We start from the raw sequence: 72,089 nt of genomic DNA, 5'->3' as shown, positions 1-72,089 counted from the left end.
CCCACATGTTTAGTAAGAGTTTCCATTCTATCAAGTTATCTTGTGTGATTAAGTGAAATACTTCCTTTATTATGTTCAATGAATAATTTATATGTGATTTCTTAATTTGTTTCTTGCTTTTCATAGTCTATTCTTTGTCATTTAATAAATTGATCATTGTAGAATTACTCTTGCAACCAATTATGGATTAAATGGAAAATCATTGTGAGATGTTTCTGTAGGTTTCCCTTTCTACAATAGTGTAATATATTTTTGTTGGGAATACTCATATAATAGTATTTTTTTGGTATAATTATTTTGTAGAAGAATGAGGTTATAGATTTGTTTCTATTCACTGTTTTTGAGAGTTACCTTTTGGGGATAGAATTATTATTATTATTATTATTTAAATGAAACATGTAGGGATTTATATTAAAAAGAAGGAAAATTAGATTCTAGGTCACTACCTTACATTTTCATAGATTTTCATAAATTTCATTGTCCAATCCCTTCCAAAAAGAGCTATCCCTACTTCTAGAAGTTCTTTTGCTTACATTCCAACATTGATATCTACCATAAATTGTACAAAATATGCCTAGCAACAAAATATACTTGCAGTACATCAAAAAATATTAAGAGAAGCTAGAACTAGAAGGTCCCGCTTGTGGGTTGGATTTGCTCAAATTTGCTACTTGTTCTGGATATTATTGGCCTCAAAATTTAGTTGTGTGACTCCTCTTCTTGGGACAAACTACATTGGAATCCATCTCCTCTTGTTTTTTATTTACACATTGGTTAAGAGTGGCTTCCACTCTTTCCACTTTGTCATTTAACACTGTTGCTTCCACCTCCATGAAGGCCTGCAATTTCTCAATTTATTTATGTTTTTTATTTATTTATTTTTACTTTTATTTTTATTTATTATTATTATTATTATTTTTTAAATTTAAATTTAAATTAATCAATTTTATTTTATTTATTTTTATTTTACACACACACACACACACATATATATTTGGAGAAGCTCATTTTTCATGTCTGTTTTTTTTTTTTTGACAGAAACGGGTATGGTATGATTGTATTCCTCTTGGGCTAAATGCCAAAAATACTGATTACATAGAGGACTTCTGTGTCCTGGTGCGATTCACTTCTTTGAGTGAGCATGCCTCTAAAACTTGTAGACTTCTTTCTTGATATAGCGTCTATATTTTTGATTTCTGAAATATTCCCCCACTTGGAAATGCAGACGAATTGCTTTAAAAGTAAACAGTAGAACATGGCAACATTCAGATTAAGGGATGGGATCCCATGATTCTTCTTTGTCTTTCTGCTTGATCCCTGTTGGAAGGAGTGCAGCTTTATTGGCCTCTTTGTCCGCCTCTTTATTGAGGACTCTCAGCACATGGAAGTAGTTTATCTTCTGGAAGCCTTTTCCCAGGCCCTTGATTCTAGATATCAGTCTTGTTAGCTTGAGGTCCAGCACTGGGGAGTTAGATATCATAGCATTTATAATAATTTGTGAGTCACCAATTACATTAGCTTCTTCAATGTTTATGTCTTTGAGGACCTTGAGACCTTGATAAAGAGCCAGGGCCTCAGCTTGAATACTTGTTGTATGTCCAAGCCCCCACGCGAAGGAATGGATTTTTCCCCATATGGATTCACGATGACACCTCCTGCACCCGCTTTGCCCGGGTTTCCCTTTGCTGCCCCATCAAAGAAAAGAGAATGCCTTGAGAGCGACTTGAGCCAATCTTGAAAGTCATCTTCAGATTTTCTAATTTGCCAGTTTTTGATAGGGAGACTGATTCTGTTTGCTGGCTGGAATTGTAAGTCAAGTATGGAACCCCAAATAATATCTTGTTGGCTGAGGTTGGTATCGTCTTTAATATCAACAAGGCATTCCTTGATTTGGCATTTAATTTTGATTTCTAGAGCCTTGCTGTTCTGCTTTGTGCTTCTGAAAATTCTTCTATTTCGTTCCAGCCAAATCTGCCAGCAAGTGATCTTTGGAAGATTGGCCCATGCTGCTTTAATTACCTGGTTTTTAGGTGGCGGACCTGGGTATCTGGCTACCCAATTGGAGAACAACTCCACAGTGGAACAAGGCATCACAAAATTGGAGTTCAGATTCTGCATGAAGGAGCGCCAGAGTTGTTTGGAGAAGTTGCATTCGAATATTAAGTGTGTGACTGATTCAGAATTGTTATTGCACAGCGCACATATAGATGGCCCGTGGAACCCTTTTCTTTGCAGATTGTCATACGTAAGGATTCTTCCGTGGCAGAGTTTCCAGGCAAAAAAATCAATCTTTGGCCATGAGGGAGTGCGCCAAACTCCTTGCCAGGGCGCTGGATCAGGAGCTACGTGTGGTCTTTCATTAATTTTCTTGTATCCCATAGCCACCGTGTATCCTCTGTTTGTCGCACCCCAACCAATCCGATCCTTTTTCCACAGATGCGTGGGAGCCAGGCCGTGGAGGTGCTCTAATAGCGTGTTCCAATCGCTGCGCAGGTGGTCCGGGACTTCAACAATTTTCCATCCTGTCCAGGTCGAGTCTCGCCAGAGAGATATGTCCCAGAGAGTGCGCATTCCATTTCTTTCCATCCAGATTCACAAATCTCTGTTGGAGGACCTGTTTTCAATAGGCTCCACGTTCATTATTTTATCAGACCATATACTAATTTTTCTGCCATTTCCAGGGATCCAAAACGAATGCGTTTTGATTAACTGCCCTGCTTTTGCGTACAACTTGAGGAATGGCGAGTTCTTCAATTGGATTTCATTTTCTAGGCATCTTAACCGCGATCCTCTGAAATATTTTTTCCATAGAGCCAGCTGGGCCCATCCAGGTTTGGGAGCAATTATTCTCCAAATTGTCTTCGCTGCCATGGCCACATTCTGTTGGCATATCTTTTTGAAATTCAGTCCACCTTCCCACAGCGGCTTGGTGATTGTTTCCCAGCTGATGAGTGGAATTTTCTTTTCATTCAGCTTTCCTCCCTTCCAGAAAAACCTGCGAATAAATTCTTCCATTTTATTTAGTATAGTTACCGGGGCGAGAAGTCCTGCAAATTGGAATAAAGGGAGGCTGGAGAGCACAGACTTTATAAGCACTGACTTGCCAGCAACGTTGAGCCATCGATAGCCCCAGGATTGGATCCTGGATTTGAATTTTTCAAGCTGAGGTTGCCAGTCTTTGATTGAAATTCTCTTGTGAAAAACAGGGAGGCCCAAATATTTAAATGAGGTCCAGGAGGCTGAGGCTGCAAAACCCAGACAGTTAGAAATGGCAGAAAGAATCCTGGGCGAGGTATTCCAGCTGTATATGTGGCATTTGTTTATGTTAAAGATGCTGCCTGAGACCTTTCTAAAGACATCCAGGGCAGCTTTAAACTTAAGAGCGGAGGAGAGGGTGGCGCTGCCTAACAACAGGGTGTCATCTGCAAATAAGGCATGGTTTATGCTTTTGACCCCTCTAGCTATACTTAGGCCATTGATTTCTTGATCTTGCATCTTTTTTTCTAACAGAAAGCTGAAGACAGAGGCTTGGATGACAAAGAGCAGAGGAGAGAGAGGGCATCCCTGCCTAAGACCTCTCGAAGCTTTGAAAAATTCAGTGGCCCTACCATTTACAAGCGGGGCAATCCAAGGCTCTGAGATGCATGCCCGGACCCAATTTATGAAATTTGTTCCGAACCCAAATTTACACATGACTTTTAAAAGAAAACTATGATTAACTCGATCAAAGGCATTTGCTAAGTCGAGTTTGATCACCATACCTTGTTCCTTTCGAAGAAGACTTGAATGTATTGCCTCTTGAACTAGCGTGAAGTTGTCCACGATTTGCCTTCCCTGGATAAAGCCTCCTTGATTTTCCGGAATGATTCTTGGCAGGATGGGCTTCAGTCTATTAGCAATGACCTTGGTAATTAATTTGTACCCAGTGTTGCAAAGTGAGATCGGGCGAAATCTGCTAAAGTTATTGGCGCCTTTTTCCTTTGGAATGAGGGCTAAGAAAGCTGAGTTTGTGCTGCCTCCTATTTTCTGGGAATTTTGAGACTTTTGTATCATTTTGAAAAGGTCCTTTTCAACAATCGGCCAACAGACTTGAAGAAATCTGGCAGAGAATCCATCTGGCCCCGGGGCCTTGTCCGGGTCCATGTCAAAGAGGGCCTTTTTCACTTCCTCTTTAGTGATTTTGGCCTCTAGACTCCTGTTCATGCGGGGGGATATTGCTTGAGGGATGATATCTAGCAGCTCTTGGTGTTGGGGCGATTCCTGATCATCACTGTACAAGTTTTGAAAATGGGAGAAGGCTGCCTTCTTGATGTCTGCGAACTCCTTGTGCGTGCCATTGTCTTCCTTGATCTCAGAGATAGTGTTAAAACATTTCCTGGCCTGGGCTTGCTTATGAAAGAAGCTCGTGTTTCTATCACCTGCTCTGAGCCACAGGTTTCGAGATTTTAATCTCCAATATTCTTCTTCGGCTAAGCAGGCCTTGTGATAGCTCTGTTGCAGCTTGTTTTCTTGATCAAGCATCTCCTCTGTGATTGGGGCGCTCTCCATGTGGGTTTGATGAGTGGCAAGAGAGACTTTGATGGCTTTCCTTTCTGATGTTGGATTGGAGAGGGTTTTGGCCCACAGTTTCAAGACTCCTTTAACCCTTCTGAGCTTTTCCTCCCAGATGAAGAAGGGAGAACCTTTGACAGGCTGACTCCAGCAATCTTTGACTGTTTGCATGAAAAGGGGCTCCTTTACCCAGAGAGGACTAAATCGAAAAGGGATGGGGCCCAGATCTAGGTGGGCAAGGAGCTCTAGCTTTACAGGTTTATGATCCGAGACACTGCTAGCAAGAATGTGCATTCTAGGTTCTAGACCAAATAACAGAAAAGAACTTTGGATGAAGAATCTATCTAGCCTGGCAGCAATATGTCCAGGGCCTACTCTTTTGTTTGACCAAGAGAACTTACCTGAAGTGGGTTTGATGTCCAACAAATCCCAATCTTGCAAGAGATCCTCCGCCCATTCTCTTGCCGGATCTCGGACTGCGCTTCCTCCCCTTTTTTCAGTCGAGTGAAGTGTGAGATTGAGATCTCCAGCAATGATTGTATTTTCCAAATTTGTCTGATCTGCCTGTTGTCTTATAGTGTCCCAGCAATCCTTTTTCTCCCGGATATTAACTGGGGAGTATACATTGAAGAGACTGAATATTTCCTTTGTATCGAGATTCTGCATTTTTAGCAGCAACCAATGAGTGTTGCTCGCTTCAAAGATGAGAGCATATTTATTGGGGTTCCATAATGTACCAATCCCTCCCGAGGCACCCCTGGCTGAGACTGCTCTTGCTTCGCTTTTGGGCCACAAATTTTTGCTTGCATGCAGGAAGATTTTGTCTTCCAGCTTGGTCTCCTGGACGAGAAGTATATCTAGGGTTTCTGTTCTTCCTTAGGTTTTCTCCCCAAACCTGTGCAATTCCAGGAGATGACCTTCATTATTTATGCTTCTGGTGGGCTCCCTTGGAGCCTTGAGGCTGATTTTTCATCATTTTGGGCTTTGAGGCTAGCAGTTTTTCCAGAGTTGGTTGACTGCCCTGTAGCTTATCTTTATAGGTCTGCTGCTCCCTTTTTTCTTTGTCTGTTTTGCGGCCTCTTGCAGATCTTCTTACCGAGCTTTGGGACTCACCTATTTCTCCTTCTTCTTCTGACTCATCGGTTTCTTGCCTTTCTTCCTCGTCCTCAAGGGCCATGCCTTTGGGGTTTTCCACTTCTTTGGGGGAAGCTGGGGGTGTGCTTTTACTTAAAGAGTCTGGATCTTGAATTTCTACCTCTGGAGTGCCTTCTGATGGCTGGCTTAGAGGGTCAAATTTGTTTTCTTGCGCCTTTTTGGGAGGGGGCCTTTGGACATTTTCCTGGGGATTGCCTTTGCCGGAGGGGCCACCCTGTTTCTGCCCCTTATGATTGGCTCTTGCTCGCCTGACTTGGTTCCAACCCTCTTCATTCCCTTTCTCTGTCTCTGCATTGGTCGGGCAGTTTCTAGCGAAGTGCCCATACACGTGGCATTTCCTGCATTTGAATGGTAACTGTTCATAATCCAAGATCTGCACATGTGACCAACTGCCGACTTTGATTTTGATTGCCTCTGGTAGACCCACCTCTAGATCCACCTCCACACAGATCCTGGCACAATCGTATTGATCCTTGTTGCTTGCCCGATCTATGAATTTCCTGAGGGAGTTGCCGATGTGCTTCATGGAGTCCCAGTTCCAACAGTGAACTGGCAGATTTGGGAGCCGAACCCAAACTGGAACAGCCTTGGGGATGTCGACCGCTGGGTCAAAATCCGGGGTCCATTTATTCAGGTAGAGGCCCTGAGGACCCATGAAATACGGCCCATTTCGAAAGATCAGATCTTTGTCTTCTTTGGAGGTAAATTCGAAGAGAAAATACCCTCGCCCTAGAAAATAAGAGGTTACACTTTGGCTGATCAGAGGCGCCCAATTCCTGTTAACCCATTGCTCTGTGGTTTTTGGAGAGGGCCAAAGTCCCGTAAATTGGCCAATAAGTCCACGATCCGCCAGCGACAAAGCTACTTGCATGGGGGTCTCCGGAGGCAAAGAGATCTCAGGGATTTCATCTAGTTTCTTGACGAATTTTGAGACGTCACTTCTTTTCTTCGGAGGCAGGCCTGCCAGGAGCCGATGAAAGGCTTCAGCTGCAGGACCAGAGGGCGGATCTTGTCCCTGGGTTTCCATCTGATCAGACCCTGTGCCGGCCACCACAAGGGCAGCACAGCAGCAGCCACGCCCAAGCCAGAGGGTCGATTGTCTGTTGATCCGATCGGAGAAGCCTCAGAAGGCTGGGAGGGCACAGGATCAGAGCCCGTAAAGGCGGATCTCGAGGGCCGAGGGCATGCAGAGCTCCCTGTCATTCTCCGGCAGCATTTTTCTATTGTATTTTCAATTTTCATGTCTGTTAACACTAATTCTAGAGCCCTTTATTTTTCATCTAGGTGAGTGAATCTATTCGTAAAATCCAACAGAGCAACAAATGATTCCGTCAAATCTGTCGGTCATGTGGTTCATTTGAGCCAAATATTTCTTGAAGAAGGACTGGTCCATGGAAGCCATTGCACCAAAACAACGAAAATGTTCCCTAGTGAAACTTTTTGCGATGAGTAGACATGCCTCACTAATGGGAAACTAGTGTAGAGAGCACACAAATGTTGATTCTGGATAAATAAAAGGAGCACCTGTAATGGGATAATGACTCCCATTAAGAGAATTTAAAACCGAGGTGATTTGTTCCATGATGCAGGAGAAAAGAACCTCTCACACATTCACCATTAAATTTCAATATGGGCAGAGAATTTCCACAATAACTAAGGAATGTCTATGTCTTGAATGCTTGCTCAAATTTCCAAGAAATTACACTGATGAGCACCAAATGCCCCCAAATTTTCCAAATGGCTACCAATTGTCCTTCTTGTTGATGACAATAAAGGTCCTCCAGTGTGTGTCATTAACTCCCACATACACGATATTCGATTTACTAGATAACCTATACCTCCATTTTCCTTGATATTGGCTTGGGGTTAGCTTAGAAATTAAATGGAGTGATTATATTGGATCCAACTAGATTCCGACGATCGAGATCGTCACTTCGGCTACCAAATATTTCAACCTTGGCCTTTACAAATTGTTGTTGATTCATGGGAGCATGATGTAATTTATATAAATATTATCAATCTCCATCACACCTTGTTCTAGTATGGCCCCTTTGTTTGCAAGAGAATCTACCTCAAAATTCAAATGTTAGAGGATATGGAAAAAATTAACTTCCCGAAATGCCTCAATTTCCTGTTAATCCTTGACAGTGCGCTATGGGGAGCCTTATTAAGAGTTTTCTTAATATTTTATAGTTGTTTTATCACCATCCTAGATCCATCTTAAGCTTGGATCTATCAAACACTAAGAGGGTGCAAATCTCTCAAGGTGAAAACCTATTTTTTGAGTGAAAAACTTGAGGAAAGGTTTCATCTTGAGAGATTTGATCCCTCTCGGTGCTTGGTAGATCCAGGGTTAAGATGGATCTAAGCTGGTTTGAGTTGTGTATAGCCAAAGAAAATATATCGAACATATGATTAATCTTATCATTTTAAATATGCAAATGCATCTAGTATTAATCTAACCATTTTAAATATGTTAAATACAAATAATATTAATTTGATCATTTTAATACATGCATCCAATACAAATTTTGAATGAAACTTTACAACTTTGAATGTTTCAAAAAGAAAAAAAATAATATTATAGTCAATTATAAATAATTTACAATGTGACAAGTCTCAATCTTTCTTCTTATGCTTTTCTTATTTTCAGACCTGTTATTTTGCTATCTTTTCATATCATTCATATGAAAATGGAGGTTGAAATCATAGACCATTCAAATTTTTAACTCGAGATATTGCAGTAAACATCATACCATGTCTCTGTTGCTTCCCGATATTAATAATAGCTTTCTCTAAAGTCAATATTGTGACTTATGGATTGTTAAGCCCAAGCAAGTTTCAAGGAAATTTTTTTCTATTACCTCTTTTAATGGGTGTAATAGGAACTATTCGAGGGGTTGATTCATCCCATGCTTTTGAATTTGGTAACTATGGTCAATATTTATAATGTATATTTTGGTCCTTGATGTATTCATATTGATTATAAAAAGCATGTTCTTCATGCTAGAGTCAAAATAAAAATTATATTTTTAGTCATGTCCTTTCAGACCTTTAGAAATTGAAAATTTGAATATTTAAAATTGAATTTTTTGGCTCCAAGTTTGTCAATTCGATCTCTCTCTAAGTCAAGTTGGCCTAGGAAGAGTTACACCCATTCAACTTAGCCAGTTCACTATATAAATATAGCTTGAACTCCTCCTCAAGACACCAATTCACACTCTCTAAAGCAAGACAATTTTTGGGCATCCTAGCAAAGGAAAAGAAGGACAAGGAGGACGTAAAGAAAGAAAAAATTCACCTCTTTCTCCATTCTCTATCTCACATGTGTAAAATTATTCTCTCTCTCTCCAATTCACACTTTTTCTAGGCAGTTGCTTTTACAGGGCCAAAGTTCCTGGGCAATTGCAGGGGGGTGAAATTGTAGGATTCTGGAAGTTGCAAGAGTGCCGAAATTCTAGGGTAGATCGGTCGAGTGAAGTGTTGGATCAAATTGGAAGGATAGACTTGGAGGGCTTGACCATATCATTGTTGAAACTCTATTTTACCTAGTTGATGACTAGAAGGTCTAGGTCTATCTCTTATTTAAGAGAAGAGTTTCTCTATTAAAAAGGTTGTTGGGTTTTCCCCTTAGTAGATTTTCCTAGGCTAAATCTTGTGATCTCTTTGTGTATTGTGATATCTACTATTCTATTGTTCTTGTATGGTTTAATTTTAAAGTATAATTGCTTCATGATTTATTGGGAAAAATAAAATAATATCAACATCATTAGAATTAATTATCAATTTTAAGAAATATTGTGCTAGTATCTATTGCACTTGAAAAATCAACATGGTATCATAGCTTTGGTGAAGGAAGGAACTTGGAGATCACTCTTGAAGAAACCCTACATTGAGATCATTATTTTTGAAGTCCTTGTTGATCTACATTCATGGCTTCTTCTATGAAATCAGAGAATAAGCTAGAAGGGGCCTCAAATTCCAGAGCTTGGAAGACTGTAATTGATCTTATTCTCGCTAAGAACAAGGTCTTGGATATTGTAAAAGGTAAAGTTGTTGAACTAGCAGATAATGCAAGAAAGGATAAGTTAAAGGAAGATAATATTACTTCCATGAGTGTTATTGTGGAATCCATTATATATCATCTGATTCCTTATATTGCAAAGCTTGAATCTTCAAAAGAAATGTATGATGCCCTAACCAAGCTATTTACAGTCAAAAACATTGGTCAAGTCATGAGTTTAAATAATGGGATTCACGATGTAAGAATGAAAAATGATGACATTGTTTCTTCATATTTTGTAATTATCTCTCAAATAAGGGACCAACTTCAAGGAATTAATGAACTCGTCTATGAGAAAGAACTTGTGACTACAACACTCAATGGACTACCTAGATCATGGGATGCATTTGCAACAAGTATGAGTAACAAAAATGATGTTCCCTGTTTTGAAGAACTATGGACCTCTTACGCTCAAGAATAATTGTTTTGCAGACAATCCCTTTTGTAGACAAAAGTGATATCTCTAGTCCTATAAGAGGATCTGGAAACAAACTAGACAAATATGTACAAACTTTCCTAGTTTATATTAGAAATACAAAGTAAGATAGATGACCTACCTCCCCCTGATGCTAAACACCCATTGGCATCATCCTCGATCTTCTCACTTCCAAGTTCAATCCTATTTACGCCGTTATGGATGATTACCTGCAAGGAATATCAAACAATAACAACAAAGGCATACATATCATAATTCATTCAAACATAAACTATATGATAGATAAAGGAGTATCATGCTAAATGAGTAATGATTTACACACTTATGGAACTTAAACACATGATGTATTTATTAATAGAAAATGAGGGAAGAATATAACCACTTAAGCCTTGATGTTGGAAACCTCCTTTGGATGAGTTTCCAAGTCCTAGTCAAGACCTTCAAGCACTCCTTTTCCTTAGCAAAATGGGCAACATTTAGGGATAGTTTCAGCATAGGAATCCAATCAAGCAATGACAAACCAGTTGTGGATAGTAGGTATCTCATTTATAAGGAAGGATAGGGAGTTAAGGATCCATAAAAGGAGGGAGAGGTTTCACAACATAAGGTGAATATCCATGAGAGTAGGATCCATTAGTGTCTATGAGTCACTAGTGATCAAGTGTACTCTTTCATATAGTTGATAGGGTCCTAGGTAAAAATTTTATAGTTTCAAAATGAATTTTCAAATAAAATTTGATCATTTGCTGGTGTGTCTAGGTCACTACTACTCCCTCCACCTACTCATAGTCTTCATCACTCATCATGGTCATGCCTTAATTCAGGTGTCTTAGGTCATGAAATGGTTAATATGTCATCATTTAGGTCATGGCCTAGGTTTCCACTTCATTTGTCATCATAATTCCATTCATTTAAAGAAAAATGAGTCATGTTCATCATTTGAGTCATCATTAAAGGGATTTATCATCTTAGGAACAAAAGGAATAAAGGTAAAAGTAACATTTCATTTCAAATAAGATCACAATGTAGTCACATCACATCATTTCTCAAAAAGATCAATGATGTCACCTCCATGACTTAAGCAAAAATCGACCTCCATCTTATAAAAGACCATTCAAATCATTCAAATTTTTCATTTCACTTTCATAAGAGCTCTCTCCACCATCAAATTACATTCCAGCCTTTAGAGCAACCAAATTCTTCCTTGAAATCCTAAATTATCCTCCTATGCTACGCTTCTAATATCCATTGCTGCATTTTCGAAATGGAGGCAAAGCAACCATCAACAAGGTTTCATCTCAGCAAGTCAGGGCTTTCAATACCTCTTTGACAAGTATCAATTGGAACTCTTCTCTTTCGTCTATCTTCTCAAAAAATTTCTGCAAAATTCCCTCTCCTAGGGTTTTACTGCATTTTTCATTTCCATGTGAATTGTGTCAAATCAGTGGAAAAACCCTAAGTTGCCTACTCCCCTACACTCATATACACCTTTCATACTTCCCTAAAACACTTCCCTCACCTATTCCCCTTAATCTCCTACATTTCCCTACAAACCCTAGCATAGGCTACCCCATTAATAGTTTCCTAGGCTAGGTCTGTGTTTTTGTCATTTTCACACCTTCCCCCCATTATTTTTAAGAATTCTCACTTCCCTACACTCCCTAACATCTATCCCTATCCCCTAAAATTTTCCCATAAATTTACACATTTCCTAACCCCTCCATTCCATTCCTTCAACACCACAGTCCCTTGTCCCCCGTTTTGCAGTCATACCTTACCCCTTTCCTTCCCACTTAGCTAGGGTTTTAACCATGGAAATTGGAAACAATGACACTGAGAATAAAAGGTATAATAAGGGTGGTAAAGTATCTAGGTTTGAGACATCCAATATCAAAGAGATCAGTGTTTCATCATACATCAAGAAATCATTTGAAGATGTTGGCTGCCTAGGTTTTTGTGAAAAGATTCAGGAGGCAAGTTGCCATGCCAAATTGACAAGCCTTTTTGCCACCAATTTTAATAAGGATAAAGCAAATTTTCTAGGGTAGACTTCACCATTTCAGCAGATTCCATTTCCATAGCTACATGTATTCAAAATCATGGAGAAATCTGGTTTAAAGGGATGGATTTAGACATTGAGAAATACAACGCTTTCCTAAAGACACATTATAAGGATGCTCCAAAACACATTTTTCCCTTTAGAAAATTGCTTGAAAGGTATGCTCGATTAATGAAGATGATAATGAGATACTTTACCTATGAAGGAAGGTGTTCAAGACTTTATCAGTACCACATAAGGCTCTGAATGCACTTCACAGTAGTCAAACCTCTAAACTTGCCTCATTATTTGTATAAAAGCCTTGTCAAGATGACAGGGAAGGTACAGAGTAAAGGGAAGGATCATCAATCTAACTTGTTTCACCATGTCTTGGTCAAAGTCATTGTCCTCCATAAGCTTTCAAAGATCAAGATGCCTTGGGAGGCATTCATCCAATCATATTCACTTTTGCCTGCTACTAGTCAACCTAGTAGCCAAGGTACACCATCACCATCACCAAAGCCACAATAGGTTGGATCTTCAACCAAACCAGTTTCATAGTCACCTAGGGCATCAGTGGCAAAGATACCTAGGCAAGAGGTGACCAAAACCTACGGTAGAGGGAAAAGGTTTGTGTTTTCTCCTTTAGAACACCAACATGATGCACCCTTGCATGATGATGAGAAGACACTTTGAGGATGACATGGCAGATCATGGGGAACAAAAGTCACCTGAGGAGATTATAAAGGAAAAGGAAGAAAAAATCGGAGAGCTTAAGGATGACTTGGCAAAAGAAAAATTCATGATTGCATTCTTATAGTAGGAGAACAAGCAACTTAAGGTAAATAAATTTTTGCTTTCTAAACCTAGGGTTGATTTGGTGGCAGATGATGATAAAGGTAAGAGTGTGATAGATGTTGAGAAATTTGAAGATAAGGAGCCTCAAATCAAGCCAAGGAGGCCAAATACTAGAGGACTGAAAAGAAAGGAAGCACTAGGGAGTGAGCCATCTCCTCCATTAGGTCAGCCAGACTTTAAAGACACCATTGCAGTTGGGATTGAGAAAGAAAAGGAGTTGTGGCTTGGAAGGGTTAATGAACAATTGGAGATGCTTCTAAAGAAGTCTAATAGGGAAACCAAGCTTCAGAGACACATGGAAAGGCACCACTGCACAAGAAACAAGGTTTCTCATAGGGTAAAAAACATGAAAAAGAGGCTAAGGAAAACCCTAATGAAGCTAAGGAAGAGAGACAACTTGGATCTACTTTCTGATGCATCCTTTATTTTCTGACCCATAACCCAAGGAGTCAAAGAAACAAATTTCAAGAAATTTTGAAGAATTTTTGTCAAATTTTGAAATTTTGGGTATTTTGGCAATTTTGTGATGTACAGAAGCACAATGAGCTCATGCTGCGCTTCTTCCCAGGACCTCCAAATGATGAATTTCTTGCATGGTTGGATAGCTTTTGGTGAGTAAAATTCAGATATGTACCTGGGTTTCCATGTCAGTGCACAGGTTGGAAGTAAAAGTAAAAAAACATGCTCAAAAACAAGTTTTTGCCACTGTTTCAGACCCCACGCTGCGCTTCTAGAGAAGTCTTGGGAAAAGTGATTTTTGGAGGCCTATAAAAAGGATTTTTGTAGGTTTAACACTTTGGGAGGAAATTAGACATGCTAAGCTACCACCACCAGTTTCTAGATCAGCTAATGGACCAAGAAAACCCCCTTAGATTTTCCTACAAAGTCCACACTGTGCTTCTATCAACAATGTCATTTTTTGGTTTTTATCAGTCAAAATTGAATTTCCATGATGTAATTAGTCAATTTGGGTTTCTAGATGATGTAAATAAGTGTAATAGGGCTTGTAAATGTAAATTTTATGTAATTATGATGGTCATTAATGCTAGTAAAGTCAGTCAATGCTAAATGGAGAGTTTGTTTCTTAAACTCCCTAGTTTTAGGTTTGGTTAGAGAAAATGATGTAAACTGTTCCTATCTTGATGAATTCGATCCCTGAGAGGAGGAAAGTGGGTTTTTATCTATATGTAGCTTGATCTAAGTCATAGAGAGGGTTGGATATTTGAGAATCATAGCTTGGAGCTAGTGTACATTTCTTTTGCAGTAATATAACATGCAATTGCAACTATTATCTTGGGATTCTTGTGGTATGTTTTGTGACACTATTTTTTATCTGTTTTAAAATCAAATTGAATATATATTTCTCCTTACTACCATATCTATCCTTTCTTGTGATCATCTCATAGGTGTTTAAGAAGAATTCATAAGTTATATGCTCTATTTTTATGAGATTTTCATGCTAGTGTTCTATTTATTTTGATGAGTGAATTCATGGCTACATGATTATTCTAATCCTCTATATTTTCATCCCTATACGATAATAAAAACTTACTTCTGTCACTGATCATACCTACCTTGCCCCATTATATCTCTGCAATTGATCATTTGAAACACTAGCCTAGTTCCTAGATCTATGAGCTTCATCCAACAAACCCTAAAATCAAACCCTAGTGAGATTTGAATATCTAGCCTAAGATCTATCTTCCTCTAGAGTCACTCATTGGTTGTGAGATCATAGAGAGAGACCTCTCTGATTTCATAGGGCTAGCTACCAGATCCAAAGTTGGTTTGAGGTTACCTCCCTCGATCTCCTTTCTCAGCCTTGGGACACTAAGGAGTGCTAACAGGATCAAAGACCAAGAGTGGGAGATATCACTCTAATCCTTATTCACCTGTAACCTTATCTCCGTTCTTGAGGCTTCTAGTAAGGGAATATTCTCCTCCACTTTAGGAAAAATTGCATGAAGGGGTTCAACACAGGTTTTCCTGTAAAAAGCCATGTTGGAAGTGCTAATTTAGAAGAGTGCAACAAGTTACCAGCACGAGTCACCAGTTGTGTGAAACACGCTGATCGTAAAAACTAGGTTTTTGACAAGTTTTCTCAGGAACTCTTCCAGGGAAAATTTTCTTCTATTCTTCAGGGAATATTCTATATATGTTTTATGGTGAATATAGTGACAACTTTCGTGATTTTGATGCTTCAGGATATGTGACGCGAAGTGTGACAAAATAATGTGTAAGATATGCCCCCTAAAGCATGAAGATAGAACATGGAGTGATGGGTGAAATTCTTTACAAGTCAAGGCAAGGACCTGGAGAAACATGTCAGGAGACCTGCAATCAAGCATGATACAATATATATGACATCTTTGATTTAAATATGCCTAATAATACATCTCTGAATAATCATCTAACAATACATGAATCCATGGCATGGATGCAACCATTCAAATAGAAGGGATAATGTGTATGGATCCCCAGTGAAGTCACCATTTTTTTGTGCAAACAATCCCTTATGCAGACATAAGTGATCTCTCTAGTCCTCTAAGAGGATCTAGCAACAAACTAGACAAACATGTACAAAATTTCCTAGTTTATATCAGAAAATACAAAGTAAGATAGATGACCTACTTCTCTTAGATGCTAAACACCCGTTGGTGTCATCCTCGATCTTCTCGCTTCCAAGATCAATCCTCTTTACACCATTATGGATGAGTACCTATAAGAAAGATCAAACAAGAACGGAAAACGCATACATAGCATAATTCATTCTAACATAAACTATATGATATATCAAGGAGTATCATACTAAATGAGTAATGATTTACACACTTATGGAAAGTAAACACATGATGTATTTATTAATAGAAAATGAGGGAAGCATACAACTAGTTAAGCCTTGATGTTGGAATCCTCCTTTGGATGAGTTCCCAATTCCTAGCCAAGACTTCAAGCATTCCTTATCCTTAGTAAAATGGGTAGCATTTAGACACAATTTCAGCATAGGAATGAAACCAAGTAATGACCAACCAGTTGTGGATAGTAGGGATCTCATTTATAGGGAAGGAGAGGGAGTTAAGGATCCATAAAATGAGGGAGAGGTTCCACAACTCAAGGGGAAGATCCATGAGAGTAGGATAAAATACCAAGAATGAAAGATCTCGCTCTAATACTGATTCAACTGTAACCAACTCGCTGTTCTCGAGGCTTCTACTAAGAGAAGCTTCTCCTCCAATTTAGGAAAATATGCTTGAAGGGGTTCAATGTGGGTTTTCTTGTAAAAATCCACGCTGGCAGTGCTAAGTCATAAGAGTGCAACAATTTACCAGCATGAATCACCAGTGGTGAAAAACACACTGATCTTGAAAACTAGGTTTTTGACAATTTTTCTTATGAACTCTTTCACGAAAATTTTTATTATATTCTTTAGGGAAGCTTCTATATATGTTTTATGGTGAATACAATGACATATTTCATCATTTTGACACTTTAGGATATGGGACGGGAAGTGTGACAAAATATTGTGTAAAGGCTTATCTCAAGAGATATAAAGGAAGAATCTTCTCAATCATTTTCATCGTTTCAAGAAGAGTAATGAAGGAAAGAAGAAGTTTGGTTTCCATAATCGAAAACCAAAAGGAATACTTGCTCAACAAGGAAATAAAGACATGTAAAAGATTCAATGTTATCATTGTTATAGATTTGGTCACTACATGAATCAATGTCCTGAAGGAGAGAATTCTAAAAATAGAAAAAAAACATGCATCCACAATCGAAATTAAAAATGAACACCCAAAGAAGTATAGAGGTGATAAAGATTTATTTTACTTTTCTCCTCTAACATGTTATACTGCAGATGATGATGAGATGTGGATGGTAGATAGTGGTGCATCAATACATTTGATAGGAGGCCATGGAAATCTTACTAGCATGATGGAAAGAATACTATCTCAAAGGGTAGAGCTTGGAGAAAACCACAACTATGCAGTCAAAGGAGTTGGAAAGACATCCATTGAGAGAGAATCTGGTAACAATGTCCATAATAATTTTCTATATGTGCCAGGTTTGAAAAAGAACTTAATCTCTATTTCATGTTTGGAAGATAAAGGAGATAAAGTATCTTTTGTTGATGGAAAGGTACTAGTAGGCTCGTGGGTCAACCAACTCAAGCTTTAGTACATGATGAAATTAATCCAAGTGAACTATGTCATAGGATATATAATCACCTTCATTATAGAGAATTTATTAAGTTGAATCACAGTCTCAAGTGTTGAATTGCAGATAGATCATAAAGGTGTATGTAAAGGTTGTGCACTTGGAAAGAGCATTAAAAATCAATTTCCAAGCAGTGATAATACATCTAAAGAATTTTTGATTTGATTCATTTTGATGTATGTGGTTTTATGCTAGTGAGATTGCTTGGAGGTTCATTATACTATGTGACATTCATCAATGGATTCTCTCCTAAGAAATGGATCTATCTCACGAAGACCAAGGATGGAGTCTTCACCAAATTTCAAGATTCAAAGATGAAGTGGAAAAATTGATAGTTAAGAAGATCAAGATTCTGAGATCTGAAAATGGAGGAGAATACACCTCAAAATAACTTGTTGTTTTCTGTAAGAAAGTTGGGATTAATAGGGAGCTGATTGTTCCCTATAATCCTCAAAAGAATGACGTGGTAGAAAGAAAGAATAGGTCCATTGGAGAATATGTCATGGCTATGATGCATGATAAAGAGTTTCCCATGTTCTTATGGGGAGAAGCATCCTTAACAATTGTATACATTCAAAAGAGAAGTCCTCATTGAATTCTAAAAGATATGACTTGTTGGGCAATTTATTGTGCTTAAATTGCTGCATTAAATATCGACCAGGGAAACTCGTAAGCTTTTGATGATGCCAACACTATATGTGCAGGAGTAGGCGACTAACTCTATGCCTAACTAAATTATTTAAGATTCAATACAATATGCAAGGGAAGAGGCTCCTAACTAAGGAGATCCTGGTTGTCCTTCCCTAGAGTATCATAGAGAAATCATAAAACTTAGAAACTTAAAATGCAAACAAGAGGATGAACTTTAATTGTTGTTTAGATTCAAAGAGAGAAAGACTAACTTAGTCTCTTGATTGTCCTCTCTTGTACTAATCCAGACTAAACTAAAATTCATCCATAAGCGTAAACTAAATGAATTAACTTGAAACATAAAAGCAAAAAGTTGAATTCCAATTATCATACAAATCATTGGAGAGAGAGCCTAACTTAGACTCTTGGTATCTCCTCATATGATACTTGAAACATAAAATCAAAAGAATGAATTCCAATTATTATGCAAATCAAATAGAGAGAGAGAGCCTAACTTAGACCCTTAGTTGTCCTCTCATATGTTGATTAGATTCTAATTTAAAACTCATCCACCAATCACAAACAAATCCTTAAACAAGTAAATGAAATAAGATCTAATATGAAATAACATGTTTCTCTCATCCTTTTAGAGTGAGCTCAATTCTCCTAAGAACAAGACAAATTATTCCATATACTACATTAAGCAAACTTATATCTAAAAACTACATAATGGAAATAAAACTACATAATGGAAATATATGCAAAATGAAGCTTTATTCTATTCCATCATCAATTGGATACAATGCTCTAAGAGTCCTCCCCTTTGGAATGGAGGAGGTGCTCCTATTTATACAAAAACTATGATAACAACCTCATAAATGTAGACCCACTATTCTCTCCTTTGACCCACATATTTCTCAACCAATGATGACACATAACCCTATCCTCCATGATCTCCTCCATGAGGTCCATGATCTTCTCCATGAAGCTTATCTTATCAAATTCGAATTTGATCATTCAAGGCCACATAAAGATGCCCTGGAAGCTTCCTTTGTGCCTACACATGTCAACAAACTCATTCTAATTGTTAGGTATAAGTATAAGCATTTTATTTTCTAAAGTTTAGCCATAAATTCACTTAAAAATGTTAAGAATTAATAAACTTTGGAAAAGCATAGTTATAATCCAATAATGAGGTAAATGGAATGATGTGGAGGTGGAATGGAGGTGACATGAAGGTAAGATGTGAAGATATTGGTGAATAATGGAGTGAAAATAGGGACCATTTTGAGGCCCAACATCTCCCCCAAACTCAAGATATTGCATGTCCTCATGCAATCTATTACATTACTTTTTGAGCTTTGGCTTAAACTCTGCATGATATCATTTACATAACTTTTGCAAAGCATTATTTTGATGAATTACAACTTGGTTGGTTCTTGTGTTTCAACCATATTTTGCTTGTTGCATTCAATGTATGATCTTTGCATATTGATAATGTGATTTTTGTTGCAGAGTATTTGTGTTGGAATGCATCATGGTTGGTTCTTGTGTAACAACCATGATTGTGTTGGCATCCAATTACTTTTAAATAGTTTTGACAAAGCCATTTGTATGCTCATGTAATAGTAAATATATTTTGGAGGTAAGTGGGGTTTAGAATGTGGATGTTGTATGAATGTGACAAAGTATGTATGTAAAAACAGATGGTTTGGAAAGGAAGTGAAGTGGGGAAAAGAAGGGAAAAGGAAGTGAAGTTTTTCCAAAAATTATTATTCTAACTTTTCAAGGAATTTAATGGTTAAAAGTTAGAAAATATCATACCTTAACTTACCCTTCCAAAATGGATGAGAGCTGTGCACGTGTGGCTGCAAGAACTTTTGTTCATGGTCTTCTTTACTTGGTTGGAAAATCATGCATGAATCATGCATGTGAAACTGCCACAATTCTGCTCTGAATCTGCTTCTTCAAGCTGTGGATGAAAGATGGATCTGTATTGTCGTATCAGCTGTTGGATCCTCTGCTACTAGATGAAAAATCTGAGGAGTCTGCTGATCATGGCTGAAAGTTGTATCTGCTGCTGGATGATGAATCTGATGAGTCTTGCTGAATATGGTTGAAAACATATAAGGCTTGGAAGGTATACAAAATATAGAAGTTACATTTTCCTCCCAGCCTTATTTATTCACTTGTCCTCAAGTGAAATACAATGTATACAATGAATGGAAATTGGCTTCATCTTCTACAAAATATGGGTCTTCAAGTCTTCAATGCTCGATGGCACAAATCTTACTATGTGATTATATGTGTCGATGTCGAACATAGCAAGAAGTTGTTGACTTAGTGGCCGTTAATGAATGCCCCTAGCCAACACAAGAGCTCCCACCATTGATTCCAATGGGAGTCAGGATGCCTAACACATCTTTGTAGGTACGAATAAATTTGTCGTAGTCGAGTCACCTACAAGATCCAACGAACAAGGGATATTAATGTACTCCCATTGTTCATTGGCAAGAGTACTTGCCATTAAGGCATGCAAGCCTCTAGGTGTTTTTTCAATGATACATAGACTCTAGGACTTTGACTCAAGCAGGGTTTTATTGGCGGAAATGAAGGGGAATGATAATGAGAAAGAAAATGGATGGATGTAACGAAAATGCATGGTGGATGAATAAGAACTCTTGCTGTGAAAAATGGATATGGTAATGTCATGCTTTATGGATGTACAATTGATGGGATTCAAAATCTTTTCAGAAAGGGAGGTGGAAGGTAGTGGTTGTGGAGATGGATTTGTCTTGAGAATTTTTTTCATGAATTAGTCTTTGGAAGACCAATTGTGCACATAATGTAATCTCCTTATGATCACTTGATTATCCTGTAACCTGTAAAAAACTTGGTACAAAGAAAACATAAGTGTGTTCAAGAAGAATTGCGCATACCCTTCATGATTCTTACGCAAAAATTTCGTACCAAATAAAACAGATCAAAGAAAATCAAAGCGTTGAATGTAACTCAATTCATGATATCAATTTCAATCCATTCTTCAAAATAACCATGTAAAATACTACTCCCTGTCAGATAACTCATGAATGTGCTTCACAATTCTGTTCTGTAAAGCATACAAGAATCATGTGATGAGTTTATGCCATCTTGATGCTATCGAGAATTGAATCCTCCAATTGATTTTTAAAATTTGTTTCCAAGTATCCTATTTTTCGAATTTGTGTGAATTTTGTGAAAATTTTTTAGATTTTTTTTTTTAAATGAAAACATAATTTTTTTAGATGTTTCATTAAACAATAAATTGAAAACATAGATTTTTAATTTATTATTTAAGTGAAAATTTTATATATTTTTTTATTTTTTATTTTTAAATGAAAAACAACAAAATTTTATTTGTTAAAACCTAATAAAAAAAAAAAATATTTCTAAATTAAAGTTAGCTCTTTTTCTTTTTTTCTTTTTTTAAAAAAACAATAAAAATAAGAATTTTTTTTAATATACAATCCTATTAATTTATTAATATATTAATACAATCATAATATAATAATATATTAATACGGTTAATATAATTAATACAATTGTATTAATATATTAATATAATTAATATATTAATATAATCATAATATATTAATGTATTAATATATTAATATAGTTAATCATATTAATAAATTAATAGAATCATAATTAATATAGATTAAATATGTAAATCAAAACAAATCCATTATTAACCAATTATAACTAAATATATACATAACAAATCACATATGGATCAAAACAAATCCGTCAAAGAGAATGATAACTAAAATTATACAAATACCAATTAAATGAAACTATATAAATATAAAACAAAAATAAAAATAAATATTTTACAATAAATACAAAACAAAATTTAAACTAAAATTGGAAACCAAAACGTGAATATTGGCAGCGATGGCTTGAGCAATTCGTAGACTTTCAAGGAAGAGCTCCAAACCGTGGCAGTGGTCTCTTTATTTGCGTCTGGCAATTGCATTCTCTTGCTTAGCCGACCACAATCTTTCTGGACAGAAACTGATAGAATCTTTTTCTGTTTTATTGATCTCCAATTTGATAAGTCGGCCATTGAAGGAGATGCCAGAGAAAAGAGAATAATTTCCATCGTCAACAACGAGCAGAGAAATTGTTTGCATGACAGCACTGCGTCGGCGTTTTAGGAAGAGGAGTTGTGTGATGAACTGTTGGATCAAGAAAATGAGCCGTGCAGATCGTCCAAGGCACTAAAATATAGTTTGTGTACTCAACGAAAGAAGAGGACACAGGAAGCAGTAGCAGCTGAAGCCATCCTTCTCCATAATACTCACCGAGCACTCTAAAAAAAATCCCCGCGTGACATCTGTATGGAGTTGTAGTTTTGAGAATAGCCAGCGTGGTTGAGGCTCATGCATATTCCAGAAAACGTAAGTTTCAATGACATCCAGTCCTCCATATTTTGCTTTGTCTATCAGGTCACCCCCACATGTCAGGAGTGCTACGAGGGTAATGAATAGATCCCGATATCAGAAGCTTTCGGCGACCATTAATGATGAGAGAAGCATGATCGTATGCTACGTTAAATCCATCTGCAAATATGCAGCAGGCCACCCACAGGCAAAATCCCACAACTACTTTCAATGAGATATACATTGTGTATGTCCCACGAATCGCAGAATGTGGCATTTACTGGGAGCAATGGCAGAAAGTGGCCTTTAGTTGGGAGCTTCAGCGCTTCAGAAGATTTTCAACAATTATCTCTTCGACTGGAAGTTCAGGCCTATTAAATCGCTGAATGGGGCGTTGGAGTGGAATACTCAACGCATCCTCCTCCCATGGCACTACTTGCAGAGTGGAAATTCAAGATCGCACGGAGGAAGAAAGAGCCAAGAGGAACGAGTACCCGATGGCAGAGTTGAAACAAAATTTGGTGCAGGAACCTGGATGTGCCTAACTTCTGGAGAGATTGTAACCAACGCTGGGTTTTTGTTTTCAATTTTTTTATTTTTTTGTTTTAAATGTCAAAAAAAACAAAAAAATAGTTAGTTTTTGTTTAGATATCTAAAAAAATAGTTAATTTGTTTTTTCTTTTTTAATATCTAAAAAACAAAAACAAGAAAAATGGTTAGTTTGTTAAACAAAAGAAATGGTTAGTGTTTTTTTTAAAATATCTAAAAAAACAAAAACAAAAAAAATGTTAGTATTTTTTTTTTTCATTTTTTTTTTAATAATAATATGTGTATATACATATATTATTATTATTTTGTGGAAAAAATTTTTTAGATCTAAAATTTTTTTTTATTATTATTTTTTTTAAATCTAAAATTAAAAAAAACTAAATGTTTTATTTTTTTTAAATCTAAAATTAAAAAAACTAAATTTCATCTAAAAATTTAAAGGTGTTTTTTTATTCACAAAATTCTCTGTTGTCTCTGTGCAAATTAGTTCTCCAGCAAGAGTTTTTTTATTTGAACAAAATCAATAGACTTTCTGATCTTCCTGATCGCACGAAACGCAGGAAGAGAGCATACTTATCAATTGATTCGTTTTTATTCATGCAGAGGGGGTGTTTTTGAAAAGACAAAATTTAAAACTAGCTAAACACTAAACCATAAAAAACTCAAACTTAAACTTCTTTGTGAAGATCCTGCTGTCACCAGGTCTCACAAGTTATTTTGTCTAAAGAAAAATACTAGTGCTAAATTAAATTTCTAATGCCTAATCCCTTAGCACCATCCCCCGGCGACGGCGCCAAAATGTTGGGCAATTTATTGTGCTTAAATTGCTGCATTAAATATCGACCAGGGAAACTCGTAAGCTTTTGATGATGCCAACACTATATGTGCAGGAGTAGGCGACTAACTCTATGCCTAACTAAATTATTTAAGATTCAATACAATATGCAAGGGAAGAGGCTCCTAACTAAGGAGATCCTGGTTGTCCTTCCCTAGAGTATCATAGAGAAATCATAAAACTTAGAAACTTAAAATGCAAACAAGAGGATGAACTTTAATTGTTGTTTAGATTCAAAGAGAGAAAGACTAACTTAGTCTCTTGATTGTCCTCTCTTGTACTAATCCAGACTAAACTAAAATTCATCCATAAGCGTAAACTAAATGAAATAACTTGAAACATAAAAGCAAAAAGTTGAATTCCAATTATCATACAAATCATTGGAGAGAGAGCCTAACTTAGACTCTTGGTATCTCCTCATATGATACTTGAAACATAAAATCAAAAGAATGAATTCCAATTATTATGCAAATCAAATAGAGAGAGAGAGCCTAACTTAGACCCTTAGTTGTCCTCTCATATGTTGATTAGATTCTAATTTAAAACTCATCCACCAATCACAAACAAATCCTTAAACAAGTAAATGAAATAAGATCTAATATGAAATAACATGTTTCTCTCATCCTTTTAGAGTGAGCTCAATTCTCCTAAGAACAAGACAAATTATTCCATATACTACATTAAGCAAACTTATATCTAAAAACTACATAATGGAAATAAAACTACATAATGGAAATATATGCAAAATGAAGCTTTATTCTATTCCATCATCAATTGGATACAATGCTCTAAGAGTCCTCCCTTTGGAATGGAGGAGGTGCTCCTATTTATACAAAAACTATGATAACAACCTCATAAATGTAGACCCACTATTCTCTCCTTTGACCCACATATTTCTCAACCAATGATGACACATAACCCTATCCTCCATGATCTCCTCCATGAGGTCCATGATCTTCTCCATGAAGCTTATCTTATCAAATTCGAATTTGATCATTCAAGGCCACATAAAGATGCCCTGGAAGCTTCCTTTGTGCCTACACATGTCAACAAACTCATTCTAATTGTTAGGTATAAGTATAAGCATTTTATTTTCTAAAGTTTAGCCATAAATTCACTTAAAAATGTTAAGAATTAATAAACTTTGGAAAAGCATAGTTATAATCCAATAATGAGGTAAATGGAATGATGTGGAGGTGGAATGGAGGTGACATGAAGGTAAGATGTGAAGATATTGGTGAATAATGGAGTGAAAATAGGGACCATTTTGAGGCCCAACATGACTCCTAAAGATGTATTTATAAGACAAAAGTTGGAGGATGAGCAAATGAGAATCTTTGGTTCCCTATTTACATCCATGTTCCTGAGGATAAAATGAATAAGCTAGAACATTTAGGAAAGAAAGGAATATTTGTTGGTTATAGTGAATCATCAAAGGCATATGAAGTCTACATTCTAGAGCAACAATAGATTGAGGTCAGTCGAGGTATTACCTTTGACGAGAACGTTGCATATTGGAAGTCCAAGGAGGTTTTCATGGACTCCTGTGATGAGGTAAAGCATGATACATATAAGGAATAATGTTCAAGTTCCACAGAATGTTATAAAGAGACAAAAGGGTCTTCTGAACCGGTAGAAACAGTTGTTGTTCCTGAAATTTGAAAGAGACCAAAATGGCTTAGATCTACCTTGGAAGAAGAAAAAGGACATGCAACTCTAGATGGTAGATCCATAGAAATTAAGAAACCCAAGAGGTTTTCTAGTTATGAATATATTATGACTAACCTTATTGATGCATAACGTTCTAGTAATGAAGAAGCAACTGACCAACAAGTGGTGGAAGGAGGCCATGGATGAAGAATTTCAATCCATCATGAAGAATGATGTATGGGAGATTGCGATGAGACTTGAAGGGAAGTTAGTGGTGACTTACAAGTGGATATACAAGATCAAGCATGCTGCATATGGAAGTATTGAAAAATATAAGGCACAATTTGTGGCTAGAGGGTTCTCCTAGAAAGAGGGAGAAGACTACGATGAGACCTTTGATCCAATTGCCATGTACACCTCCATTAGATATATTATTTCTCTTGCTACTTCATTGGGATAGAATTTACATCATATGGATGTAAATATTGCTTTCCTAAATGGTGTAATTGTGGAAGAGGTGTACATAGAGAAACCTCAAGGTTTGAGGTGCATGACAAGGAATTTCATGTTTGAAGGTTGAAGAAGGCCTTGTATGGACTCAAACAAGCTCCAAGAGCTTGGTATGCTCGAATTTATAGCTACCCGATGAGACTTGGATTCATCAAGAGTGATGTTGATCCAAACCTCTATTTCAAGGTTGTGAAGAAAACACTTGTGATCCTATTGCTATATGTTGATGATTTTTTTTGACAGGTGCTGAGTCTCTCATTATTTAGTGTACGAAGCAGTTGGATTTTGAGTTTGAAATGAAGGATATTGGCTTAATGCATTATTATCTGGGACAATAAGTAAGGTAGAAGCACGGCGAAGTCTTCCTTGGTTAAGGAAAGTATGTTATTGAGATCCTTTAGAAGTTTATCACGATGGATTGTAAGGCTACACCAACTCACATGGCGAATAACTTTAAGAAGTTGAGAGGCTTTGAGTCTAGCTTGGTAGATCCATATATGTACCAACGATTTACTAGCTCGTTGATGCTTTTGGTTAAAACCATGCTAGATATTCTAGGTGGAATCGAGACATGAACATTGGATTACAAAAAAGCATATTTTGAGATATCTACGTGGTATTGTGAATTATGGATTGAGATATCCTGTATATAATGTTGTAGAAGTTTATGGATATACAAATTATGGTTGGGTAGGGAGTGTAGATGATAGGAAGAGTACTTTAGGAGTTTCTTCAGTTTGGGCTCGACCACGATATCTTAAATCAGTACGAAGCAGAGATTTGTCACAATAAACACTTTAGAATCAAAGTATATCACAACCAATTAAGCATGTATTGAAGTAATGTGGCTCTGGAAGTTATTTACAATACTGTTCAACAAGGAGTTGGAATCAACAATGATATATTGTGATAATCAAATTTGTGTGAAGATTTCAAAGAATCCCATGTTCCATGACAAGTCAAAGCACATTGAAATCAAGTACCGCTACATCAGTGACATGGTGTAGAGGAGAGAAGTAAGTCTCAAGTACATCTCCACTGATGAGAAAACAACAAATATTTTGAAGAAGCCATTTTCCAGAGAGAAGTTCATGTACTTCAGGGAAAACATGGGGCTTGTGGAGATTACCCATCTCATTGAGAGGGAACGTTGATACGATAACATCATGGAAAGTTATTCTCCCTGTGTCAAAGATGTTGACCAGTTAGGGAGAATAGTCCTAGAAGCCCAGGTTCACTCAGTTGAGTGTGTGGATTTCAACATCACGCTCAATCTCTCCAATTTGGATGAGGAGCTCATTTAACATCGGGCCAACTTGCTCAATTGAGTGTGGCTTTTGGAGTTTCACTAGGTTGGTGAACCAAAAATACTCTAAATCAAGAGTACCGACTAGTTAGGTCAGTGGTATTGACCAGTTGTGGCATGCCATGTGTCAGGAGCACTGATCAGTTGTGGCTACTAGTTGATGCTGATAGTGTGTCAGAGATTCCAACTAGTTGATGTTGATACTGATAGTGTGTTAGAAATTCCAAATAGTTGATGTTGATATTGATGATGATGCTGACAATGTTAGAGATGTTGACGAGATGTTGATGATGTCAGAGATGATGAAAATATGATGATAATTTTATAACATTTTCATAGAGAAATTTGTCAACTTGCACCTATGATAGTCATTGTGAACAAATCCCTATTTAAGAGGGAATGTTGAATTTTATAACTATGGTCGGCATTCATAATGTATATTTTGGCCCTTGATGTATTTATATTTATTATTGTAAAGATTGTTCTTCATGCTAGAGTCAAAAGAAAAATTATATTTTTGAGTCACGTCCTTTCAAACTTTTAAGAGATGAAAACTTGAATTTTTAACTTTGAAATTTTTGGCTCCATATTTGTAAAGTCAGCCTCCCTCCAAGTCAATTTGTCCCAAGTAGAGTGACAGCCATTTGACCCAACCAATTAAATATATAAAGGCACCTTAAACTCCTCCTCAAGACACCAATTCATACTCGCTAAAGAAAGTCAGTTTCTGGGAATCCTCGCGAAGGAAAAGAAGGATAAGAAGGATGAAAAGAAGGAACAAATTTATCTCTTTCTCTCTTCTCTAGCTTGCACGTGTGGAATGAATCTCTCTTTCTCTTTAGATCACACTTTTTCTGGGCAGTTTCTATTGTAGGGGCTAAAAATTTAAGGCAATTATAAGGGGCCAAAATTTTGGGATTCTGGAAGTTACAAGAGGGCCCAAATTCTGGGGAAAATCAATAGAGCGAAGTGTTGGATCATATTGGAAGGCTTGACTTTTAGGGTTTGACCATAGAGTTGTTGAAGGCCAGTTTAACCTAGTTGATGACTAGAAGGTTTAAGTGTATCTTTTGTTGAACAAAATACTTTTTCAATTGAAAAGGTTACTGGGTCTTTCCCCTTAGTGGGTTTTCCTAGGGTAAATCTTGTGCTCTCTTTGTGCATTTTGATCTCTACTATTCTATTGTTCTTGTATGGTTGAATTTTTGAAGTATAATTGCTTAATGATATATTGGAAAAACTAAAAGAATATTAACATCATTAGAAGTAATTATCAGTTTTCAGAAATATTGTGCTAGTATCTATTGCACTTGAAAAATCAACACTTGGTACTCCCATGTAATTATCAAATATTACTAAAACATAAGAGGGTGGTTATGGGGTGAAAGTTCAGGGTTATACACAATTTTTATACAATTCAAAGAGCACCATTTACGAGTCCTAGATAAGTCCAAAATTTCAATGTAAGCATCACTCGAGCTTCGACTGAAATAAGTAGCTCAATTTCCATTTTTTCCTCATATGTTTCCATGCATTTTATTTTTCCTTTGGTAGCAACAATGGCTACAATGGGACAATTTAGGTTTTTTAAACAAAGCTTATTATGATTTTTTACATCATAATTTATTACAAACAGATGTATTTCCTTATCAGATAAATCTATTGTGTAAACATCCAAGTGTGTATTTGTATGAGTCATAAGTAATTTCCAGTCTTCCATAGTTGGTGTTGCATCCCTTACATTCATCAACAAATAGAAAAAATGTCTTTGCTGATTTCTATGTCCATCTTGTCGAAACACAATATCAAGGGTCACAACCATTGTGAATGAGTTCCATAATTATTTTGCAATACCATCACATGCATATACAGGTTTATCCATAATAGGTGGCAATTGTCCCAAATCACTGACCAATATAATTGATGTCGCACCAAAAATAACTTTTTCATTTTCTAGGAAAGCCTATCGAAGTCTTGAATCAATGTTTATTAATATATTTCTTCCAACAAAACTCATTTAATTGATCAAAATATATTTCACATGATTCATCGCTTCCTGAAATGTAATTAAACTTGGTCTTTTCAGAGGTGTTATGTCTTTGATTGGAATTTGAAGTGTAGAATGAATTGTTGTTGTAGATATGTTGAAGGATACAACCCATGAAGGATGTAAAAGAAGTAATGGAATCTTCTTAGGAAATGATGTGTTTTTAGGTGCATTTTTAATGGCTCTAATCAAATAATACTTTCTTGTACTTGTAGTTCCTTGAATTATCATCCACAATGGATCAACCCTGCTATATAATGGTAAAGTATAATATTAAATTCTTTTGTTTGCTTAGCACCAAGACTTTGAAAGGAGTAAGACTTTCCATGTTGGTTAGTGCGAAGGGAATTCAAATTTCATTTTTTCAGATATGAAATGAATAGCACAAGTAGAGGTGACTTCATCAACAATTTTTTTTTTCTAATCATGTGCACAACCACGATCTCTATGTTCCATCATCTCAAACTAATTGTAATTTATATATTTATTATTACACAATCCGAAAGGTTCTCCCATTCATTCTCCCTACTATGAAGGTGGATTTTGAACTTCTCCTTTGTTAGATTCATCTAGATCAATTGGAGGCAGTGGATTGTGATCAACATCCCATGGTTGGTATCAAAAGTTTTCCCAATTATGGAGTATCTCATTATTTTTTTGACCTATATCTTAGCGAAAATAATGAAAGGTCTTGTATAATACCAACTCAAACCAAAAAAATTCAACAAAATTGTCATCTACTTGATTGGGAATTGAGCTAAATCGAGCGAACACACATACAATAGCTGCATTATTCCATTGAAACCATTTATACCCATGTCGATGTTTGTCATATGACCATGATTTTGTGACATCTATTGATGGGAGGTGCTCAATATTGAAACATATCTTGGTATATACATCAATAAGGGAATTACAATTATCGACATTGTATATATCAACCTTGTTCAAAAAATTTCATACCAACATTTAGAACCACAAATTGACTACTACATTTAGAAAGAGGGAGCTCTAGAAGAAAATGACATGTATTTGGGCACCTATATCCCTATCAACTATAGTTTCACGCAACAAGCTCTTATATATATGGGCTGCTGGTTTATTTGGATTTTGTATAGAAGAGACACACATCAACATATGAGGGAATGTTCTGATCCTTTTTTAGATTTTGCAACATATTTTTCTATGTAATAAATGATGTTGCGGTTTGAAAGAACAGGTTGCTAGTCTATATTATCCCTCCACATAATCAATGTTTCATGATTGTGTGTATTCAATCTAACGTCATTTCATCTCGGTTGATACTTCTTTTATCCATTCTCGTTAACATAAAGTTTTGACTCATCACATAGATCCCATGGTGCCTTATATCGACATATCAATCTTCCTACCTTCTTTAAGAGGCAAGATATTTCATTGCAATTGATTTGACGCTAAACACAATTAAGAATTTATTAATAATCAATCATAGGATCAGATTGAAATATTTATTGTGTGTCCTTTAAGAAAGGATGATCATCAACATTTAGTCTAACATGAATATTTCTTTGATGTCTATCATGTGGATTCATTGCGTGTACACATCCATCAAAATATTCTTTTGAAAATTTAACTTGCGTAGGATCATCCCAATTCAATGTTTCTGTGTTAGGAGCATATTTTAGCCATAGAAATACATGCACATGTGGAGATCCACAATGTTTCCACTCATAGCAACACCAATAATCTGTAACATGATGAAAACACTCAAAAATTTCATCTCGAAACATTGTATGCCTTAAGTGCATATAATATGATACAATATGAGGATTATCAATTACATTTTTACGTCTCCATTTTCTTGATTCTTTTGGATTCGTAGGACATGTGCTTGACATTAACTTATGTAAATATGGCCATTGCATATCTGCTACCCTTAATGTAAAGAACATTGTAGGACACTCAATCTATTGAACCAAGTTACATAACTCAACATGACACTTATTCCAATATTCACATGTGCCTCTTAGTACAATTCCAAATTGCATTAATCTTTCTCCAAGTCATGATTTTGGAAGATTTTGTAGATGTTCTCATAACTCCTATACAATTGTGGGTATATTTCTCATATTATTCTTTACAAAATCTACAGAGGAAGTTTGAGCATGATGTCTCATGATGATATTGAGTAAAAAATATCTAAATTGTGGGTGCCTTCCAAACCTATTTTCATGATATCAGAGAATATGTTTTGCATACTCATGAAGATGGACATTTCCTTTCATGCTTGCAACCAATCTACTTCACCCTTTGGTAACAATTTTGGAAATTCCATATCGAATAATACCATAGTGTTATTTTCATTAATTGGAGATGAGCCAATACCATACCAACTAAGCACTTCCTTTGCATTAGGGTTCTCTTCTCAATCTCGAATAATATCAATATCTCATCTTGCATTTGGAAGATTTATTGCAAAAGAAGATGTTTGTAATCTGTCTAATGCATCATCAATCCATGGAACCCCTTCCAACATTGCCAATTCAGTGTCAATATTTATATCTTCCAAAACAACAACATTAACCATATGTGATACATTTATTGCAACTTCAAGCAATTCTCTAAGTGAATTATTTTCAACTTGAACTCGACAATAATATGGATCATTATCAATATTCTAATATAATGAATGCAATCTAATATCTTTTCTAACAATAAAATCATAATTTGATCATTTTCCACCTTTTTTTCACACAAGAATCATCAAATCCAAGTCTTTAATATGTCGAGGTAATCTCATGGCGAGATCAATAACGTCTTGTGGAAAAATAATGGTGTGTCCTCTATATTTGTATTTTCCACCTATCTAATGCATAACTTGAAAAATTGGACTTTGATGTGCTATCAACATCACTTCAACTTGGGTCAATGCTGCAATAATTTTAGGTTGTATTCTTAGACTCATATGTATTTACGATGGATCTAACCTAGATCAATCTTAACAATGGATCTATCAAACGTTGAGAGAGATCAAATCACTCAAGATGAAAAACTATTTTTTGAGTGCAAAACTTGAGGAAAGGTTTGCACCTCGAGAGATTTGATCCCTCTCGGTGCTTGATAGATCGAGGGTTAAGATGCATCTATGATGGTTTCAGTCATGCGTGTCCAAGGAAAATCTATCAAACATATGACTAAACTTATCATTTTAAATATGTAAATACATCTAATATTGATCTAATCACTTTAAATATGTTAAATACATATAATATTAATCTGATCATTTTAATACATGCATCCAATACAAATTTTGAATGAAAAGTTACAACACTGAATGATGGAAAAATAAAAAATTAATATTCTAGTCAATTATAAATAGTTTACAACATGCTCAATCTCAATCTCTCTTCTTTTGCTTTTCTTATTTTCACACCTGCTACTTTTCCCATATTTTCATATCATTTATATGAAAAGGGAGGTTGAAATCATATATCATTCAAAACTTTAACTCAAGGTATTGCAGTAAACGTCATACCTTGTCTCTCTTGCTTCTTGATATTAATAATAGCTTTCTCCAAGGTCAATTATTATGCTTATGGATTTTTAATCCTCATAAAAGTTTCAAAGGAAGTTGTTTCTTATTAACTCTTTCAATGGGTGTAATATGAATTGTTTGAGGGGATGATTCATCCCATTGTACTCCCATGTAATTATCAAATCTTACTAAAAAATATCTGTGCGGTTCTGGTGGTGAAACTTCAGGTTATACACCATTCTTTATATACTTCCAATAACACCATTGACGAGTCTTGCATTAGTCCAAATGTTTGATGTAAGCATCACTCAAGGTATGACTGCAATAAGAAACTCAAGTTCCATTTCTTCCTCACCTATTCACATTTATTTTATTTTTCCTTTTGTGCTACCATTGGCTGCAATGGGACAATTTAGGTTTCTTAAAAAAACACATTATGATTTTTACATCATCATTTGTAAAAAAAAATGTATTTCCTTATGAAATGGCTCTATTATGGAAGTATCTCAGTGTGTATTTGTATGAGACATAAGTAATTTCAAGTCTTCCATATTTCATGTTTCATCCCCATTCATAAAAAAATAGTGAAAATTTATTTGCTGATTGCTCTGTCCACCTTGTCAAAACATAATATCAAGGGTCACAACTGTTGTGAATGAGTTCCATAATTATTTTGTAGGACCATAACATGCATATATAGGTTTATCCATAACTTGTGGCAAATTTACAAATTTTGAATGCAAAGTTACAACATTGAATGATGAAAAAATAAAAAACTAATATTCCAGTCAATTATAAATAGTTTACAATGTGAGTAATCTCAATATCTCTTCTTTTGCTTTTCTTATTTTCACACCTGCTAATTTTGCCATATTTTTCATATCTTTCATATGAAAAGTGAGGTTGAAATCATATTCCATTCAAATATTTAACTCAATATATCACAGTAAACATCATATCCTGTCTCTCTTGCTTCCTAATATTAATATTTGCTTTCTCCAAAGTCAATCCTTGTAAAGCTATTAAGGATATTATTGGAAAATTTGGGGAGAGAGAGAGAGAGAGAGAGAGAGAGAGAGAGAGAGATGGGGAGGAAAGAGAGAGGGAGGTAGGAGAGAACGAAAGAGAGAGGAAGGAAAAGATAGAGGACTTGAGAGAGACGGAGTTGGAGGGGGAGAGAGAGGGAGGGAAGAAGAAAGACCTAAAGAGAGAAAGGTGGAGAGCGAGTGATGATTAGAAGAGAGCGATGGAGAGAGAGTGAGGGAGAGATGAGAGTGGGAGGGAAGAGAGAGAGATAAAAGGAGAAGACAAAGAGAGTGGAGGGGAAGAGAGAGAGAGGGATAGGAAGAAGGAGGGAGAGATAGAGAGATAGATATGGAGAGAGAGTGTGTATGTTTGGGGGGTGACATAGAGAGACAAACAAGGAAAGATGAAGGAATACAAATATAGATGGAGGGGGGAGAGACGGAAGAAGAGAGAGATAGAGAGAGGGAGGGAGGGAGGGATATATATATATATATATATATATATGAAAATATAGAGTATGTGTGTGTGTTCATTCAACACTGTTACATTGTCACTTTGCATCCAAATATTTTATTTCATCATTCAAGTTATTAACAATCTTTATCATCTAAAAAAATGAGGTAACTGAGTAAATTTAAAATTGGAATGAAGAAAATAATCTTAGACATGTTTAGCATATTTAAAATGATCAGAATATTTGGATGTCCAACAAATTTTGTGTGACTATGCATAACTGAAACTAGCTTAGATCCATCTTAACCTTGAATCTATCAAGCTGAGAGGGATCAAATCTCTCAAAGTGGAAACCTTTCCTCATGTTTTACACTAATAAAAAAGGATTGCAACTCGAGAGATTTGATCCCTCACAACACTTGATAGATCCATGGTTAAGATTGATCTTGGCTAGTTTACATAGGCTACCCAAGCAAGGATATTAATAGTAGCTTTCTCCTAGGATATTAATTTTTCTTTTTCCATCATGAAGTTTCCTGCCAATGCACGCCATATATCACTACACACTCCTCGATTGGTGTCCTAGGAACTACTTCTCCTCTTAGGGGTTGGCACATGTAATAGGGGTTAATGATGTCCCACCATATCCTAAATTTGCAAATGGTGTTCATTCTATGAGTCATTGTGAAGTTAGAGGATGATACTTAATGCTTATCTACCTCATGTCATTTTCAATTTGACACGACTTACATTTTATGTTGCATTGTGGTTTTTGTAAATGCCTCAAGGTTTGTATATTACATTCAGATCCATGATATATTCCTCAAGATTGGTGAGTACTTTGGGTACTTGAAACTTGATTTAGATGTTGTAACTAGCGTGTATTGTTGAGATGATCTAAATAGATCATTGTGATTTTTTGGAGGACATTGATGGATCCGTTGCATGTTTTATAGGGCGATCCTCACACTTTGAGGTGGTCATTGGGACTTCTTTTGAGGTCATTCCACATTGGAGGTGAAAATTTCACATTTTGAGGGGAGTATTCCACATTGGGTACTTTTTTATTCCTTATTTCATGCTTCTAGAGTGAGCCATGCACATTTGGAGCCTACACATGCCACATATGGAAGGTATTCATGATTTTGAGGAGGATGAATTGACACTTGAGACATTATTTTTTTTGGGGAGTGTATTTGGGGTATTTTTGACTCATTCACTCATGTATTATGTATATTATTGTATAGGTGCCATAACCATCTCATAGCTTATGTATGTTTAACCATATCTCCATGGTTTCCTAAGGAGATAATGGTAGTTTATGTTTTTCCAAGCTATGTATATGAAAATATTACTTTTATATTGAGAGAGTTGTTAGGTCCCTTCTATAGATAAAAATGGAAGCATTACTCATTGTACTTATTGCTAAAAAATGGGGAGAAAACTGTTCGTCTACTTCTACTTCTATTATTTTGCTATGGATGGCTACCTAGAGCAATTTATTATAAGATATTGCCTTGTGGATGCTTTTCAAATTGATGGATGTTCTTGGATCAATGGTTTTTAGTGAATTAATTTGAATGTGGTTTCTTAAAACAATTGTGGTCTCTTTGGAAAACAACTTTTAAAACAAAATAGGGTCTATTGGAATGGCTAGTCATTCATTTTGAGTTTTGTAATTCTCTCACAACTTTCATGTGGGTTATGAATTATGTATTTATTCCATTCATAGATTATTTTGTAATAGTATATTTAATTTTAATCGAAAATAGGAATATCATGTAAAGCATGTTAAGAAAGTCATCGATGTTTTCAAAAAGGAGAAATTGTGCCTAAAGATGTCAAAATGTGAATTTGAAAAACATCTTTAGTTTATTTCAACTATATTATATGGGGGCGTTATTTGAAAATTGATCCCTCTAAAGTTAAATCCGTCATGAAATGGTGTAAGCCTAATAATATAACGAAAGTTAGAATCTTCCTAGGGGTAGTTTAATATTGGAGGAAGTTCATTGCTAACTTTTCATTTGTTGCATTTTTTTACATGCTTTGACAAGTACTAAGTAAGTCTTTCAGGAGGGAGGTAAACAATAAATAGAATTTGAGACTTTGAAAGCGTATATTAATACAACCATAGCTTTAGCATTTCTAGATTCAAAACAATCATTTGAGATTGAAATCGATGCTAGTGATCATGCCACGGGAGCAACTTTAATACAAAGGAGGAAATCGATTTGTTACCATTATGATACCTTCATTAATGTGGTAAGAAATATCATACTTATGACAAGGAATTGTATGCTTTGGTTATATTTTGGAGAAGTAGAAACACTATTTGACGGGAAAAGTGACATTCATCCATAAGGATAATTAGTCTTTACAATATCTCCAATCACAGACCAAGCTATAGTAGTCATGACATTTTCAATGGATGGGATTTCTTGCAACAATTCCTTTTGTTTATGGATCCATTATTTTACAACATAGTTCATTATCTCACGAAAGCTATAATGAACAATATATAAGAGATGCATATTTTAAGGATGTATATGAAACTCTAACCCATGGTACCCAAGTGAAAGAATTAGATTATCATGTACATGGAAAGCTGTTATATCAGCTTGGTGAATTGTGTATTCAAGAGATGAAAGAGTGCATGTAATTAGGGAAGCAAATACTTGTCTCATTTATGGTAACTTTAGTGTAGGAAAAACCTTCAATTTACATGAATTGACTAGTTTGTGCTTTTCATCTAACATGTTGAAGACATTGTTAGAAGAACACAATGTCTATCCAATGGTGTGCAACATATACTCATTTCCTATGAAGTAAACCATTAACACTAAACATAAAGAAACATAAACAAACTCATTTCCACCTTAATACTAGAACTCATCTCTATTCTCTCAAAATGTGAAGGTCACTACTCATGGTATTGTTACACCAATGAAAACAACATATATAAATGTTCCACAAAATTATACTTCACCATTTATATCACTAGTAATAGTGTTAACCATGCTACTACAAGTACAATACGCTTACAAGTATATTCCTACAATGGATAAAGGACTCAACACAAGTAAAGATTATATGTTAACTAAATGAAGTAAGAAAGACAAAAAATTAGTAGGGATTGAGAGGCAATGACCACGATGTTGTTGAATGGAAGCAAGGCATCTTGATGCATATAGATATTGAAATGTAGTCTAAAAGTTAGACGTTACCAATAGATGAATTTGTAGACATTGGAATTTTAGAGAAAGAATATGGTGTAGGAACTACCAATAGTATAAAAAATGAATGAATACCAGTAAAGAAAATCGGTTTGAAGAGGAGGAATAATTGGTGGTATGTTTAAGAATTTTGTGTGTATGGCAGTATGGGACTCATCATGATGGATATTCCATGTTTATATAACTACTTAGTCAATTGATATTATTAATAAAGATAAATCTTGGGAGATTCATCTATATATTATGACATGTTATGGATGGAGTTGATAACATTCAAGAGAATTGTAAGTATTATTTAAAAAAATCTAGGATGTTTATCCATCAACATCCCATTGACGTTGTACCAATGAATAATTTATGTCCCTAGATATCAATGATATAACACTTACATTGATGGGAAGTCAATGGATTAATGCTTGACCAACATGCATACCACGTTAACAATAACAAGGGACATCAATTTGGATTCAATATAACATCGATGGAATAATGTCAATAAATATAAATTATGTTTATGATACACCAATGATGACCATAATGAAGCTTAGCATGTGGCACTTTTATTTCCACAAGGAATTCATAAACCAATGTATGACTAATGCTTCAATACAAATGTTATAAAAAATATGTAACATAATGAATGTTAGAATATATTTAATTCTAACTTTGTTATGAAAATAATAACATTAGTCCAACATAAAAAAATTGTACCCAACTCTAGTAATGTGTGTTTTACATATGGGTTGGATAATTGAAATAAAGTAATCCCATTGACATTGTAGCTAGTACCATTCCTAACTACACAATATACACATTTTTCTTTTCTTTTATAAAAACACCTGAAGGTAAATAATACACAATTTTTTCATACACATAAAATCATACACAAATCCTTTATCAACAAAATAAGTTACGTATTCCAAGTCACTGAGTTACAAGGATAATAAGAAATGGAAAATAATTTTTGAAGAATTACAACCCACCATAATAAATCCACAATAGTTTAAGATACATATATCCAAAAAGAATATAACAACTACACATTATTCTTTAATACAAACGATCATAATAATATAGGAGATCTTTTTCTAACACGAATGATATCATGCACCAAGGGGGAATGGAATATCGATCTCAGGTTTGATGATTCTTTTGCTCCCTTGATGTAGTCCTCGTACATGTGTCGAGAATATTGTGTCTCGGTTGAATGTTTCTGACTCACCAATTGACTTCCTAGTATACTCCTTGGGTACTATTCTTCCCCATTGACCCCTGAGATGCAATGGGGCTGTACAATAGAGGAATAACACTAGCAAGTGGAGGAGAGCACTTCGACTTAAGAGTTTCCCACTTTAAGAGCCTCCACTTCACCAAACTCACTATAGAATTTAGTAATAAATCTAAATACACATATTAGGATAGTGATCCAACAATAAGGAAAAAGAGAGTCCCCTCTCTAGTAGGCTGCTACTTCTTTTATAGGAGGCTTCATAGATGACACTTGTCACTTCATGTAAAAATAATTATTTTTATTAATCCAATAATTTAATTATTCACCTATCCATGTGTCAGCCTCTCACCAAGGCTCTCCTAAAATTATTTACTTAATTTATTATTAAAAAGGATATTTTCCCTCACCCCCACATGATTCCCTATTTCTTCTCCTAATTTTCCGTTGTTCCCCTTCTTATACTTTGTACTTTGTGTTCATCACAAAGTGAACTAGCAGGTTTTAGATTTTGTTCCCCAACTACTCCCTAGTTTATCTCAAGTTGAAATCTTGGATGGAGATATTTGTGTTGTGCTCCTTCCATATGAAGGTTCTCTCATGAAACTAAATTTATATAATTTTAAATTATTACTCTTTAATTTCATACACAACCTTCTTTTCTTAACACTACATGGAAAATACCTTCTATTGGAGGTTATAACAGAGGTTTTTAGTGTTATAAAATTTGCAAAAATTGTCAAAAAAAACCTCTGCTACAACATCCGTTTGTGGTAGCCAATGTTTTAGCGGAGTTAATAACGGAATTTCATCACAACTAAAAACATTTGGCTGACCAAAGGTTTTAGCGGATGTTTTTTTAGTGGTGCACTTAATGAAAACATAGCACCAGTACACTACAACTATAAAAGCATCGGTGCTGTAAACTTAAATAAAAGCTCCAGGAATGGAAACAAACATTTGAAGCACTGGTGCATTATATTCATAAAAACACCAATGCTTTAATAATAAAAATGCACCGACTTAGACAATCTATGATACCATGCACTGGGGCATTGAACTCAAACAACAATGATGCCTAAAAAGTACACCACCTTGGTTCTTATGCTTTAAAAAAACACTTCGAGCTATACTTTTCAGGAACGACACCGAGGCAGGCAAAAATTATTGTAGACACGGTGATTTTATTTAAAATTACAACACCTATGCTTATGAGTTGTAAAAAAGCCCCATTGCGCTACTAATATAAAAAAGACAGTGCTATTAATTTGAATAATGCAGCGAGATTGGAAACAATATTTTTAAGCACTGAGGCATTGGTTCTATGAAAGCACCGGTGCTTTAAGAATTACAATGCACCAGAATGTACAATCTATTTTTTTTTCGAACACCCAAGTGCTGTACATTTCAGTAAAGGCACTTGACCATGCAAAGAAAATCTTGTCGTACCAATACTTTTAAGTAATATAACGCATCACTGCGTATTTATTTTACAAATTCACTAAGATTTTGTATGGGATACCATTTTTTATTATTATAAATATCGTTGATGAAAAATTCGTATTCAGAGTGGTGTACATTAATATACGATGCCCCTGTATCCATTTTCTTTTTTTTAGAAACATTGACTTGTGACAGTGCAATTATTTTGATTTTTAAAATCCATTATTCATAAAAAAATCGACACATATCTTATAAAAATATGGATATAAATTAAATTTTGATTAGTGCATTTGTATGTGATGTTTGTATTAATTTTTTATATCACCAGATTTCACATCTCTTCATTATAATATTTAATCATCCATATATTTAATCAATGATGTAACATTTCACAATGACATTGGACAACACAATATAATAAATTAAAATGTATTTTATTATATATGAATAAGAGGTTCTTTTTCATACAAAATGGGATAGTTATTGGTAACCCCTTGTCTTTGACTTGAGACACTATGTTCATTACATTTAACAAAATGTCTAATTTTCACAGACAATTATTTCAAAAAATACAACAACTTGCATTGATATCCAAATATATCATCATTCTTCGCAGGAACTGCTATCAATGCTCAAGCTACTTCCATCACTTGGGTTATTTGGACAAATGTTTTGTTGATTTCATCAATTGTTTTTGTCTTCTTCAAGTTCCATCTACAAACATAAAAATAAAGTGTAATGAGTGTATCTACATTGGCGAGAATAATGAAAATTGAAATAAATAATATACATCAATGTAAATCGAATAGCAATGTACCATAGCAATAAGTGAGTCCTGAATTTTACACATTCCTTCAAAACCAAATCTCATGCCTTGTTTCAACAACTCTTCTATTGGTGCAGTTCCATACTTTGTTTCCTGCAAGTTTTATACCCCATAATAAATCATAGATTTAATATAAAGGATTTTTTTTTGCTATTAATTATAAAGTTAGACAAGTAAGACAACATAGATACTTACAAATTCCAGAATTAATTTTTGATATGCCAACATATTCTCACAACCCATATTTAACCCAATGTTAATCAACTCTTCTGATGGCTATTATTTGTATGTGAGCACCTGATGGCTGCTATCTCAGCAAACCACAGTGCTGTTACAGGATGAACATCAAATATTTTCTCTCACATCAAACTACTGTGCTATTACAGGCTCTCTCAACAAACTACAGTGCTGTTATGAACCCTCACAACAAACTACAGCGTTGTTACAGTCTCTCTCAGTAGACTACAGTGCTATTACAGACTCTCACAACAAACTACAGTGCTGTTATAGACTCTCAAAACAAAATACAATGATGTTACAGGCTCTCTCAACAAACTACAATGCTGTTACAGACTCTCACAACAAACTAAAATGTTGTTACAAGAGGAACAAAATTTTTGTTTTTACAGCCACGTAGTCTGTAAAAACACAGTTTAAATATCCCCTCGTAATTCCCAAATGAAATATTTTTTTGGGAAATATCTCATGTGTTACCAAATAGATCCTTCTCTGCACAAAACCCAGATGTCATAATTTCAAAATTTGTCTTCCTTTGATAAGAAATTGACCCGCAAAATTGGTGATGGTTTTCCTTTACAAATTTTCTTTCTTCTGTTTGCTTGATATAGAGTGCTCTGTATTCTCAAATCTGAAATGTAAAATGACTCTTTCCAATACACAATCTTGGATGCAAAAGTACTGGATTAAAATATTAACTGAAATATGATTCTCCAGGTTCTCATTTAAATGTAAATAACAGAGAAAATACAGTACAAGAATTCCTCATTCAACACAACAATTTAAAGACCAAATCAATTTCAATCTCCAGATATTAATATTATGGTTCACAAACCTCACAAACAAATATGCAAGTAACTGTCTCACACACACTTATAGGTTCGATTTGATGATACAAAAAACCACTTGGTCTAATAAATGTCGTTCAATTAACTTCAATCTCACACCAAAACTTCCAGCACCAAAATTGTTCCTCCTCTCTCCTTCAAAACTAAAAATACACTATCCAAGAAATGAGTTCATGGATGTGAACCAATTTCCCTTAGCCCTAACTACCTACTAACTATAAAATAATTTCTTTTAACTATATATTCCTAACTAATATTAACTGAACATCAATTTTTTTTCAAGAATAAATTTAAAAATGTTCTAGCCTTGACATGTGATCAATCCATCACATTGCTAGGCTCTTGGTCTGACTTTAATAACTTATCATTTTTATGTGCTCAGCCTAATGCACCTACATCAAACTCCCCAAGAAAGAAAATTTTATGAGCTCCTGCTCATAAGATCTTCTATAGAATGACCTACTTTCTGTAGTGCTGCTTCATCCATCCAAGTAGAATCCTCCATCAGACGATCTTTCCACTTCACAAGATATTCCAAGTATTCTTTCCTTCTAGTCTTCTTGGCAACACGTGTATCCAAAATCTGTTCAGCCTCTAAACTCTTTGCCACAGGAATTTGCTTTAGCCACTGTTGTTCCTTTCCTTCATCCTGGTCAAGATTCCCAGAAGCTTGATCCACATCACCAACTGTGTAGGGATACAAATATGCTACATTAAAAATGGGTGAAATGCCAATTTCTGGAGGTAACTCCAGCTCATAATAATTCGTTGAAAACTTTTGGAGGACCTTACAAGGTCCTATCTCTTCATTTTCAATTTGTTATATTCTCCCCTTGGAAAACTCTCTTTTCTTAGGTGAGCTAGGACCATATCTCCCACTTTAAAGTTTACCTCTTTCCTGTGTACATTTGCTCGTTTCTTGTATCTTGTAATCTTTGTTTTACTTGCTCGTGCAACTCATTCATGGCTGTTGCAAAATCCTCTCCATGAAAACTTATATGCTCAAGCTTTCCCAAGTCTCTTAGCTCACAAATTCGCCTCGAATGCATGTCGTACAAGATTTGAAATGAACTCTTTCACGGGATCCTATTTGGTGATTCATTATATGCAAACTCAACCTGGGATAGCACATGATCCCATTGCTTTGGTCGGTCACCTACTAAACTCCTCAACAAATTGCCCAAACTCTTGTTTACAACCTATGTTTTCCCATCAGACTGTGGATGATAGTCTGGCTAAAATTTAGCTTAGTGCCAATTTTCTTCCACAAGGTTCTCCAGAAATGTCCGGTGAATCTTGTATCCCTGTTAGAGATTGTACTTTTAGGAAAACCATGCAACTGAACAATCTCATCAAAAAACAAATTAGCCACATGGGTAGCATCACTAATTTTGAAACACGGAATAAAATGAACCATCTTAGTAAATCTATCCACAACTACAAGGATTGAATCATTACCTCGTTGAGTTCTCAGTAAACCCAGAACAAAGTCCATACTCACTGAATCCCAAGGTCTGTTGGGAATGGGTAATGGCATGTATAGTCCAGTATTCTGACTTCTCCCTTTTGCATGTTGACATACCCTGCACTTACTCACGTACCTTTGTACATATGCCTTCATCTTAGGCCAAAAATAGAAGTGACTCAACTGCCCAAGTGTTTTCTCAACACCAAAGTGTCCAGCCAACCTACCATTATGCTTTTCTTGGACCAAGTTTTCCCTCATTGAGCAATTGGGAATACATAGCTGATTGTTCTTGAACAATAGCCCATCCTGCAACATAAACTCTTTCCATGGACTGCTGTCCCTATTGACTGGATTTTTACACGCTGCAAAAGCTTCTTTAAAATCAACATCAATGTCATATAAGTCCTTCAAATAATCAAAGCCTAAAATTTGTATTTGACTTTTCCTGCACAATTAAGCATCTCCTCATCAAGGAATCAACAACCTTATTTTCCTTCCCACTAATGTGATTCAAAACAAAAGTGAAACTTTGAAGGAACTCCACCCACTTTGCATGTTTATGATTTAGATTATGTTGCTGCATAATGTATTGTAAGGCAGAATTATCCGTGTATAGAACAAACTCATTAGGCATCAAGTAATGCCTCCAATGCTTCAAATCTTGAACCACTGCATAAAATTCTTTGTCATAGGAAGAGTATTTCTGTTTTGACTCATTTAACTTCTCGCTGAAATATGCAACATGATTATCTTCTTGGCTCAGTATAGCTCCAATGGATATCCCACTAGCATCACATCTCACTTGAAAGGGCTGATTGAAGTCTGGCAACTTCAACATTGACTTCTCAGTGATCTTCTTCTTCAATAGTTGATTTTTTTTTTTCTTGCTGTTGTTGTCCAATAAAATGGCTGCCTATTCTTCTTGATGGTGTCAATGATAGGTGCACAAATGCCACTAAAATTCCTGATAAATTTTGTGTAGAAGCTGGCTAAACATGAAAACTTCTCACCTCAAAAATATTCTTAGGTGAGGGCCAATTTACAATTGCCTCTATCTTTTCCAGATCTATTTTCAAGCCATCCTTAGAAATGACAAAACCCAAGTATACAAGTTCACTCTTCATAAAAGAACACTTCTTCATGTTAATCAATAGCTTTTCTTGCTGCAACCTCTCTTAAACATACTTCAAATGTTTTAAATGCTCTTCTTTAGTTTGACTGAAAATTAAAATGTCATCCAAGTAAACAATGAAAAACTTACCAATGAACTCCTTCAAGACTTCATTCATTAGGCACATAAAGGTATTGGGTTCATTTGACAATCCAAATGGCATTAGCATCCACTCATACAAGCCTTCATTGATCTTGAAAGTTGTCTTCCATTCGTTTCCTTCTCTGATCCGAATTTGATGATAACCACTTTTAAGGTCAGTCTTTGAGAAGTAAGTTTCTTGACCCAAGCAATCCATCATATCATCCATCTGTGGAAATGGAAACTTGTAACGAATGGTGATCTTGTTGATTTCTCTAGTGTCAGTGCACATTCTTCATTCTCCACCCTTCTTTGGACTTAATATTGTAGGTATGACACATGGACTCAAAATTTCTCTTATTAGTCCTTTGTCCAACAATTCTCGGACTTGCTTCCCCAATTCCTCATTCTCTTTGGGTGTCACTTGATATGAAACCTTGTTCGGAAGACTTGCTCCCTATATCAAGTCTATGTGATGACTGATGCTTCTTTCGAGTGGAAACTCACTTGGAAATTCATCAACTACAATATCATAAAACTCATGCAACAACTCCTAAACTTCAAGAGGTAAATCTACAATTTCAGTGTGCAAAAGTACTACCTTTGGTTTGCAAATCATTGCATAGCTTACCTATTCTTATTCCTTCTGTTGTAGAAATTCATTTCCACTAAGTAGTAGTGCTTTTGGGTTGTCTATTTCAGCCGCACCTTCCTCTTTCAATGGTACAAGAGTGTGCGTGATGCCATCCTTTTCGAACTTATAACAATTTCTCTCTCCATCATGTGTCACCTTCCTATCAAACTGCCATGGGCGACCCAAAAGAATGTGACAAGCATCCATTGGCATTACGTCATAGAGCACCTTGTCTTTATACCTGCCTATCTAAAACTCAACTTCACTTTGTTCATGCACCAACAATTGGTGTCCTTTTTGCAACCACGATACCTTATAAGGTGTGGGGTTCTTAATCTTTTTCAATCCCAAATTTTCCACCATTTCTTGGGAAACTAGATTGTCAGTACTTCCATTGTCAATCAAAAATTTGCAGCATTTTCCTTTTGCCTTACACATTGTCTTAAATAAGGATTTCCTTTGGACTGGTTCAATAGTCTCCTTTGCTAGTTTTAAAAGGAATTTGTGCATCATCAACACCACTCCAGTCTCTGGCACATTCTCTACCTTAGGTACTTGTGCCTATACTACTTTGGTTTGAGCTATTTATGCACCTTGATGTCCCGTATTTTCATTCTTAGGACATTCAAAAGATCGACGACCCAATTTGTTACATTTGTAACATGGTAGGCAATCTCTCTGCCTCTTCCTCTACCTCTACCTCTCCGGTAAGGTCTTCCTCCTCTATTGCCACCTTCTTTCTTTGACTACCCTTGTTGATTTGAGTTGCCTTCATCATTCTTTTGTGCATGAAACTTTCCTCTTCCATTTGTCTGTCCTTTCCCTTTGGAAAAACCATGTCCTCTGCAAGAGCTTTGCTTCCTAGCTATCTTTTCTTCTGCCTTCAAAGCGCACAGGTATGCTTCCTATATTGTCCTTGGAGAAGGTAAGCTGATTTCATCTTCAATATTTAGCCTCAAACCATTGATATACCTTGCTGTCTTTTCCGGGGTATCTTCTACATAGCCTGCTCTCAAATTCACCTTGTAAAACTCTTTGGTGTATTCTCTGACTATCATTATCTTTTGTTTGATATTTTGCATCTCTTTGTAAAGAGTCAAATGTAATCCTTTGGCAAAAACTTAATCTTCATCTTTGCCGCCATTCTATCCCATCTCTTGATCATTGGTTTGTCCTTCTTCCTTCTTTCAGCCTGTACATTGTCCGGCCATAGTGCAACATGGCCTTTCAACCTTGTCACAACAAACTTGACTCTCTTATCCTCATTGATTTCCTCGTACTCAAAATACTTGTCCGTCTCACTAATCCAATCTAGTAGATTCTTATCTTTCAAATTGCCTTCATAAATAGATTCAGGCTTTGGCCTTGAACTTGAGCCCAATACTGCTCGCAACAACTTAATCTCAACAACTTCTTCAACAGGTGCTGCTCCTTCTTCTTCGAGTTCCTCCTCGGCCTCACTAATATCTCCACCTTCAGGATCCCGTTGTCTCCCTACTTCCATGGATTCTAACCGAATTTGCAGTCTCCTTATCTCTTCCTGGAGTTCTGCATTTCCCATGGGTCTACCTCCTTGACCTCATGCCCTTCCTGCATGCCTATTCATCTCTCTATACTGTAGATACCAACAACGTTAAGGCTTTGATACCACAAATTGATGGCTTCTATCTCAGCAAACCACAATGCTGTTACAAGATGAACATCAAATCTTTGCTCTCACAACAAACTATAGTGCTGTTACAGGCTCTCTTAGCAAACTACAGTGCTGTTACAGACTCTCACAACAAACTACAGTGTTGTTACAGGTTCTCTCAGCAGACTATAGTGCTGTTACAGACTCTCACAAAAACTACAATGCTGTTACATGCTCTCTCAGCAGACTACAGTGCTGTTACAGACTCTCACAACAAACTACAGTGCTGTTACAGGAGGAACAACTCTTCTTCTTTTTTTTCCCAGCCGCGCACTCTATAAAAAATAGTTTAAAAATCCCTTCGTAACTCCCAAATGAAGGATTGTTTTGGTAAATCACTCGTGGGTTACAAAATAGACCCTGCTTTGCACAAAACCCAGATGCCATAATTTCAAAATTCATCTTCCTTTGATCAGAAATTGACCCGCAAAATTGGTGACAATTTTCCTTTACGAATTTTCTTTCTTCTGTTTGCTTGATACAAAGTGCTCTGTATTCTCGAATCTGAAATGTAAAATGACTCTTTCCAATACACAATCTTGGATGCAAAAATAGTGCATCAAAAGATTAACTGAAATATGATTCTCTACGTTCTCATTTAAATGTAAATAATAGAGGAAATACAATACAAGAATTTCTTATTCAACACAACAATTTAAAGACCAAATCAATTTCAATCTCCAGATATTAATATTATGGTTCACAAACCTCACAAACAAATATGCAAATAACTGTCTCACACACACTTATAGATTCGATTTGCTGATACAAAAAACCACTTGGTCTAAGTAATTTTGTTCAATTAACTTCAATCTCACACCAAAACTTCCATCACAAAAAATGTTCTTCCTCTCTCCTTCAAAACTAAAAATCCACTGTCCAAAAAATGAGTTCATGGATGTGAACCAATTTCCCTTAGCCCTAACTACCTACTAACTATAACATCATTTCTTTTAACTAGATATTCCTAACTAATAGTAAGTGAACATCAAAAACTTTTTGAAAAATAAACTTTAAAATGTTCTAGCCTTGACATGTGATCAATCCATCAAATTGCTAGGCTCTTGGTCTGACTTTAATAATTGATCATTTTTATGTGCTCGGCCTAATGCACCTGCATCAACACCTATTTGAAGACATTCAAGGATGGTTGTTGTAAAACAATTTAAAATATACAAAAAATGAAATCTTAAGTTGTTACAAGAAATATTAACAATTGCCCAGAAACTTTGATATCAACCATTTTCTTCCTATTTTATGTGCTAAATGAGTTCCATTTTTTGTAGTGTTATCGTCCGGAGTCATCGCATTCATGTTTTTGGAATTGACATTTCGAACTATCCTCTGTGGTTCATCATCACGATAGATCCATGAGCGAATAAGTCAGAACTCAATAGCGTTAATAACCCTTTTCTTCCTATTTATGTGCGAAATGAGTTCCATTTTGTGTGGTGTTATTGTCCAGAGTCATTGCAGTCATGTTTTTGGAATCGACATTTCGAACCTTCCTCTGTGGTTCATCATCACGATAAATCCATAAGTGAATAAGTCAGAACTCAATAGCGTTAATAAATAAAGGTGAGGGGTAGAGATGGCCGAGAAGTTTGATAATGATTTAACACAATTTTAGTTTTAATTTTTAATTTAATATTTAGTTTTCTTTTAAAGATTATTATTATTAGTATTATTATTATTATTATTATTAAATTGGTTATATTTTAGTTGTAATTGAATAATTAAAAATAAATAAATATTAATTCATATCTAATATTTATTAATGTTTATAAATTAATTTATTATTTGACATTAATAAATTAATTTATTATTTTTCTTTTCAACATATTATTATTATTAATAATTTCAAGACTAAAATGAATTTAATGGTTAAATTTTTTATTTTGACAATTATATTTAATAAATTGTATAAAGTTATTTTTAGTTTTAATTGAATGATTAAAATAAATAATAATTAATACCTAATATATATTAATTTATCATTTAGAGAAAAATAATAAGTTAATAAGTTAACGATGAACCACACTGGTTGGTTCGAAATGCGTAGACAAAAATTATCCCTATGTGATTTTCGCTCAAGATTTTTCTCTAAATTGATATGGATCACAAAAACCTAAATTCAATAACTTATTATTTTTTGCATGATTAATTATTTTTTATTAATTTCAAAAATGAAATTTAATATTTAAATTGAATACAAATTTTGATCTTTAATTTTGTTGGAAACAAATTGAGCATTCTGATACAGTGCAGGAGGTTTTGAAACAAATTGAGGATTATAATACAGTGCAGGAGGTACACTTATTTTAATCTGCTTAATATCAGTTATTGGTGGTTGAATATAGAGAATGGTTGGAAAATAATTTAAAATGAGTGCCTCAGAATTCCCCGCCGAGGCCGGAAGATATATAGAGTAAAGTGAGTCTGTGTTTTATAAAATAAAAAATGTCGTTCACAAATAAATTTGTTCTGCCGGTTAAAAATAGTTGGAATTTAATAAAAAAAATTAATTTTTTTTAAGTAATAAAGATGTTTGAATCCAATTTTTAATAATAGAAATAAATTCAACCCCGTAAAAAAAACCTAAAGTAATTGAAATTTTTAAATTTGATAACGGTAATCTAAATTTATAGAAATTTTTAAATTTGATATTTGTAATCTAAATTTCCAAAAATTTTAAAATTTGACGGCCGTAATCCAAATTTTCGAAAATTCTGACTCGATTTTATCAGAGAAAATTTGAAAGCTAAATAAACTACTACACAAAAAAAATGGCAAAAGGACATGAAAACATCGGCTGGAACCAGTGCAGCTAGGCCGTGGGAACAACTAATAAAAAAAAATGAAAATGAAGGTGATTTTACAGTCTGAAAAGTATGTGGAAAGTAAGATATCCACTATTTATATTAATAATGGAATGAACCTATTGTTAATTTAAGATCCCAGTGACAATTGGTACATAATAAATTCAACAAAAATTTATAATTTATAACAATTTGTTCATACTTAAAAAAAAAGGTGTTGTTATAGCATTGGAGTATTGATCGCATTTAGAGAATGAAGTTGTTGTTAGAGGTGGGGATTATTGGTTCATTACTCAAAAAAGTTTGGTAATTTTTTTATATATTTAAAAATACATTTTAAACCCATGTTTTTGAAATGTTACGTAGTTATTACCTTTAAATAAATAATAAAATAAATATATTTTATTTAAATTTAAATTTATTTATTTTATTAATATATTTTAATAAATTTCAAAAATTGTAAGTGTAATAGGTTTTTAGTAATTTTTTTTTTATATATTTAAAAACACATTTTAAAAAAATGTCACGTCTCTGGTTTTGACACGGAAAAACATTATCAAAGTTGGTGGTTTAGCTAAAGAGACACAAAAGGAATAGCTATTAGATATGGTTATGTGGCATATGTTAAAATGCATTGCACCTTATATTTCCTGCCATCTTTGTTGTCCCGTGGAGATAATTTTGGTGTAGTTATATCTCAGTTCGAGTGCTAACAGACACTCTGAAATAATTTTGGTGTAGTTATATGTCAGTTCAAGTGCTAAAGGACGCTCTGAAATATCTGCATCTGGGAATTTTCTCTCTGGATATTATTTTGGTGCAATGATATCTTTTAGTCCAGGAGTGCTAGTACTTTGGTGTAGTGATATCTTTTAGTCCGAGAATGGTAGTGAATGCATCAGAAATCTCTACTAATTCACAAAATGATTTATTTACATCATTGGTGGAGCCCATGTATAAAAAATAATTATCTTGTGTGAGATATGACCTGAAATAAACCTTGAAAGCATAAGACAAAATGTGTTGTATAAGATTTTCACTACACATATGTGAATAACTTCAATTTTAAGAGAAAGCCGAGTTGTATGTCTGTAATCAATTCTTCTATCTCCTTGTTTAGGTTGCTTTGAATTTTAACAACATAATCATTGCACATCAGTCAATTCCCAAAGCACAAACAATCCTTCTTCAACTCGTTGCACGACAACTTCATATGGAAAATTATCCCTCAAGTGTTGAAGTTATTTGTGGGTAGTTGTATTTGGTAGAAAAATGCCATTGCTTTCAAACTTAAACACATTGTGATGTGTGATTTCATTATTGAAAAATCATCCTCCCCCTATGGGCAAGTTACTATTCACCTTCGCTATTGGGTTAGGTGATTAGAGAGTTCCATGTGTTAAACACCCATAAACTGTGAGAACATGGGTGCTTAAGAAGATGTGAGTGTCATTTGAGTTCTGAGCAATTTCTTATGGAAGTGAGTTCATTATTGAAAAACCATCCTCCCCCTATGGGCATGTTACTATTCACCTTCGCTATTGGGTTAGGTGATTAGAGAGTTCCATGTGTTAAACACCCATAAACTATGAGAACATGGGTGCTTAAGAAGATGTGAGTGTCATTTGAGTTTCGAGCAACTTCATATGGAAAATTATCCATCAAGTGCTGAAGTTATTTGTGGGTAGTTGTATTTGGTAGAAAAAAACCATTGCTTTCAAACTTAAAGTCATCGTGATGTGTGAGTTCATTATTGAAAATTCATCCTCCCCCTATAGGCAGGTTACTATTCACCTTCGCTATTGGGTTAGGTGATTAGAGAGTTCCCTGTGTTAAGCAACCATAAACTATGAGAACATGGGTGCTTAAGAAGTTGTGAGTGTCATTTGAGTTTTGAGCTTCACCTGCCCAAAACTCAAAATCAAACAGCACAAATGAGAGCTATTTCATTTATGTCTAGATTGGTGTAAATAGGTTCATTAATCTAGCTTGAGTTAATATTGTAAATGGTTTTTCATTTGTGTAGTTATTGACATTTTCCGCCTTTTGATTGTTCCACCTATGAATGACTAATTATTCCATCGATTTGTGGAAAATAAAAATAATTTTGAGGGAATTTAAACCCTCATATCTCTTTTATCTTACCCTATCACTGGTCCTTATGTAGTAATAATATATAACTTTCAACATGTGGTTGCTAGTATTAAATTTTCCATGAAAGTTCTCATCTAATTCAGAATTGTTGCTTCTATCTTGAATTCATTTGCAATCGGTGGCTACTGTACTTTTGTATCTTCTTGCTTTTGACAACCTTTGATATTGTTCAATAGATTCATCTATGTATTTATATTTTTCTTTGTCTTGGTAATAAATGTTGATTGAATGATATTGGACATTGCAAATATATCATTTTGAAACATTATAATATTGTGCAAAGATTGCAATGATTTTACAAGACAATTCAAGCTACTAGTTCCTTTTCTACCGCCTTACGACATTTTCTTTGCAACATCTAGTGCAAATGCTAGTAAATATTAGTTATGAATTAATATTTATTTATTTTTAATCATTCAATTAAAAATAAAAATACAACAAATTTAAAAGAGTTTTTAATAATCTTTAAAAGAAAACTAAACATTAAATAAAAAACTAAAACTAAAAATTACAAATTAAAACTAAAACCCTGTTAAATCTTTATCAAACTTGTCCGTTGCCATTCATTCCCATCCCTAACCTCACCTTTATTTATTAATGCTATTGAGTTTTGACTTATTCACTCATGGATCAATCTTGATGATGAACCACAGAGGATGGTTCGAAATGTCGATTTCAAAAACATGAATGCGATGACTCTGGAAGATAACACCACACAAAATATAGATCATAGAAGCCTCAAATCAATAATAGAGTTCCATTTTGATTTCTTTTCTGTAAGAAAATACTTGAAAATTAATATTTAATGCTAAATTATTTGTTTATATGTACCTAATAGAAAAATTCAATGATTACATACATTTGAAGCACATTGTTGTTGAGATGGCTCCTCCTGTGATGCAATTATGTCCATTTCTTTGACCATCTCCTTGTACATTTTTTTGGACATTCCTACTGGCATGTTTCAGATATCATCTCATTGATCCTTAGGAATTTTCACAATTTTCCCGTAAAAGTAAAACTATTTTTATATTGATATATGAATATAACGAAATTGATATTAATAAACGAATGCTGAAAGTAATATATACATATAATTTTAGAAAAGCATTTTAATTAGGAATATTACTTTTTGAATGATTCTTTTTTGTTGTTTTATGTTTTTGCTATTGCAAGTCTGACAGGTCTCATTGACCATTGCTCTGGAAATGCTTCTTGTAGTTTTAATACAACTTGGTTCTTAGAACTATTGAATTGATTTCTTTATTGTAACTGGAAAGTACATCTATACATTATTTATACTATATCCCTTATAGTTTTGTAAAAAAATTCCCCCCCTTCATTAACTTCCAACACCACTTCAGATGAGTTAAGGACCATTTATCGCCATTGACATGTTCTATATTTTTTTTGTTAAAACAATATTCTTTTCCTTCATTGTTGGTCCCTGTAGAACATTAAACATATGTGAATTAATAGATTGCTTGAAAGATGTTATCTAATATTCTTAAATATATTATTAATGAAAATTTAAAAGAAAAAAACTCATATTGAATAGTATTTTTTTCATTCACTTGATTCATCATTCTATGATTTTTCCATCAGGATTTTACATTCTTCTACACTTAGATCATAAATAATCTTATGGAGCTTCCTCATATTCTGGCTCTGCATGACACACACTAACCGATACATCTTAGTTAAACTTACATATAGTTTAAACATATTAATTTTGTAAAGAATTTACAAAGAACTTATCTTTTCTGCTTTTTTGGATGTGTTATCATTATGTTGATCAATGTTTTTGCTACTTGACTACTTTTCAAACATTTTTTTTATACATATACAACTTGTACCATTCAATACAAAAGCCATTAAATATATTTTATAAATAAATCACATAATTTTTAGCCAAAAAGATGCCTTGAAACTAGTGCACTTATGTGCATAAACACGCCAGTGCATTTAATTTAGTAAATGCACCAGACATTTAATTGTTGAGCATGCAAAAATTATTATTTTTTAAAATAACTTTAAATTATGACAATGTGATATGTAACGATAAAAGCATCACCATCACAACAAAAATTAAAAACATAAAAAATAAATTACACAAGTTGTTTGACTTAACGGTGCTATTTGTCATAGGCACACTGATGCGTTATATTTAATATGATGCACTCAAAAACAAAAGTCATTTTAAAAAAACAGACAATGTCCATTCGGGTTTGGATCTGACTCAACAATTGGTCCCATGCTTTACATGTCAAATGTCTTATATATAGTAACACAAACCCATTAAATCTAAGGTGAAATTTTTGTAGTCACATAAGCAAGAAGAATCAAGAGTTTAAGGTAACTATCATTTTTTTTGGAATTTTAATTAAATTTAGATAGGAACAAAGATTGTTAAAAATTTTATTAGTAAAATCAATAGTAAAATTTTTACTATGCAAGGTTTTTGTTTTTTGTTTTTAGTTTAGTTTTGTTTTTTGTTTTTGTTTTTTAATTAAATCTAACAAAAATTGTAAAAAAAATTATTAGTAAAATCAACAGTAAAATTTAAATTTTTTACTATGCATGGTTTTGAGTGAATCACTATATAGTTATGTTGTTTCAAATTATTATGTTGCTTCATAGTGCTCCTAGTATGTCTATCATGCAAATCTCTCTTTTAATTAAATCTAACAGAAATTGTAAAAACATTTATTAGTAAAATCAAGAGTAAAATTTGAATTTTTTACTATGTAGGGTTTTGAGTGAATCACGATACCTTTCAAATTTTGATCTTAAAATCAAGAGTAAAATATGATTTTTTACTATGTAGGGTTTTGAGTGAATCACGATACTTTTCAAATTCTGATCTTATAGTTCTGTTGTCCCAAAGTAGTATTATTCTCGCAAAGTAGTATTTTATTGTTTGAAGAATGTCTCTCTTGCAAATATCTCCCTTGAAATTTTGGAAAAAATAATGAAATAGTGAATAGATTCTTACTATTTGTCACGATCCCAACGATAAATATGTAAAAATAAAAAAAAAATATAGTTACAAGGCTTATTAAATTTTACCCCACCCATCTATTCGAACATAGAATACACATATGTAAAGCATCGTTCTCAAGTATTAAACGCGCTGCTGTATATATATATACAAACCTTATCAACACAAAGTCTCACTCTTGACTTAATACTATATGATTACGCTTGGCGACCTTCACGAATTAATGTCTAAGTCAAGTTAGTTCATTCACCGGATTGCTGCTCTGTCCAACTCCGGCGCCAGGTGGTGGACGGAATTTTAATTGACTTCACCCACCCTTGCCAGGTGGCCTAGCACCGTGTTGAAGCCATGTGACTCCTCGGTTGTCACGTTGTGGACTTTCGCGCCCAGACTCTCGCTTGAATGAACGATGGGGATTCAATACTCACATCTAAGGGCTCAAACTCGCCCAAGGGTTTAGAGGGTGATTCATATACCACCGAGTCACTTGATTTGATTCATTTGCGTGTGTCTGGTGAGGCCGAATACTACTCAGCTCGGCGGTTCCTCCCCTGCACCATTTGCCAGGTTCTGCATTGCTATCTCAGGTATAATAATGACTAATGCTCGCCGTTTACTCGTCTACTCTTCGGTTGTTCAGATATATACACAATGCGTTTGTTTTCTCAGAGTTTATTAGTTTTGGAATGCTTTACTCATGAGCTAACTCCAGATGCATTTGCCAGTGTACAGGCGGTTGCATCTACGGCCCTCCTACCGCTCAAGGAACGATTATACTGCCCAAGGCGCTCTCAGGTATGTACTCATATCTTGATTAAATGCGGAGCCTGAGATTTAACCTGATGGGTAAGGGTTTATACATATGAGATTTGTTTGGTGTCGATTTCTTGGCCAGAGGAGTTCCTCATGGCGTTCTCTATTTTATTTGTCTCAGGGTTTCTGCATTCGGACCAAACCCTGGGTTATGATTCGCGGTCGGCCATTCCATGCCGGAACCTGTGTCTTGTTTTGATTTATTTAGACTTATGTTAAATACGGTTTCTGGAATATATGCCCCATGGTTGTATGTACATTTACTTTAAGGGTTCACGGCCTCCATGCCTGAAATTGAAGTCTGAATATTCGCCCCTTTTTGTTTCTCATGCTGTTAAAAATGTTAAATATGAACTCTCAGATTATTGTCTGTATTTGTGAAGAACTATATGGTATTATTCGATTCTCTAGACATTTAATAAACATTGCTTCCGCTATACCCATCAAGGGTTTCTATATAGCTTAACGTTAATATACTTCTTTTCCTCTTCTGAATACGATGTTTATATTTCTTCATTCGGTCAAGTTTTGCACCCATGGCCATCTTGTCTTATACGCTAATAATCTTGCTTCAGGAAACATGCCTTGAGCTCGCCTTACGATAAGATTTATTGTTATTTCCATTGGTTAACAAAATCGAGTTATTCTGTTAGAGGGTTTTATTGTAACAGTCGTATGTATTTGTTTCTTATTACGTAGCTGTACCACAGCAGGGTACGCGGCCGTTTACCCACGACTGGGTTCTGTTCTCAGGTGATATAATGTTCGACTTTTCAATGATTATTTGTATTGGTTACTTATGCGCTGAGCCGGATGAGTCCTGGCGTAGCGTATTATGATAACACAGTATTTGCTTTCATACATGTTTCAAAATGTAATGGAACTGTTGAACCCTCGGAACAGGGTCTTTTAAGTCTTCGTTACTGCTTCGTTATTTATTATGCACAGCACTGATATTTCAAATGTGCCTCTCTACTGTTCTGGTATTTCAATGAATCTTTCTACCGTTTTGGTATTTAAATGATTCTTTCTACTGTTCTGGCTGGACACCATGCCGTAGCTGGGTACCACGCCGTGCAATACTATTTATCTGCACTGTTTACATAAATATTATGCATACTGCTATGGTCTTTCAGGACCACATTTGGGTTTCGTACAGTTTATATAGATAACATGAATCGTATTCAGCAGATGATTTTTCTCATTTACTGTCTTATACAGCTAGTTCCAGATATTCATTTTAACTATACATAATGTTTATATTTTACAGATATCCCACTGTTATATTTCTCTTTACATATAGCTATTAAAAGAGATTCAGATTCAATTGTATTTTCCATCTATATACTCAGTATACTGTTTACTGTAGTCTAAATCTTGTAAATAACTTGTACCTGGTCTACCAGTTACAGGAGTTAGCGCTCCAGAAGTTCACCTGCATTTCATACTTGCTCTTATCCACCCAACCTTGAGATCCATCAGCATGTTGGATTCTCCCCTCGAGCTGTCTTGCAGGCCTGCAGCCCTCAACAAGACTCATGCACCTCCGTGCTTGGGTTATCTGGTCCTTACCAGACTTAACCCTTTTTCCTTTCTTTCCCCTTTCTTGGAATTTCCCCCCCCCTGTCTGTCCCAACAGCCCAGGGGTTTTCCTTCCCAGGACTTTTCCTGTGTGAAAGGGTAGTTTTTCAGTTTCATAACTGATTTCTTTTTCTTTAAAAAATCCTCCACCAAGAGGCTGCCAGCATTTCAAAGATATATATTCCAATATTTTCAATTTCATAAATAAGATATTGTCATTTAGTAAACAATAATTAACAACTCACATTAGTTTCTTACCACAGTAACATTCCATATTTACATGTTTCACGGGGTCATCACATCTCCCCCCCCTGGGATTGGACATCGTCCCGATGTCTATTCCCCTTAAATAAGTCCGGGTAAACTTTTCTAATAAGTTCCTCGTCTTCCCAAGTAGCCTCCTCAGGTCCATAGTGCTGCCACAACACTTTAACTTGGGTAATAACTCGTTTCCGTAGCCGCACTTCTCTCCGGTCGAGAATGCTCTGTGGTTCGACCAGAACCTCACCTTCCGGTTCGACCTGCAGACAATCAATACCTACAATCAGTTTCTGTTGAGTATATCTGCATAATCAAAACAACCGGATTAATTCTTACCCGAACATCTTGCCATCTGATCACATGTTTAGGGTCGTATACATATTTCTTTAGAACAGAAACGTGGAAAACATTGTGAATCTTAATATGACTTGGCAAGGCGAGTTGGTAGGCCACCGGCCCCACTCTAGCCAAGATCTGAAAAGGTCCAAAGTACCGAGGAGCCAGCTTGGCACATCCGCTCCATTGCAGTGTGCTTCTTCTGGCTTGGATCCTCACAAACACATGGTCACCAACCTGATATTCTTTGAATCTTCTTTTCCTGTCCGCAAAACTTTTCTGTCTGTCCTGCGCAGCCTTCAAATTGGCACGCACCCTTTTCACCATGTCTTCCATTTCTTTAAGCATTTCCGGACCCAAACTCAACTTATCCTCAGGTCCACCCCAGCTTGAGGGTGTGCGGCATTTTCGCCTGTACAGGACCTCAAAGGGGCTTAGCTGTGTCGATGTATGATATCCATTATTATATGCGAATTCAACCAGGTGTAAATACTCTTCCCATTGGTTTGGTTTCAGCATCACATACGCCCTCAACATATCTTCCAACACCTGATTTACTCGCTCGGTTTGACCATCGGTCTGCGGGTGATAGGCCGTGCTAAAGTTCAGCTGTGTTCCCAACTCAGCGAACAACGTCCTCCAAAAGGTGGATGTGAACTTTACATCCCAGTCTGATATGATTACTTTCGGCAGTCCATGCAGTCTGAACACATTCTGCATAAAAAGGTGAGCAATTTGCACCGCCTTATAAGTGGACTGCACGGGTATGAAGTGTGCCGCTTTACTCAACTTATCAACCACCACCATGATGGAATCATTGCTTTTCTTTGTTTGTGGCAAACCGGTTATAAAATCCATGGAAATGGTTTCCCATTTCCACTCCGGAATAGGCAAAGGTTGTAATAGCCCGGCCGGATGCAGATGTTCTGCCTTAATCTGCTGGCACTCCAAACACCACGCCAAATACTCAACCACCTGCTTCTTCATTCCTGGCCAATAATATTCCTTCCTAAGTGCAGTGATCATCTTTTGGTATCCTGGGTGGCCAGTGTAGTGGCTGGTATGGAACTCGTCCAAAATCAGATTCTTAAGGTCATTCGAGTCAGGTACATACAATTTTTTATTAAAATACAGCATTCCAGCACCATCTAGTGTATATCCTTGCTGTAATCTTCCATTAACTGATTGCTGTACCTGTTGTTTTAATTGTTGGTATTCAACATCTTGACTTGCTGCTGTTTTTATTTGCTCAAACAGCGAGTTCCGCCACTTGCTGACTGAAAGTTCACATAAACACTGCACCTTTCGACTTAATGCATTAGCCACCCAGTTCTCTTTGCCTTTTAAATGCTTAATCTCGAAATCGAATCCACTTAGGAAATCTGCCCAACGACCTTGTCTTGCATTCAGGGTAGGTTGGCTGAAGTAATTTATCAAGCTGTGGTGATCTGTTAACAACAGAAATTTCCTCCCCAGGAGGTAATGTCGCCACATTTTCAGCACATGAATAACAACTGTTAACTCTAGATTGTAAGCAGAGTATTTCTGCTCATGATCTTTTAGTTTTCTCGATTCATACGCAATTACTTTCCCTTCCTGCATTAATACTCCTCCCACACCCTCCTTACTTGCATCGGTACACACCACGTAATCCTTATTAGGATCAGATATACTCAAGATGGGTGCGGTGGTGAGTAAATGCTTCAACCGATCAAAGCTCTGCTGACATTCCGGTGTCCACTTAAATATCTTCCCCTTTTTCTGTAAGGAAATGATAGGGTATGCTATCCTCGAGAAACCTTCCACAAATCTTCTGTAATAGCCGGCTAGTCCCATAAAGGATCTGATATCAGCTACATCCTTGGGTATGGGCCATTCCATAATAGTCTTTATCTTCTCAGGATCCACTGCAATTCCTTCTTTGGTAATCACATGGCCTAAATATTGGATTTCCTCCTTGAAAAAGTCACACTTACTAAACTTAGCGTAGAGCTGGTGTTCTCGAAGAGTTTGCAACACCACCCTAAGGTGCTCTTCATGTTCCTCTTGGGAACGAGAATATATCAGAATATCATCGATAAATATCAGCACGAATTTGTCCAAAAACCTGTGAAACACGCTGTTCATCAAACACATAAAGGTGGCAGGTGCATTGGTCAAACCAAAAGGCAACACCACAAATTCGTAGTGCCCGTAGCGTGTTCTGAAGGCGGTTTTGGCAATGTCCTCTTCTTTAATCCTGATCTGATGATAACCAGATCGCAAATCGATCTTGGAAAATACTTTTGCCCCCTTCACTTGATCAAAGAGTTCATCTATCCGAGGCAAGGGGTATTTATTTTTGATCGTGAGCTTATTCAGCTGACGATAGTCTATGCACATACGGAGAGTTCCATCTTTCTTTTTAACAAATAATACTGGAGCTCCCCACGGTGATACGCTGGGGCGGATATAATTCTTATCCAACAGCTCTTGCAGTTGCATTTTTAATTCTGTTAATTCTGGTACGCTTATTCGGTATGGTGCCCGTGACACCGGTGCTGCTCCTGGTGTTAGCTCTATAGTAAAATCTATATCCCTTTTAGGGGGCAGTCCTGATACCTCCTCAGGAAAAACATCCGCAAATTCCTGTACTACCGGAATGTTGTCCAGTGCAGCTATTTTGTCTTTCTGGTTTGCATAACCAACTTGAATAGCGTAAATTTGACATTTCTTTCTGAGACATTTAGCTAGCTGGGATGCAGTAATAGGTCGGATCTGTACAGGGTGTTTAATCCCCTGCAACTCCTGCTGCTTTCCCAAGTCATCCTTATAATAGATGGTTTTGGTCTTGCAATTTACCAATGACCAATGTTTTTCCAGCCAATCCATACCAATCAGGATGTCGTAGGAACCCAATGGAAGTACATTCAGATCTGCTGTTATTGGCTTTCCAGCTATGCTTAAAGAGCAATTACTAATTTTGGCTAAGACTCGTCTCTTAGCTCCTGTAGCTAGCTGTACCAGCCATGGATTCCTTCAAACTCCACCATGGTCGGCTGGTATTCCGCTTGACAATCATCCAAGGCTGCATTAATCCTTGGTACGCTGCGCGCCACTTCCCCAACGGTCGATGCTTCGTGGATCTGAGATATTTGGTCCACTCCCTTACGCTGCGGGCAGTTCTTAACATAGTGCGGTCCTCCACAACCCCAACATTGGACTGGAGGTCTGGTCATCCCTTCAATATCTGACCTGGCAGGTGGTTCACTGATCCTGCTCTCACTTGGCTTAGTCCGAAAAGTACTCTTTGTTACATTTCTGCTAATCTGTCCCTTGCCAGCACCCTTGCTTCCATTACCACGACTCCCCTTATTATTACCAGCAATTCTGTTACCCTTTCTTTCATTCCATCTTTTATTTGAAATGTCTCCTTTTTGTTTGTTCTGCTGGTAACGGATTCTTGCCTTACGAATCGCCTCATCCATTGTTCTGGGATTGTCAAACTCAATTCGTTCCCTTATATAGGCAGGTAGGCTGCTCACAAATCTCTGCACCTTGGCCTTCTCCTCCTTAATATATGGCACATAGCGAAGCAGGGAAGTGAAGCGGTTAATGAACTCGTCCATAGACTGCTGTCCTAGTCGTAAATCATGGAATTCCCGTGCCTTCTCATCATAGAAACGCTCGGTTAGATATCTCTCCTTGAAGTATTTCTGAAACTTTTCCCATGTTATGTTCTGCTCACTCACTCCTTTTACAATCTTGGTTTCTTCCCACCACAGGGTTGCTTTGCCTTGTAGCTGGAAGATGGCCAGCCGTGCCTTCAGATTCTGATCATACTCATACAGCTGGAAATACTTGTTCATGTTAATTAACCATGCCTCTGCCGCTTCTTCCTGTTCCCCATCGAAATGTGGAGGTTTAATCTTTCGGAATTCCCCCTGTAATTCCATTTTCTGTCGCTTTGAGGTCTGTTGTTCTAGTACGTTATCAGAATGGTCCTCCTTTTCCTCTGAAATTTCAGGTGCAGTTGGGTAATTTCGTTCTTCAGTTGCCCTTTGCTGTTCTGCACTGGGATTGGCTAACGGTGGATTTTGTCTGTCCGACAAACTCTTCAGTATTCTTTCCTGCTCCACCGTCAATCGCGCATTGTCTTCTCGCAGACGTGCCATCTCATTTTTCAGTTCTTGAACAGTTTCTAGTATCGCCAGATTGGTACTGTGTGTCTCTTCACCAAGCTGTACCCACAGCTCTGGATTTTCCCGAAGAATGCTGTCAGCTCCCTGCATTTCCTCTACTTTTATTGTTGACTGTTAGCTGATTATCGTTTCTGTATTTACCTCCTAATTAATTAAACAAGAAAATCAGTTAGCTGAATTAATTCTTCCTCATATATACATATAAGATAATCTTCCATGCAGCTGGATCTTACTGCTCCAGAGGCCACAGTATTGAAACCTCCGCTCTGATACCACATTGTCACGATCCCAACGATAAATATGTAAAAATAAAAAAAAATATAGTTACAAGGCTTATTAAATTTTACCCCACCCATCTATTCGAACATAGAATACACATATGTAAAGCATCGTTCTCAAGTATTAAACGCGCTGTTGTATATATATATACAAACCTTATCAACACAAAGTCTCACTCTTGACTTAATACTATATGATTACGCTTGGCGACCTTCACGAATTAATGTCTAAGTCAAGTTAGTTCATTCACCGGATTGCTGCTCTGTCCAACTCCGGCGCCAGGTGGTGGACGGAATTTTAATTGACTTCACCCACCCTTGCCAGGTGGCCTAGCACCGTGCTGAAGCCATGTGACTCCTCGGTTGTCACGCTGTGGACTTTCGCGCCCAGACTCCCGCTTGAATGAACGATGGGGATTCAATACTCACATCTAAGGGCTCAAACTCGCCCAAGGGTTTAGAGGGTGATTCATATACCACCGAGTCACTTGATTTGATTCATTTGCGTGTGTCTGGTGAGGCCGAATACTACTCAGCTCGGCGGTTCCTCCCCTGCACCATTTGCCAGGTTCTGCATTGCTATCTCAGGTATAATAATGACTGATGCCCGCCGTTTACTCGTCTACTCTTCGGCTGTTCAGATATATATACAATGCGTTTGTTTTCTCAGAGTTTATTAGTTTTGGATTGTTTTACTCATGAGCTAACTCCGGATGCATTTGCCAGTGTACAGGCGGTTGCATCTACGGCCCTCCTACCGCTCAAGGAACGATTATGCTGCCCAAGGCGCTCTCAGGTATGTACTCATATCTTGATTAGATGCGGAGCCTGAGATTTAACCTGATGGGTAAGGGTTTATACATATGAGATTTGTTTGGTGTCGATTTCTTGGCCAGAGGAGTTCCTCATGGCGTTCTCTATTTTATTTGTCTCAGGGTTTCTGCATTCGGACCAAACCCTGGGTTATGATTCGCGGTCGGCCATTCCATGCCGGAACCTGTGTCTTGTTTGATTTATTTAGACTTATGTTAAATACGGTTTCTGGCATATATGCCCCATGGTTGTATGTACATTTACTTTAAGGGTTCACGGCCTCCATGCCTGAAATTGAAGTCTGAATATTCGCCCCTTTTTGTTTCTCATGCTGTTAAAAATGTTAAATATGAACTCTCAGATTATTGTCTGTATTTGTGAAGAACTATATGGTATTATTCGATTCTCTGGACATTTAATAAACATTGCTTCCGCTATACCCATCAAGGGTTTCTATATAGCTTAACGTTAATATACTTCTTTTCCTCTTCTGAATACGATGTTTATATTTCTTCATTCGGTCAAGTTTTGCACCCATGGCCGTCTTGTCTTATACGCTAATAATCTTGCTTCAGGGAACATGCCTTGAGCTCGCCTTACGATAAGATTTATTGTTATTTCCATTGGTTAACAGAGTCGAGTTATTCTGTTAGAGGGTTTTATTGTAACAGTCGTATGTATTTGTTTCTTATTACGTAGCTGTACCACAGCGGGGTACGCGGCCGTTTACCCACGGCTGGGTTCTGTTCTCAGGTGATATAATGTTCGACTTTTCAATGATTATTTGTATTGGTTACTTATGCGCTGAGCCGGATGAGTCCTGGCGTAGCGTATTATGATAACACAGTATTTTCTTTCATACATGTTTCAAAATGTAATGGAATGTTGAACCCTCGGAACAGGGTCTGTTAAGTCTTCGTTACTGCTTCGTTATTTATTATGCACAACACTGATATTTCAAATGTGCCTCTCTACTGTTCTGGTATTTCAATGAATCTTTCTACCGTTTTGGTATTTCAATGATTCTTTCTACTGTTCTGGCTGGACACCATGCCGTAGCTGGGTACCACGCCGTGCAATACTATTTATCTGCACTGTTTACATAAATATTCTGCATACTGCTATGGTCTTTCAGGACCACATTTGGGTTTCGTACAATTTATATAGATAACATGAATCGTATTCAGCAGATGATTTTTCTCATTTACTGTCTTATATAGCTAGTTCCAGATATTCATTTGAACTGTACATAATGTTTATATTTTACAGATATCCCACTGTTATATTTCTCTTTACATATAGCTATTAAAAGAGATTCAGATTCAACTGTATTTTCCATCTATATACTCAGTATACTGTTTACTGTAGTCTAAATCTTGTAAATAACTCGTACCTGGTCTACCAGTTACAGGAGTTAGCGCTCCAGAAGTTCACCTGCATTTCATACTTGCTCTTATCCACCCAACCTTGAGATCCATCAGCATGTTGGATTCTCCCCCCGAGCTGTCTTGCAGGCCTGCAGCCCTCAACAAGACTCATGCACCTCCGTGCTTGGGTTATCTGGTCCTTACCAGACTTAACCCTTTTTCCTTTCTTTCCCCTTTCTTGGAATTTTCCCCCCCTTGTCTGTCCCAACAGCCCAGGGGTTTTCCTTCCCAGGACTTTTCCTGTGTGAAAGGGTAGTTTTTCAGTTTCATAACTGATTTCTTTTTCTTTAAAAAATCCTCCACCAAGAGGCTGCCAGCATTTCAAAGATATATATTCCAATATTTCAATTTCATAAATAAGATAATGTCATTTAGTAAACAATAATTAACAACTCACATTAGTTTCTTACCACAGTAACATTCCATATTTACATGTTTCACGGGGTCATCACACTATTTACAAGATTTTGTAAAATTATATTTTGAAAATTTAAATGTTTTACTATTCATGGTTTTGAGTGAATCACCATATCTTTCAAATTTTGATCTTCATAGTTATGTTGTTTCAAATTATTATGTTGCTCCATAGTGCTCCTAGTATGTCTATCTTGCAAATCTCTCTTTTAATTAAATCTAATAGAAATTGTAATTTTTTTTTATTAGTTAAATTAAGAGTAAAATTTGAATTTTTACAATGTAGGGTTTTGAGTGAATCACGATACCTTTCAAATTTTGATCTTCTGAATAGTTATGTTGTTCCAAAGCATTTTTTAATTAAATCTAACAGAAATTGTAAAAAAATTTATTAGTAAAATCAACAGTAAAATTTGAATTTTTTACTAGGTAGGGTTTTGAATGAATCACGATACCTTTCAAATTTTGATTTTCTGAATAGTTCTCTTGTCCCAAAGTATATTGTTGTTCGAAAGTTCTCTCATAATGTCTCTCTTGCAAATCTCTCCCTTGAAATTTTGGGAAAAATAGTGAAATAGTGAATAGATTCTTACTATTTAAAAGACTTTATAAAATTATATTTTGAAAATTTAAATTTTTTACTATGCATGGTTTTTAGTGAATCACCATACCTTTCAAATTTTGATCTTCTGAATAGTTAGGTTGTTTCAAATTATTATGTTGCCATAGTGCTCCTAGTATGTCTATCTTGCAAATCTCTCTTTTAATTAAATCTAATAGAACAATAAAATTTGAATTTTTTACTATGTAGGTTTTTGAGTGAATCACGATACCTTTCAAATTTTGATCTTTTGAATAATTCTCTTGTCCCAAAGTATTTTGTTGTTCGAAATTGCTAGAAAAATGTCTCTCTTGAAATTTTGTGAAAAATAATGAAATAGTGAATAGATTCTTACTATTTAAAAGATTTTATAAATTATATTTTGAAAATTCAATTACTGCTCATTTTTCAATTTGAAAAAAAACAAACCCGCTTTTTTTTTGAACATCGGCGCATTTCATAGTAAAACGCATCGGTGCGCTTAGGAGTAACACACACCGATTACGATAACTTATTGGTGTACTATTTTTTTTAATGAATTGATATGATAGAATTATTTATTTATTTATTTTCAAAATCCCAAAAGCTGGTGTAGTTATTATTTTAATGCATCAGTGCGGTTATTAGTTAAATACATCAGTGCAATTAGTTTTAGAAGAACACCGATATGATAGAATTCCTTTTTTTTTTTCAAAATTCCAGAAACCGACGTGGTTACTATTTTTTTTTTTATTTAACTAGAACGGTTAATATATTGATCAACAATTGGGTCGTAGCATAATCAACTGACATTATAGGGAGACTTAAGTTCAATAAACCTTTCTACTTCTATCAATCTTTCCTTCAAAGTTTTGAGACTTGAAGGAACTTCGCATCAGCGGTTGAAGTTAACAAAGTGGCGCTTTAAGACACAAAAGGTGTGTGAATTGCGATCCCTGGGCAATCGTATCGAAGAAGAGCTGTCGGCAGTGTCGGAACAAAGACCAAGTCTTTTAGCGATGTGATTGGCCCTCGATGGTTAAGGCCCCTAAATACTTATTGGGGCTTTTAAAACTGGATGTATATAAATAACACAAAAAGCCTTCCGTCAACGCTAATTCCTTATAAACCTTTATAAAGGAAATGTACACAAAACAACCTTTCCGCCTTAATACGATCTTGACACACATTCTGAGGTTCCACCTTTATTGCAATCGAGAATCAATATCTCTGCGGAACACTTTACAACACTCCTCCTCTGCATCCGATATGCGATTGTGCTGATGTACTTCAAACTTTTTAGGCTCGCGCACATAACCATATCGGGTCCACACCCATCGGCCCTTTGCAAAAGCTCATGACGCTACCAAACCTCGATCCCCTATCGGCCAACTTGCATATTGAACCACCGCTATTGATATACTCTTGTTAGATCCGACGGTTCTCGTTTGTTTCAGGTTGATAACACACCTGTGGGTTAATTGCCTGATAAAGCAGTTTCCCCACACTCCGCCACTACTATGTGTCCTCCACTTAGTGGAATTGGAGCCAACCTCACAATACCACTTACCATTGCTAATGCCACCCGAAAAACCACTCGAGGTTTAAAAATCACCTTTTCGCTGCGTTAATTTCTGTGCTCTTTCACGAGCGATGACCCTTGATCTGCTCCATCGATCGGTTCCGATAGTTCTATTAGGTTCATCTATTGCTGAATTTGGACCATTGATCATTGAGATCCAATGGTTGATTGGGGAAAATTTTTCTTGGTGCAGCATTGTTAAGATATGGAATGGCGGTCCACATGGGCTCATCTAAGTTTTTTTTAAGAAATGCTTGAGTCAGACATCATCCCTCGTTGGCTTTGATATCTGCCTCCTTATTTGAGTTGCGGAGGATGTGAAAGAAGGAGGAAGAGGTAAAAAATCCAGCAGGCCCCGCAACCTCTGGAGAGTATTGTTGAGAGCCGGATTGCTAAGGTGCTCTTCTGAGTTTAATGTCTTTATCAAGAGCTCTGAGTCCCTGAAGACCTAAAGAGTTGTGTGTCCATGCTCCTGTGCGATTTGGCAGCCTTTAAGAAGCCCGAGAATTTTGGCCTGATTGTTTGTGCTCTGTCTTAGTCCCCAGTTGTAGCTATCTATACGGGAGCCGTCCTAAAAGTATACCACTCCACCTGCACCAGAGATCCCTGGATTTCCTTTAGAGGCACCATCAAAGAAAACAGTTACCTTTCCCTGCTTCCTCCACAAGGTTTGGAACTCTGCATCTGGTGTTTTGATGCGCCAAGCAGGATTGAAAATGGGGCGAGCAGGGACTTTTTTGCTGACCCGAACGAGTAGGGTTCGCAGGAAACTACGTTCTTCAGTTATGAGGGTATCATCTAACTTGCTGGGGTAGTTCCCTAGAGCTGTAGAAATTTTGAATAATTTAACACATATTCAACAGAGGTTATCCTGATCATGTACTATTGCGGAATACATACACAATACATAAGCTCCTCTACGTTGATCATCAATATAGCAGCATCAATAACAATAAAGCATCAAGAGCATTCACACATTAACACAGTATGTAACTCGGGGAAAGCATCTCGCTAAAAACCCCAACTATCTGTATATTAATGATTGAGACCATGTAACATTAGAAAGTACAATGCTTATCACAAGCAATCCAGTACCAGCTCCACCTGTTACACACAATACAACTAAGATCTGATCTCCAAATCTATTCCACTGCTTGCCTGCCTCCACTGCTCAATACCTGCTCAAGAATGAATGAGAATGGTTTACCAAACTCGTATTTCACCTCCAAATAATCACTCATACTATGTTAAATGTGAGCAGAGGCTATAATACTGGGAAAATACATGAGCAAACTCATTGGCATATTCAATCCCTTGATTGTGCAAGATCTGTTGCACAACTATAGTCACAACTGATAGCAATCTGATTCTATAACACCTGTCCCTGTTGAACTGAACATGCACTGACATGCAACTGAATTAACTGATGTATTCATTAGTTGCATTATGAGTTAATAATTAGTTTAACAACTCATCATTAGTCTATTTGTAGTTAGACTAACTACAACTAGTCAAACTGAACACAACTCCATCAACTCCACAATCAACTCCACCAAACTCTTGACTGATTGAGTTCTAACTGAAGTCGCATGAAACAACTCAACTGACTCATAAGAAAAGTGTACTTCCTTCTGACAGCTGCATGGGCCACATCTGTAGCTCAAACTGAAGTGCTCCAAGAGAATAAGATCAAGTTTATAGTCCAAATATTATTATGAGACAATAATATTTGACTTTTCTATTTTGGACATCCAGTCTAAAAATAGACTTTGTTCACTCTTGCTGTAATCACTCTTGCTGTGGTCACTCCTACTGTGATCACTCCTGCTGTGGTCACTCCTGCTGTGATCATCCCTGCTATGGTCACTCCTGCTGTGATCATCCCTGCTGGGATCCAAAAATAGAACTTGCGCCATAATTTGCCTGCGGGCCCACTTAGTGAAGGCGACTCTTTTCACTAAGCTCCATCATCTTATTACAATCTCAACACTCCCTCTCGACAAGATATGGATTATCAGCAACCCCTATCCTGCCTCGGTGGTACTCGAATTTGCTCCTGGTGAGAGCCTTCGTCAGAATATCAGCATCCTGATCCTCTGTTGGAATGTATGAAAGCAACATGATCCTCCGCTGCACACAATCTCTGATATGATGGTACCTGATGTCCTTGCTGCCATATACTCGGCCTCTTGAGCTCCCTGCTCAATCTGCATCCTCCTCTCTGTACCAAGATCCATATCCCGATGTGCCTCTCAAGTAGAGCAATACATGCTTGCCCGCCTTCCAGAAGAGCTTGGTAGGCTTAACCATAGCTTGTGAAAGCTGGTTAATTGCATAGCATATATCGGGTCGTGTATTGACCAAATACATCAGCGACCCCACCAACTGTCGATAAACAGTGGCATCCACTTCTTCTCCCGAAGTGGCATCCTCCTTCCCCCAACCTCCAGGAAGAGGAGTATCAATAGGCTTGCAACCATGCATGTTGAACTTCTCCAGTATCTCCCGAGCATACTTGCCCTGAGAAACAAACAGTCCACCACTGCGCTGCCATATTTCCAATCCTAGGAAATAGTGAAGGAGGCCCAAGTCCTTCATCTCAAACTCTGTAGCAAGATCCTTCTTGCATGACAGTATCAACAGCTCATCACCCGTTAGAATGAAATCATCAACATACAGTACAATGATAAGCAACTTACCCTCCACCACAATCTGGTATAGGTTAGGATCCGCCTTGCTCTTAGAGAATCCAAGTCCTGTGAAACAGCTGTCTATCCGAGTGTACCAAGCACGTGGTGCTTGCTTCAACCCATACAACGCTCTCTTGAGCCTGCACACATGCGACTCGCTTCTGAAGACCTCAAAGCCTTTGGGTTGCTCAATGTACACCTCCTCCTCAATGACTCCATTGAGGAACGCAGTCTTCACATCCATCTGATGAATGTGCCATCCCATCTGCGCTGAGAGAGCAAGAATCGTCCGTATGGAAGAATACCTTGCGACAGGTGCAAAGGTCTCCTCATAATCGATCCCCTCTATCTGTGAAAAGCCTCAGGCAACAAATCTTGCCTTGTACTTCTCTACACTCCCGTCAGCTGCCTGCTTAACTTTGTAGATCCATCTCGAACCCACCACTAATTTCCCTTCCGGTCTAGGAACAATCTCCCATGCACTGTTTCTAACAATAGAATCATACTCTTCCACCATGGTGTCTACCCATGCGGGATCCTCCACAGCTTCCTCGAAAGAGGATGGCTCAGTCACAACACACTTGCTCATAAGAGCCATGTATCCAGTGTACCGATCAGGTGACTGTCTCTGCCTGCGTTGGGCTGTAGGTGGTCCTACAACTTTCTCTGCATCTTGAGCCAGTCGCTCAGCTTCTGTCAAGTGTTTTGGCCCTCTGATGTTTGGCGCTGCATGAGTGGTCTCTTCCACTCCATGAACCTCGTCCTGTGGCTGATCCACATCCTGAAGCTCATCCTTAGGAACTAATAGCTCCTCATCTGCATGCAAGTGTAGCTCCCTCTCAAGCGAACACTTCATGGTTTTCTCCTCCTGATATTTTATATCCCGTCGCACAACAGTTTTACCACTGTCTAGCAAATACACACGATAGTTGTGGGGCGTATCAGTGTACCCCACAAATATCCCAACCTCTATGGTCGGCTCCAACTTCTTCCTGGCATCCTTCGTCACATGCATGTAAACGTTAGCACCAAAAATCCTCAAATGAGAAAGATCAGGCTTCTTACCAGAATAAGCCTCCTCGGGTGTACTCATGCGAAGTATCCTATGAGGACAACGGTTCTGCACATAAACTGCTGTATTGCATGCTTTCGCCCACAAGTGAAGGGGTAGGCCTTGATCATGCAACATTGCCCGTGCAGCACCCACAATCGTTCTGTTCTTCCGCTCAGCTACCTCGCTCTACTGTGGGTTATGGGGAGCTATGAGCTCTCTACGAATCCCTTCTGCCTTGCAGAAATCCTTAAACTTGTTCGAGATGTATTCACCACCATTATCGCTCCTAAGAGCCTTCACCTTCTTCCCCAACTCCTTCTCGACCAGTGCTTTGAATTCACAAAACTTTGAAAATGTCTCGCTCTTCTTCTGCATGAATAAGATCCAGCACTCATGAGAGAAATCATCAACAAAAATCACATAATACCTGTGTTTTGCTGTCGAAGCAACTGAGAAAGGTCCACACACGTCTATGTGAATTCTCTCAAGGATCGTCGTGGCGCGACTATCCTTCTCGTGAAAGGTGGCTTTCACAAACTTCCCCAAAGTACACCCCTTGCACTGATCTGACTGCGCAAGTGTGCCTTTAGGAATCCCTGTAGTGATCTGCTGCAGTATCTTCAAGGCTCCATGGTGAAGGTGACCCAATCTCCTGTGCCACAACTTGCCATCATCCCGGCTCACCAATCCTTCTGCCTTGCTTGCCATTGCAGCACATCCTTCTACATGCAACTGATAAAGGTTCCTCACTCGAACCCCTATCTTCTGGGTCTCACCAGTTGTCTTGCTGCGCAGGAAAGCCTTTCCCTCGCTGAAAACAACATCATACCCCTTGTCTTCTAACATCGCCACTGAGTTAAGATTCTTCTTCAATCCTGGAACATGCATGACTTCCTTCAATACGAAGGGTTTACCAGACTCCCTCTCAAAGGAAATGGTACCGATACTGGTCGCACTGTATCTACCATCATCGCCCATTTCGA

The sequence above is a fragment of the Pinus tabuliformis genome, chromosome 1_2 (assembly GCF_031772625.1).
Source record: "Pinus tabuliformis cultivar Carrire ecotype Pingquan chromosome 1_2, CPIR1, whole genome shotgun sequence".
In the NCBI taxonomy this organism is placed as follows: Eukaryota; Viridiplantae; Streptophyta; class Pinopsida; order Pinales; family Pinaceae; genus Pinus; species Pinus tabuliformis.
Note: the sequence above shows the minus strand (reverse complement) of the source record.